Raw genomic sequence first — 72089 nt, 5'->3', positions numbered from 1 at the left:
GGGGAGTACTCGGGATTCTGTAACTCGCCTCGGTAAGGGGCCGAGTAGCGAGTACTCGGAGGAGTAATCGGCCAACTCGGCCAGTTTTACAACACTGCCTACAGATATTCATGGAAAATAGGAAGAAAAAAAATTATGAAAAAAAATGTATCAATTATGTTTTAAAATCATAATAGAAGATTATACATCACAACTATCTTCTCCGGTCCTCCCGAAGAATCTAACTTGTAAAGCCATCCAAAGACATTTATGGGGCCGTCAATAGATTTACTATTATTTTGGCTTTCTTCACATTTATGTCTCCTTCACATTATATTTATTATTTGTTTTGGCTTTCTTCACTCTTCTTAATGTATATCGTCATGTCACAACTATTCAATAGTTTTGGTTCCGATTAAAGTGACTAGTTAGGAAACAGGTGGGTCCGATCAAAGCCTAAATACCCATATGAGCTTAGGCGTCCCCTTTTCTATTGATATCAGACGATTATGTATATTTGTTAATGCATAAGGTACAAATGGCTTGATAAATTCTTGAAAAGTATCAAAATTTGATAAAGAGAAATTCTTTAAAAAAAAAAAGAACATAGGATCTAAAGTTGAATACAAAAAAACGGGGGACCATGACGGTACAAGTTGTATTTTAATCATTAAAAATGAACTTTATACACACATTACGTGTGTATATATATATATATATATATATATATATATATATATATATATATATATATATATATATATACTACGCACAAAAACAGGGACGGAGCTTCAACATTTGATTCGGGGGGCCAAATATATAATATGTATAAAAATTGGTAAGCATGGGGTCCAATGTCAAAATTTTATATTTTTTGGTATAAAATGAAACTATAAGGGCTATTTAGAACCAAAAAATTCAGGGGGGGGGGGGGGGGGGGGGCAGCCCCCTGGCTCTAATAATGCTCCGCCAATGCACAAAAATACTTATATATATATATATATATATATATATATATATATATATATATATATATATATATATATATATATATATATATATATAGTATGTGTGAAACTCGTATATTACACGGGTTTATTATAAATAAAAAGTTTAATATCAATATGTAAACATTAAACATTTTATAAAGTAGTTGAAAAAAGAAAGTAAATCAATCAGTTTGTGACATTTATGTGAATTTATTCTCAAATTAATAAAATGATAACCTTACATGAATAGAATGAGAACCTTCAATATATAACCGTAAATTATGGAAATTTAATGTACGAATTTATTCGTACACACATTCTCTCACACACACACTTTTTCTCTCTCTTCTTGTCTCTCTCATCTTAAGTTACATCTGGACCATGATGATGACCAACGGACCTTCGTTGAAACCACTGTAATACCGTCGGAACCACCAGACCTCAGTCGGAACCACCGGACCTCCGCCTCCCACCATTGAAAACCACCTCCTCCACCTCTGCACTTATCGCAATCTCCTTCCGCCTCCTTCTGTCTGAGATAAGAGTATAAAAAAGGGGGAGCGAACCAGTAAAGGCTAAGTGAAGATCACATTCTCACGCAATTGAGAAAAAATGCAAGATGCATCGAATGCTAACATTTTCTCTCAGGCCGTCTCACCACCGTCGTGCACTCTCTGAGGTCAACTTGCGGTTACCTTAAGACCTAGATCTGTATCAGACTCATTCGATGCACCGTCTCGAAGCTTCGAAGAGATTGGATCTGAGTTGTTTTTATACTTAAATGGACATGGAGAAGCTTAGATCTAGCTTTAAAGATGTTGGTGGTGTTCTGCGAAAAGCAAAAGTTTCACAGAGCTACTAAGCCTCCTAAATACAAACTCAAGTTAGGATTAGGAAAGATTTATTCTCTTGTTCTACCTGCAGCTAGTTTAAGGGGTTGTTTGATAGTTACTAACAGTGTTAGACCTGACTGGGTTAGAAGCTGATTGTATTAGAAGTTTTGACTCAGTCCACATCTGATTGAGTTTATGTTGTTTGATTATTTTTGTGACTGACTATGTTGAATGACAAAAAACGACCATATTACCCTTATGGTGTCTCTTGTGTTGGTTAAAATAATTATAAAAATATGAAATCTTACATAAAATATAAATTAAACATACATCATTTAAAATTAAACATCTAAAACGTCATTTGATAAAAAGAGAACACAATGAACTGATGGATCAAAGCAAAGTTATAGACATAAAAAATATATTTGTCAATGAACAAATTAATTGAGATTGAAATTTTATCCAACAAGAAACGAATGTATAAACTATAAAATTGTAATCAAATTTCAAGATTTATAAAAAAGGATTTTCTAAATACACTGCGAATTATAATGAAAATCTCAAATCATAAGATCCTTGAAGTACTTTGTTCCCTAATAACCTGCCTTCACAAAACTGTTGTCATCACCATTTTTATCATTCATTCCGAGATCAAAATCTTTGTAGTTGACATAAGTTTGTCTTGAAAACATCACTTCTTTTTAATGGTTCATATAGGTGCTCAAATACTGAATCTTGAAAATAACATATCTAATGAGAAAATAGGATTGATGATTTTGAAATCATGCCCATCATTAAGCAACAATTCAAAGAGCACAACAACAGCAACCAAAAAATCAGAAGAAAAATTCAAATGGAAATCACAGCAACAAATTGCAATATCACAGCAAAAATTCGAAGTTAATCAATTCAAAGAGCACAGCAACAGCAACCAAAGAAATCAGAGGAAAATTTTAAATGGAAATCACAACAACAAATTGCAATATCACAGCAAAAATTTGAAGTTAATCAATTCAAAGAGCACAGCAGCAACAACCAAAGAAAGCAGAGGAAAAATTCAAATGGAAATCACAGCAAGAAATTTCAATATCACAGCAAAAACTCGAAGTTAATCGATAATTTGTAAAAATCGAGAGCATAAAAGTCTGAAACGCACCTAGTCGGAAGAAGGTGGTCTCCGGTTCCAAGGTCGGAGGAAAACGACGGATTCCAAGCATAGGGTGGTCACCGGTAGCAGGGGAGCAGGGGTCACTTTTTTTCTTTCTGTAAGGCGTCTTTACGATCAGTATGGCAAAAGTGGAACTAAAGGCATTTTGTCCCAGTCCTTCTCATTTGAAGCTTGGACCGAATCACTCAATTTTGATGGACCGAGTACACATCTTGGACCGAGTCCTTGACTCTAAAATTCAAATCAAACATGCTAAATTATGTTTTTTGGACCCAATTAGAAGCTAAATCAAACGACCCCTAAGTACACAGTCAGGGTGAATCAACAATCGTGACAGTGGACAACAAAGACCAAGCTCCAGCAACAACTGGAAAGCAACAACTGGAACAAAGAGGATTAAGATGGTGAATGTCACAACTAGCACTTTTGGCTAGGAAATTCCGTCCTCAGGTAAGTAAAGACTATTGTGAGATTTGTGCTAACACTCCTAAGTGTTCAATATGAGTTCCTAAGGAGCCATAAAGTGTTAGAATGCAAATCTCTCCAAGTATGGTGAATCTCTCCCAAATCTCTCCAAGTATGGTGAATCTCTCCCAAATCTCTCTAAGTATGGTGAATCTCTCCTAAATCTCTCCAAGTATGGTGAATCTCTCCCAAATCTCTCCAACTATGTGAAATCTCTCCCAAATCTCCCTAAGTATGCGAAATCTCTCCAAGAATAGTGAATCTCTCCCAAATCTCCCTAAGTATGCGAAATCTCTCCAAGAATAGTGAATCTCTCCCAAATCTCTCCAAGTATGTGAAATCTCTCCCAAATCTCTCCACGGATCTCAAATCTCTCTCAAATCTCCCTAAATACCTTTCTTAGTCGAAAACAGCTCAAAACCGGAAGACGAAACCCCAAAATGACCCTTTTTGGTCATGAACCTCTTGGTCCGGAACCCTCTTGGCCGGAACCCTCTTGGTTCGGAACCCTCCTGGTCTGGAACCTCTTAGTCCGGAATGCCTTCTAAGGGCCAAGAGGAAGCATCTTCGGAACCTCTGAAGTGACTCCGGAAGACTAAGGCTTGTTCCGGAAGGGCCTTGCACCGGACAACTTCGCTTCGCATCCTCGGTCCGGACTCACCTGATCTCGCACTCGACTCCGGAAGTGGGCATCGACTTCGGAACTCCGCCTGATGACTCCGGAAAATACTGTTTACTTCGGAACTTGTCCAGCACCTTCGGAACCTACCCAGCAGCTTCGGAATTGACCCAATTGACTCCGGATTTTCCTAAGAGGCTCCGGAACTTTGAGAAATGCTCCGGAAATTTCAGAAGGACTTCGGAAATTGCCCTAGAGCTCCAGAATTCACTATTTAGCCCCGGATTTTGGACTATTCCGGACATTTTCTTCATTTTGGGGTATTTTGAGGTCGGGAATCCCACCAAACTCGTGTTTCTCTTAACTAAGACCCCTAAAACCTTTATTTTATGCCGATTTAATTATTTAAATTATATTTACATAAAATAAAAGTTTAGGATTTAGGAAAACCTTATCCTAAATCAAGAAAAGGACAAAGGGATTGACTTTGTGATGCGATGAAATTCCTCATTCCCCATACAAATCTCAGTTAAACACAAAATATCCATGGATAACCAAGCATTGTACACCGGTCCACCAAGCAAGTGTCATATCACTCTTATCCCTCCACTTAGAATACGTGAACTCCTCTTCTTCCTTTTCCCCACTTCTCATTTTTCACCTCCAGCAAACTTCTAAGAGTGCTCTCAACTCCTTCAAGCCTCAAGTTTATCTCTTCAAAAGAAATTCCCAGATTTCTTTGGTGAGTATTCTTATCCTCTTTAAACAATTATTCTTCACATTATTCTAAGATTTCATCATATTTACACATGAAAATTATTCTTAGAATACTCTAGAGATTTAAGAACCATTCAAGTTTGGAGCTTGGAAACTTCCTCATCACTCTTCGAATCACCCAACAAACAAACCAACGTGAGCTTCATACCCCACCTTTTCAATATTTTAATGTTTTTGGGGGAGAGTACAAGTCAAATCTTGCCTAAATACTTGAATAATTGCACATATACGTATGTCTGTATGTGTGTGTGAAATATTATTAAATTAATATTTTAGTAATATACTCATGAACGTAAGAATTCTCAATTTCATAAAGAACAGAGGATACTTTGTACAAAAGAGCCTCCCAACTATTGGATGTGTCTCCCAACTATTGGATGTGTCCAACAATTGGATGTGTCCAACTATTGGATGTGTCCAACTTAACCCCTTTATCTAGTAAATTTTTGAAAATGGAAACTTTGTGACTATTTTGCAAACTGTGAGGGGGTATTTTATAAATATTCAATATAAAAGTTTGCGTCAAGAAGTACACAAATAGAGCCTTTATGACATAAATATTCGCATGTCATGAACTGCTGTCATAAAACCTCCAAGAACATAAGTAATGTTCTATATGCCATAAAACAGAAAATGCTTGTCATAACTGGCAGTTATAAATTTATACAAATTATAACTTGACACTTTTTCCTCGCTTGACTAAAATGACTTATTTTTCAATAAACGAAAAGGAACAAACACGAGCACCTAGTTAACGAGCACAATCAACGATATGGAACGATACTTCTATTCAATGAGTACGAGTTTCATTATTTATCTAACAAATAATGGATCTCTAACGATTGCTCAAAAGGTTGTTAATATTCTAGTCAGACAAATCTCAAAAGTACCTAAATATAAAAATATTAGTGTACGTCTAAGTCCTGTAAGGAGTTATAGCCAGAGTCTCCTGGAGGGAGAGCGGGAATTTGTGTGTAGATCTATACGGGGTTGACACCCCGCACCTTCGTTGTTCGCTACAGCTAGACAGGCCAGTCTAGGGTGACAAATGTCTTTTTCCAAACCGAGGGCGCCTGAGAAATTCCAAAACAGACACTTCGTCAGATTAGTATGGTTATAACGACTCACTAGAATATGTTATATTAACTAGAAATTTATGTAAGGAAAACCTCATAAATAAACTTTGGCACATTGTGTTGACTGTCCTACACGTGATAGGTGATGGTCCGCATTTGTTGTGTTGACTGTCCTTCTTCATCCCGTAGAATGTCCACAATAGCCATGTTGATTCTTTCTCCTACAAGTATAGAGTCGTAATACTGCTATTTTTACAAATTAAAAAGCGTAGGACTCTATGGAAAACGTTTGTAAACGATTTTGATAACGATAAACTAACCCACACATATACATAGTTGCAACTAGAACTTACGATTATTTTATAGCAGAAAATATAGGATTTTCTGGGGAAAACGATTTTTCTACGATTTCGATAACGATAAACTAGAACTTACGATTATTTTATAGCAGAAAATATGGGATTTTCTGGGGAAAACGATTTTCTAAGATTTCGATGACGATAAACTAGAAATTACGAATATTTTATAGCAGAAAATATAGGATTTTCTGGAGAGAACGATATTTCTACGATTTCGATAACGATAAACTAGAACGCACATTCAATTTTACTCGATAAGAGGAACAAGATTTTCAACCATATTTCCCTTTTGAAAATAAGAGATTTTTCTGGAAACGGTTGATTTTTACTATTCAAAAGAACTATTCTCGGACACAACTCGCTTTCACAAATTACAATACTTTTCAAAGATCACTCCTTATAAGGATGAACAAAAGTAATGACATGCACACATATATCCATGATTTTCAAGGCAAGACTTCAAACGATTTCATAGAAAATATCGGATTTTCTGAAAGAACAATACGAACGACTCTAAACAAGTGTAAACGATTTTATACAAAAATGCTTATGAACTCACCAACTTTTTGGTTGACGCTTTTCAAAACGACTTGTATTCTCAGGGATCTAATAAGCAGGTAACAAGGGGCGCGGATGCAAGACTTTTAGCTGTAGCTTGGATTTTTTTTTCTGCTTATGTCTCTTTTGTGTAATTTGAAGAACAAATACAATATGTAAACAATGTAAGTTTGTTATCTCAATGTATGATGTTTGGATTGCTCTGTTTCATTTATATTCAATTGTTATGATACTGCACAATGAAGTCACCCGCCTCCGGACGTTTCCGTCGTCTGGTCCGGGGGTGGGACAGATTGGTATTAGAGCATTGTTTATAGTGAACTGGTATATCTAGCCATACAAGATATACAACTATAAATACAATGGGACTAAAACACACTCTGCCTGAAAGTATACTTCAAAAAGATAAGTATTTTATAAAAGTATACATATCTACTAACACAGTATCATAACGAGAAGAAACCGAAAGTAACTAAAGGTTGAACACTACAGTCAAACCTGGGCAGTTATGTAATCATATATGGGATCAATATAGCCTGATCAACTATATTTATTTGAGATATGACCAACATGTGCTTGGGAGTGATGGTGGTGTTTCAACAAACCTAAAACCTACCAACTATGAGTACAAGAGAATACTAGAATCGAACATCAAGTTTAAAATACTATAGGAGTATTTTAGGACACTATAAACCCCTCCCACACCTAAACTTTCCCCGTATATCTCGTACCTCGATTCTCGCACAAACAAGTAGTTGAAATTCCTCGCCAAGACTTCTACTACCCTGTCCCGGTAAATTACAGATGGGGCAAGGAGAGACCAGAAGAAGTCCATGAGGAAAAATCCATAAATGGATCCTAAGGGATACCCAGAGATGAATTGTGAAAGGGAGAATTCCGACTAAGAAACCAGCAAGGATGAAAGCCCCTAGGAAACCCTTGACGAGCTTTACCCGATTGGGAGCAGACCAGAGACCCTTTCACCTTTCTCTTCCCAGATACGTAACCACCCAATATAAGTGCCCCTGGGATGAACATACCTAGAAACAAAACGATATCCACGCTACAACAAGTTAAGCAATTGACTCCTATCCGGTTTAGGGCGCGTCTCCACAAAAGAAAATCCATAATCGACGTGCATCAAACTTCGATAGCCAACACCCTCACGAATCAGGCATCACCTCTGTCTAGACCACAAGTAACCCGAATTGACTCCCGGTTTCCAACTCTCCATCATGAAGTAATGGAGACCATAAGCAAAGGCCAGTGTGCAACGGTGTAAATCTGATCCCCCACAAATAACAAGAACACCATTCCAAATGCCTTACGAAACCCACAAGTAGGACCAGAAAACTATACAGACCATGTGCACTCCTTAAAAGGGGAAATGGTCATTTGGAGACCACAACTCATAGCAATCAAGGCTAGGACAGCCTTAGCAACGTAAGGAACACAAAAAGGGCACCCTTAATATAAGTGAAATGGTCAAGCACCTTGTGCGCCAAAAGAGGATCACCACACTACTCACCTTAGGTCCTTAATGCCCTTAATCGCAACCAGTAGTAGTAAACCAAGAGGAGTACATCCTCTAAGAATCCATACAACCGAATCTGTTAACTATAGTGCTAGCTATGTGCTATTTTGACGGACTTTACGTTAGACAATACATGTTCCCACTCAATACCATAACTGCATCATGGGGATGTAGGTTGACACAATTAGCACCAGTACGTTAAGATTATAGGAGTAAACCCACTTCAAACTAGCTACAAGTGCATACGATCTCACCTTTCGTGTGCAACAGGGTCATGTCTTCCAATGGAGACAACCAGTACCCTGGCGATGCACCGGTCTTGCGAATAGACTCCGCCACTTTCCAAGCCACTGTAACAGCGGCTATGGCATCCGTCATGGCATACTTCAATGCCAACGACACAAGCGAAGCTGGAAGTAGTGTTGGTAACTCCAACCGTAACAACAACCAAGGAAACGAACGAAGAACAACTCACCCATGCACTCAAGGACCTAAACCTAAGAACAAGAAACGAAAGTTCGGAAACGAAAAAGGAGGTAGTTCGACTCAGAGGCTTACTAAAAGGCAACAAGCGGGACCAGTCTCTACCCCTGTTAACCCTACTCCTCCCACACCAAGACAATCATACCTTGGGAACAATCCACCCTGCAACAAGTGCAAATACCATCAATGGAGAGTCTGCCAGACATTTCATTGCAAAAGGTGCAACAAGATGGGGCGCACCTCCCGCTACTGTAGGGCCCCGGCCCCATGCGTCACTCCGACCCTCAACCCAGAAGTAAGTCCAGTTTGTCACCGGTGCGGTGCAACAGGACATTTCAAGAGAAATTGTCCAACAGAGATGACTGACGAGGGAATTGACAACTAGACATGAATAGACGACAAGAAACCCTACCGAGATTTTTGGTACGTTTCGAACGATAAACTTCATGTAACGGTTTTTCACAAAAAGGTCTTGCAAATGGAAGACGTAATCAAAAACTATTTCCCCATTCGACCGAATCCGTGAATCACGGAGAAGCTAGAGAATCCTTACTAATGGACCATGAATGGTCCCATATGAACGTTGGTATCGTATATAGTTAGGATTCCATAAACTAAGAGCGTGTGATTCCGCATCATTTTCCTGTCCCTGGTCTGAATAGCGATTAGGACAGAACCCCAGTCAACCATCTCTAAAGATCCTAAGATCTTAAGTATGTGCAGTTAGGTCACATCCATCTATAGTGGAAAAACCTGGCAGAAGTCAGATTACGAATTCCCTTGACTTATAACAGCGCCTTTGTGTCACTAAAACACCTAACAAGCAGAAACGAGATAGACCCAATGGTAACAACGAAAACGAAACTAGCAACGATAAGAACACGAACACTAGAACACCTAACAAGCAGAAACGAGATAGACCCAATGGTAACAACGAAAATGAAACTAGCAACGATAAGAACACGAACACTAGAACACCTAACAAGCAGAAACGAGATAGATCCAATGGTAACAACGAAAACGAAACCAGCAACGATAAGAACACGAACACTAGAACACTTAACAAGCAGAAACGAGATAGATCCAATGGTAACAACGCAAACGAAACCAGCAACGACAAGAACACGAACATTGGAACACCTAATAAACAGAAATAAGATAGACCCAAATGGTAACAACGGAAACAAAACTAGCAACGATAAGAGCATGAACATAGAACACCCTGTCATTCCTAGCAACCAATACTCCTCAATCGACGTAACAACAAGAAGTCCAATGACACCAATTGGCATGGACAGGCTTGATCCTCACCTTACAAACCCCGAGCACTACAAATAGACTTTCATCCTACTCCAATGGGTAACGAAACTCTTTCAGCCAATAACGGCAAATCCCTAGCAACCCGACACCTAAGTCTTGGTGCAAGAATTGCCACACGCTTTCCCTAGCCCCGATAAAGATTTAAAAATCAAGAAGCAAAGGGCATAAAATGGGATCCGAAAGGCTTCCAACCTTCCTCCAAAGGTTCCCAAAACCTCTTGGACACCTCAACCCAGTGCTAAGCGGAAATAGAATCACCCCGACTCCTAGAACCACCTCAATAACCGAACACCCGATACCACTTAGCATAGTCACAAGAACGAATAATGTATGATCATAATATCGGCATTTTATGTGAAGGAAACATCAGACCCAATCCCTAAACACAGGAAGCACCTGTCTAACTCATAAGGGGGAAATACGAAAGTATCATAAGCACCACTGACTACGAGTAAGCCAAACAAACCCATCATCAAGGATCGATACTCCCTACCCCGAATCGGAGGTTCGCTCAACCACCAGCAAAGAACTGGCAGAGACCGACCTACCATTAGGTTGGAAAAACCCTAGGGAGAAAACTCCCAAGATAATCTAAGGCTCATGAGGTCAACTATATCACGCAAACGCAACCTTGGTGACCATAGTACCAACTCCTAACGCCCAGAAAACTCTACTTTTAGGACACCAGGACCCCGATCCCTAGAAGACCATTCAAAAGGTCTCGCCAAGAAAGGGCCCGATAACTCATAGTCTCCGATTAACCAAAGGAACCAAGTTAGGACATTTCTCCCTTCATGGGCTCAGCACTTATAAGTGTAAGACCACCGAAACTCTAGAAATTCCACCTGTCGAGGTCAAGGTAAACACGAACCCACATCCCGAAGAGAAGCATGTGTAGTGGACATTGACAAAGTTGGATGCCCACTTGCTTCTAATCAAGTATTCATATGACAACAACTACCACTCGAGCATATGAGTTGCACCCCTCGAGGCCCTGTGTGGCTAGAGGTGCAGATCATCCTCTGTTAGGCTGAGATGGAAGATACCCAGCCGGCAAGATGACAAACGCCCAATAGCACACCCACTAGACCCGAGATTACTCGATAAACCACAAGAAGGATAGTCAAAACCCAAACACGACCTCAAACATCGTAACACCGACAAAGGAACTATGTAGATAACATCCTAAAACCTTGAAATCCCAAGTAGGGATCAGGGTATTATTTAAGAACTCCCCTCGAGGAAGAGTAACTCGAATCAAAAGTGAACTAAACTCCCGATGCACCAGACCCTTCGAGATCCTCGCACGGATCGGCCCGGTAGCCTACAAACTCCAATTACCCTCCGAGTTTAGTAACACACACCCTGTATTCCATGTATCGAACCTAGAAAGTGTCTATCGGACAACCCTCCCAGTCCCACTAGACAAGACTAAGGTGAACTAAAACCTCCTAATCATTGATCAGCCTATCAAGACAACGAACAGGAAAGTTAAGAACACAAAACAAGGTCGCATCCCTCTTGTGAAGGTTCGAGAGAACGCTAGGCGTGAACCGGTATTCACTTGGGAATGTAAGGACCAAATGAATCGAAAGTAACTTCATCTATTCCCATATTCATGACTCTACCTTTCGAAAGAATTTCGGGACGAAATTCCCTCTAACGGGGGATGATGTCACAACTAGCACTTTTAGCTAGGAAATTCCGTCCTCATGTAAGTAAAGACTATTGTGAGATTTGTGCTAACACTCCTAAGTGTTCAATATGAGTTCCTAAGGAGCCATAAAGTGTTAGAATGCAAATCTCTCCAAGTATGATGAATCTCTCCCAAATCTCTCCAAGTATGGTGAATCTCTCCCAAATCTCTCCAAGTATGGTGAATCTCTCCCAAATCTCTCCAAGTATGTGAAATCTCTCCCAAATCTCCCTAAGTATGTGAAATCTCTCCAAGAATAGTGAATCTCTCCCAAATCTCCCTAAGTATGCGAAATCTCTCCAAGAATAGTGAATCTCTCCCAAATCTCTCCAAGTATGTGAAATCTCTCCCAAATCTCTCCACGGATCTCAAATCTCTCTCAAATCTCCCTAAATACCTTCCTTAGTCGAAAACAGCTCAAAACCGGAAGAGGAAACCCCAAAATGACCCTTTTTGGTCCTGAACCTCTTGGTCCGGAACCCTCTTGGTCGGAACCCTCTTGGTCCGGAACCCTCCTGGTCCGGAACCTCTTAGTCTGGAATGCCTTCTAAGGGCCAAGAGGAAGCATCTTCGGAACCTCTGAAGTGACTCCGGAAGACTAAGGCTTGTTCCGGAAGGGCCTTGCACCGGACAACTTCGCTTCGCATCCTCAGCCCGGACTCACCTAATCTCGCACCCGACTCCGGAAGTGGGCATCGACTTCGGAACTCCGCCTGATGACTCCGGAAAATACTGTTTACTTCGGAACTTGTCCAGCACCTTCGGAACCTACCCAGCAGCTTCGGAATTGACCCAATTGACTTCGGATTTTCCTAAGAGGCTCCGGAACTTTGAGAAATGCTCCGGAAATTTCAGAAGGACTTCGGAAATTGCCCTAGAGCTCCAGAATTCACTATTTAGCCCCGGATTTTGGACTATTCCGGACATTTTCTTCATTTTGGGGTATTTTGAGGTCGGGAATCCCACCAAACTCGTGTTTCTCTTAACTAAGACCCCTAAAACCTTTATTTTATGCCGATTTAATTATTTAAATTATATTTACATAAAATAAAAGTTTAGGATTTAGGAAAACCTTATCCTAAATCAAGAAAAGGACAAAGGGATTGACTTTGTGATGCGATGAAATTCCTCATTCCCCATACAAATCTCAGTTAAACACAAAATATCCATGGATAACCAAGCATTGTACACCGGTCCACCAAGCAAGTGTCATATCACTCTTATCCCTCCACTTAGAATACGTGAACTCCTCTTCTTCCTTTTCCCCACTTCTCATTTTTCACCTCCAGCAAACTTCTAAGAGTGCTCTCAACTCCTTCAAGCCTCAAGTTCATCTCTTCAAAAGAAATTCCCAGATTTCTTTGGTGAGTATTCTTATCCTCTTTAAACAATTATTCTTCACATTATTCTAAGATTTCATCATATTTACACATGAAAATTATTCTTAGAATACTCTAGAGATTTAAGAACCATTCAAGTTTGGAGCTTGGAAACTTCCTCATCACTCTTCGAATCACCCAACAAACAAACCAACGTGAGCTTCATACCCCACCTTTTCAATATTTTAATGTTTTTGGGGGAGAGTACAAGTCAAATCTTGCCTAAATACTTGAATAATTGCATATATACGTATGTTTGTATGTGTGTGTGTGAAATATTGTTAAATTAATATTTTAGTAATATACTCATGAACGTAAGAATTCTCAATTTCATACAGAACAGAGGATACTTTGTACAAAAGAGCCTCCCAACTTTGTGACTATTTTGCAAACTGTCAGGGGGTATTTTATAAATATTCAATATAAAAGTTTGCGTCAAGAAGATACACAAATAGAGACTTTATGACAGAAATATTCGCATGTCATGAACTGCTGTCATAAAACCTCCAAGAACATAAGTAATATTTTATATGTCATAAAACAGAAAATGCGTGTCATAACCGGCAGTTATAAATTTATACAAATTATAACTTGACACTTTTTCCTCTCTTGACTAAAATGACTTATTTTTCAATAAACGAAAAGGAACAAACACGAGCACCTAGTTAACGAGCACAATCAACGATATGGAACGATACTTCTATTCAATGAGTACGAGTTTCATTATTTATCTAACAAATAATGGATCTCTAACGATTGCTCAAAAGGTTGTTAATATTCTAGTCAGACAAATCTCAAAAGTACCTAAATATAAAAATATTAGTGTACGTCTAAGTCCTGTAAGGAGTTATAGCCAGAGTCTCCTGGAGGGAGAGCGGGAATTTGTGTGTAGATCTATACGGGGTTGACACCCCGCACCTTTGTTGTTCGCTACAGCTAGACAGGCCAGTCTAGGGTGACAAATGTCTTTTTCCAAACCGAGGGCGCCTGAGAAATTCCAAAACAGGCACTTCGTCAGATTAGTATGGTTATAACGACTCACTAGAATATGTTATATTAACTAGAAATTTATGTAAGGAAAACCTCATAAATAAACTTTGGCACATTGTGTTGACTGTCCTACACGTGATATGTGATGGTCCGCATTTGTTGTGTTGACTGTCCTTCTTCATCCCGTAGAATGTCCACAATAGCCATGTTGATTCTTTCTCCTACAAGTATAGAGTCGTAATACTGCTATTTTTACAAATTAAAAAGCGTAGGACTCTATGGAAAACGTTTGTAAACGATTTTGATAACGATAAACTAACCCACACATATACATAGTTGCAACTAGAACTTACGATTATTTTATAGCAGAAAATATAGGATTTTCTGGGGAAAACGATTTTTCTACGATTTCGATAACGATAAACTAGAACTTACGATTATTTTATAGCAGAAAATATGGGATTTTCTGGGGAAAACGATTTTCTAAGATTTCGATGACGATAAACTAGAAGTTACGAATATTTTATAGCAGAAAATATAGGATTTTCTGGAGAGAACGATATTTCTACGATTTCGATAACGATAAACTAGAACGCACATTCAATTTTACTCGATAAGAGGAACAAGATTTTCAACCATATTTCCCTTTTGAAAATAAGAGATTTTTCTGGAAACGGTTGATTTTTACTATTCAAAAGAACTATTCTCGGACACAACTCGTTTTCACAAATTACAATACTTTTCAAAGATCACTCCTTATAAGGATGAACAAAAGTAATGACATGCACACATATATCCATGATTTTCAAGGCAAGACTTCAAACGATTTCATAGAAAATATCGGATTTTCTGAAAGAACAATACGAACGACTCTAAACAAGTGTAAACGATTTTATACAAAAATGTTTATGAACTCACTAACTTTTTAGTTGACGCTTTTCAAAACGACTAGTATTCTCAGGGATCTAATAAGCAGGTAACAAGGGGCACGGATGCAAGACTTTTAGCTGTAGCTTGGATTTTTTTTTTCTGCTTATGTCTCTTTTGTGTAATTTGAAGAACAAATACAATATGTAAACAATGTAAGTTTGTTATCTCAATGTATGATGTTTGGATTGCTCTGTTTTATTTATATTCAATTGTTATGATACTGCACAATGAAGTCACCCGCCTCCGGACGTTTCCGCCGTCTGGTCCGGGGGTGTGACAGTGAACGTGTATCATCGCTTTTTCTTTTCGGACATAGTGAGAGTAATATGAAATCGAGGTCAGAGCTTCAATCCATCGCTTCTTCATTGACTTTTTTCATATATATATATATATATATATATATATATATATATATATATATATATATATATATATATATATGGAAAAGTTCAATAGAGAACCATTATTAATCAAGGAACCAATCTAAATCTCGAAATTTAAAGCGATCAACGGCAAAAGGAAGGGTTGTAGACTTTTACAATGGACCGGATTATAACAAAACTCCTTTCCTTTTTTTCGTTTAAATTTTTTTTTAGACCATGTTTTTTATCGAAAAAAAAACCCGAATATACCGTTGTTCACGATTTTTCGTGCTCTTTCCATAGAGATTCATGATGATAGATAAAAAACGAACTTTTTTTTCGAAAAAAACTCACTTCATTTTTTTTGTTGAAAAGTTAAGGTCTATTTTTTTATAGAAAAAAATTAATAAATATATCAAAATTCATACTTTTTAAACATAGATTCATATTCATGTTAAACAAAAAAAAAAAAAAAAAAAAAACATATTTTAGTTCAGATTCACATTGTGAACCTGTTCAGATTCATATTGTAAACCTGTTTAGATTCACATTGTGAACCTTCTCAGATTTATAGTGTGCATAATAGTAAGTCAGATTCACAATGTGAATCTGAACTGATCGAGCTTTTTCACATTGTGAATGTTAAAAATTGAAATATTACAATTTAGATTCACAGTGTGAATCTACACCGATCGATTTTTTTTTTTTTTTTTGTGAACATTCTCAGATTCATAGTGTGCATAATAGCAAGTCAAATTCACAATGTGAATCTGAACTGATCGAGCTTTTTCACATTGTGAATGTTAAAAATTGTAATATTTACAGTTTAGATTCACAGTGTGAATCGACACTGATCGAGGTTTTTTTTTTAGTCGGTGTTGATGTTTATTAATAGAGAACAAAAAATTAATATTTTTGGTATAATTAGTTTTTTTTATAAAAATAAACGTAAATATTGAAAAAACTAACAAAATGAAGTGAGTTTTTTTCGAAAAAAAAAAGTTCGTTTTTTATATATCAACATTGATCTCTATGGAAAGAGGACGAAACATCGAGAACAACGGTATATTCGGGTTTTTTTTGATAAAAAATGTGGCCTAAAAAAATTTTAAACGAAAAAAAAGAGGTGAGTTTTTTGGTAAAGAGGTGGATTTTTTGGTATAATTTGGTGTGTGTGCGTCCAATGTAAAAGTGTATATCTATTTCCTTGGCCATTGATCATTATGATTTTCGGCGCTTATGATTGGTTCATTGGTTCCTTGTTAATTATGGTTTTCTATTGAACCTCACCCAATATATATATATATATATATATATATATATATATATATATATATATATATATATATATATATATATATATATATATATATATATATATATATATATATATAGGGACACTTATATTTTATAATCTTATAAATCCAACATGAGTGGGGCATTGTCATACTGGTAGACAAACTGTTTCGTATGGTCATGTTTTTGTATTAAATTTATATATAAACCACACCATACCAACTTAAACGAAACTCGACATATTAGTATAATTTCTAATTTGATTTTCAAATTATTTTAGTGAAAGTGATAGTACATCATTTATAATAATATCAATTCTGAATAGTGTTTTATTAATATTTGAATGATTTCGTTGGTTCTTTTCTTTCCATGAAAGAGATGAATACTTCCAACCAAAAGTACATTTCAAACCTTCCAACAAGTCTTTTTAAGACAATGATATGATAACCCAAATTATGATAAGTTGTTTTATCAGTCTTAAACACCCTTGACGCCAACATAAGTCTATCATCTCATCACAACGATATCTAAGATTAACATGATAATAGGTTGTTTGGTAAATAATAATGAACTCTTAATGGTTAATATAAGATTGTTTAACCGTTCAAAGACAGTTCTAAGTCTTTTGATTCATTTAAAATATATATATATCGTTTGAGCTCTAAATGGCTCTATTTAGAAGTTACCAAAGAGTCCCTAACCAAATCCATCAATGCACTCTTGCTTTAACTCCGTGGTCAAACCTCACCAAAGAGCCCCTAACTAAATCCATCTAGTACAAAACGTTCGTCTTTTTATCCAAAGGACACAAAAGCTGTGAATAAATTTTGTTGAGAGACCTCAATCCGTACCTTCTAGTATACTAAGTTTCTCACTTAATTTTACACGAGTAAATGATCCTTTTAAAACACAATTTATTTATTTTTTGTACAATTTGTTTGCCAAAGACTTCTACTCATGATTATTTACTTTCTTTTAGTCATTGTAGTTTACATTATCATATCAAAGTGTCCATCAACTTCATCTGCTCATTGTGATTCGTCTTCTCATCCTCTCTTGTTTTGCGGCTATAAATGAGTGTTATGATTTTTGGTATCAATGACTTTATGATGCTTAAGCTTAACCTCATCATCCTACTCTTGATGATATGCATTTTGGTGCCTTTTGTAATCCTTTTTATACACAGTGATATTGTAGTACAATAAATAAACAAAACAAATTTCAAAATCAAACTTTAAACGTCAAACAATCAATACACCTGTGTCTCCAACTAAAATCGGGTTCATCAACCCTATATAAATAATGATAATAATAATAATACACATATTTTAAATAAACATGAGATTATTGGTTTCCAATCAAGAAAAAAAAAAACAAGAATCAACACCACCTCTCTCTTTGTGTCTCTCTCTCACCTCAACACGAGTTTCATATGAGATTAATAGTGAAGGAGACATAAGGATGAGTGTCAGCTTCACCGCCCAACCCACCCATGCTTCCTTCTTCATCGGTTTTCCAAAACGTGCTGTAATTCACATATGTCACCATAAATTAAAAAATATTTTTTTTAAAAAAAAAAAAAAATTTAATCACATGGTTCTGAATCACGTTTATCACGACAGTTTCAGAGATAATTAAATGGTGGAATGGACCACTAGTAGAATCTAGTATCTGTTCTTTCCTATGTTATTGAGTAGGAGATCCAGGTTTTCTCAGACTAACTATTAATATTGCAACAGTTTTTATTAGTCAGAATGATTGTGTGAAATTAACCACTCATTTTTTTTTAGTTGTTTAGTGGAAAGATGTCAGGGTTACCTGTTGGAACTGTCGCATAGGGTTTCAAGGAGTGTACGTACTTTCTTCTCGTTTTTCACAGATGGTGACAATACAACAGACTGAAATTTATTAAAAAAAAAAAAAGAGTAAATGTTTAAGCAGATTTTTGAATCATTGTTTTATATAAGAAAAGAAAAGGAAATTGGAAGTTGGGATGTTTGGTTGAAATACCAAAAAGGAAGGGGGCAAGCCGTATCTCAAAATGGTCTCGGAAAATAAGCGGACAGCACAGAAGTGCATCCAGGAAGTGAAAACCTGCAGGATATAAAATTGATGAATTATTAATAAGTGGGTAAAATATAAAATTGGTATAATTGTTAGAGAAAATGTAACGTGGGAGTATAAAAGATTCATTATTACCACTACATGATGAAACTGGTAAAGAAGACGCAACAGAAACCAATCACTATTTGAAATTTGTTAGAGATGATTTTTTTCACTATTTGAAATTTGCATGTTTACAAAAATATTAGAAGTTTTATAGGCTTTTGCATAGGTAGTGAGTGTTGGTTACTTGTTATGGGTTTTACTAAATTTACTTTAGTGAGTAGACTTAATGTGATAGGCCTTGTTGAGTTGTGGAGGAAAACCCAGTTTAGGGCTTGGCCCATATGTGGATATTTTCAGCTCATTATCAACTTATAAATGTACTGTGTAATGTGAAACTATACCCCTATCCTAATTTTGAGATTAATAAGGGAGAGTTGCTAATTGCAAATGGTGTATCTCGGTGTTATTATATCACTTATTTCTATTATTTTATGTTTAGCGAAACTAGTATTTTTAAATGTGTTTGTGAGTTAATTGATGTAGAAAAACAAGCAAGCAGATCATGCCCCATTTTTTAGAACCAAGCAAGGAAAATTTTATACTAGAATGAAATAATCAAAAAGGTTATTTCCAGCCTAAGCAGGATGCTAAGAGAGTTGAGCATCTCACATTCACCAGGTCTTGTCCCTGCATCTTGCCTTGCGTCTCTTGCAGAGCAATTTTCAGGTTAACTTTGTCTGGCAGCCAAGTCATGTAATGTGCAGGCGCATTTTTATAGGATTTCACAACTGAAAATGTGATAGATTGTCACATTCTGTAGATATAAATATCGTCAAAAATAGAGTTCGTATGAAGAAGTTACGACCGCCTGAAGTTGGGATAAAAGTACGTTGCTATTCTTAGAAAGTCGACGAAAGTCGAAGTTAAACGGTCGGATTCGGTTTGTCGCAGCGCGACTTAGTTCTCACCGCGGCGCGGAGGTGAAGAGGTCACCGTGACATGTGGCAACATCTAAGACATGTAATAAATTTTCGGAGAAAAGCATGGCCGCAACACGGCAGCTAGAGCATAGAAATAGTTGTTGTTTGTGTGTGGTTCAATTTTTTTTGGGCACACGCAGTCGGGGGAAAGGCTCGAGAGGTGTTTCCGGAGACTTATCACCGCAGAGTTGTACTAGTGTACGGGGGTATGAAGGTTGAGTTACGAGATAAGTCGAGGTACTTTTATCTCTTTATTAATTACGTCGTATTTTGTAGTGGGTTGTTAGACCCCAAGTGTATTACGGGATTTCATAATACGAGACTATTACGAACCAGGTGATTAGTTAAATGTTAATCTCATAGGTAAGGGTTATACACCCTAGTTTACCGAGATTTATTTGATTGGGTTAGCAGCTTACAGGGTTAAGTCGTTAGGTGATTATATATGGAAATTTGACTAGTTTGGTGACATTTGGTGACATAGTTACCGAGTCTAGTTAGTGATCAGGTAATTGATCACTATGGTTGATATATGGTGAGACTAGACAAGTTCTAATGAACTTGATATATTGTCCAAATAGGTCTGGACAAGTGATGAATTGGAAAGCAGCACAGAGTTGGATACTAGAATGATAGTTAGTCTTCACTAACTAACCTGGCGGGTAACCACGCTTCTTTCTAGATATATGTTTATTATTTAATTGCGTTAATTTCGTGATAAATACAGTATTATGTCTATTGTATAGTAGGATGTTGGTGTACCATAAGTGTAGAAATATGTGCTAGACTTATGGTTTTAAAAATTAAAAAAAAAACAAAAACGTACGCCATAAGGCGATTTGGACACAACGTACATGAAGCGTCGCTTCATGGGGTACAAATGATACGTACGCTTCTTACCGGTGAATCGTATAGTTTAAGGTAAAAGTGGTATGTTTGGTGTTGTAATTACCACTATGTTGGAATTGGTTATTAGTGGTACGCTTAGTGTTATAAATAACTTACACCATTGTATTATCTTCAATGCAAATATTGATTGTAGTGTGCTTAGTGCTAGAAATACCACTGTAATAGATTATTGTTAGTTATGATAGTCTTGGTGACTGTAACATCATGGACTAATATAGTAGTGGCTTTGGCGATTGTAACACCACGATATTGAGAATCAGTTATTAGTAGTCGTCTTGGTGACTATAATATCACTCTATTATAATCAGTAATTAGTGGTGGTCTAACATCACTATCTTAGAATCAGTTATTAGTGGTTGTCTTGGTGACTATAACATCACTATATTATAATCAGTTATTAGTGGTGGTCTTGGTGACTGTAACATCATTATATTAGAATCAGTTACTAATGGCGGTCTTGGTGACTGTAACATCATTATATTAGAATCAGTTATTAATGATGGTTTTGGTGATTGTAACATCGTTGTATTTGGATTAGTTATTCGTGGTGGTCTTGGTGACTGTAACACCACGGTTTTATGAGAGTGTATAAATGTTTGTATCTTAGCATTGCAATTTAATAGTAACCTTGGTGGCTGGAATACTATACTCATGAAAGAATATACTGTAGTGAAAGTTTGAATGGCTATAATGTCAACGAGTAAAATATTGAATCGGATAAAATTGGTACATCGTGTAGTATGGATACTACTAAGATGAGGTGATGTGTAGCTTCTGTGGCTTTAAGTCTACTATGGAAAGTTAATGGTTAGAACAGCAGCTTTGGAAGCTGTAAACTTGATTATTGGAGAATTATACACTAGTCAATTTGAGTGTATGTTGGTCGATTGAAAGACATTGATGATATATATCTAGTTGTGCAACTATTTTATATCTTATTATACAAGTTGTGTATGTCTTTCAGGTTCAAGTAGACTTGTAGAAAGAAATGGAGTTAGTAGCACTCGACTTGGATACTTATACGAGGTTATTGTAAGATTCTTTTGATAACTACTTTGTACTAATTTGTCATACGAATGTACAGCAAATTTGTTATGATTCATGTTTATAAATGAAAATTTTTAGGTGTAATTCGTATTAAAAGTCGGGTGTTACAATAAGGGAGTATTTATTCACATTTTTTATTGACAAACATGTGTAAACTTGCCGTCCTCCAAAACATGATTTATTCCTTTGATTCTAGCATAGGCTAAACATTCTTTGTTAGGAGAACGGTGGAATTTAGCATAAGGTAATTGAGTATCAATTACATACCTCTTTTGTTGGTAACATTTGTTCGTTGAGTTGAAAATCTTGTACTTAAAGCTTTGATCGGTCATCTTGCAATGATTTATTGGTTATGGTTTGCTTGAAAGAGTGATTATAATTTGACGTGAGATATTTAACCTAGGGTGAATGGGTGATACATCAAGATAAATAGAGATAGAGGAAGTCCTAACACCATGTGTAACATTCCTATGTTTAATGAGTACGAGTTGTCTGTGGTAATCGAGAGACATAACACATCTTCTAGTAAGCATTCTTGTTACACCTCGACAAAGGGTAGTGAGGAAATTAGGGTTTGTTGCTAGTATGAAATAGAAATAAGATATTCGTGATGGATGCTAAATGAAATTAGATGTCTAACTATCCTCCCTTTGATAGTCCTCAATATGTGCTTCCTTTAGTTCATTACTTGTCTTCTAGCTTATTTCATGTTGGTGCTTTTATAAACCATCCAAATTAATCATCATTCGGTTGGAGGTTGCTATTTTTCTTTGTGGTAGTTGACAACCTAAGTTCCTTGGTTTTAGAAAGCATGATGCGCTCCAATGCGCTTACAGTCTTGGAGGCCAATGCACGGGCATCATGAATACGAGGCGCACAAGTAGTCACTAGTGAAGTAGAATGCATAATGCATGATTACCAACTAAAATAATACTTAATAAAACACTATATAAATAGAAAATGCTCAATGCCACAATGGTTAGGGCATTGGATAGAAAATGCTCAATGCCACAGCATTGGATAGAAAATGCTCAATGCCACAATGGTTGCAGCATCTGAAGACTATGTTTTGATTCAATCCCCAGTTAAATTAACGCTTATCACCATGACCACGGTTGTTGCTACGGGAGTTCCCTCGACATCCACAATTACCACGGTTAATAATGGATTGTCGAGATTCGTAGAAGACTTGAGAGTCGGAGGGTGCGAGGCCAGTACGTGTTATGGGTACTAGTTAGAAGTCGAGAGTGAATGCAATAGGACCAAGTTGAGCAACTAAGGATGATAAAGAGCCATAAGATTTGTTAGCATCGATGTTGGTGGCTTGGAAGGCCTGAATGGTGGGCGAGTTGGGGTTACGAGTCTTCCCACGCATGAAATTGTGATCATTGAGTAGGAAATGAAGTTCACTAAAGACGGTGGGTTATAAGGTTTTTATTTTTTACTAGGTTGCCTATAATAGCAAGAGCATTGCTATATTCTTGTGCACGATTTTTCATCTCCATATTCAGAAGTTAGGTCGTAAGTGGGTTTTCTATAGAAGATAAGTGGTGTATGTAGGCTTGTTTTAGAGCAAGCTATAGATTACAAGAAGCGATACCTTGACATGACAAAAGGATGCTTTAGATATGGTTAAGATAATCAACATACATAAATGCGCATCATTGGAGATCCATATTAGGTAATTAGGATTGTCCCTTGTCTGATTTTCGATCGACATTGGCAACATGTGCTAGGAGATGTTTGGGTGGCCAATGAATTATGTTGTCCACGTAGCCAAATACCATGTATGTAAAGAGGAAAGGATGGATCATGGCCTTCCAGTAACCATAGTTCATTCGAATGAGTATAAAGGCAAACTTCTGATGTCAACAACGGTAAAATTGGCAAGGAGAGTTATGGTTGTTCGTCGAACGAGATGAAGGGATAAAAATAACAATGAACAGCAGTGTAGATCAACTATAATGGTGAATAGTTCAAATGAATAATGATAACAATAATTATGAATAGTGTCGTTGAACAGTAACCCCTAAAATTTTCAAAGTAGGTCATCGGCCGATGTTGTAGTCAACGTTGGGGATTAGCCCTAGGTTTTTTTAAGTTAGTGCTAGAAGTAAAACCATAGGCTCTGATACCATTAAGGATCGTATAATTGTGTATTGTATATAATGAATATAATAAGTTACATGAGATCTTTGTATATAAAGATAAATATTAAACTTAAGTACCCTCTTATTGACATGCACAACATTGGAGATCCAAATCGAAAGTGGTGGGAGATGTTCGGCTAGATAAGGAATTGTCTTGTCCGTGTAGTCAAACAAGTTATGAGTGAGGAGGAAGGGATGAATCATGGCCTTCTAGTAAGCATAGTTGGTTGGAGTAAGAGTGAAGGTAAACTTGTGAGTGCATAGGTGAAGTTGGCGAGTAGAGCCATGGTTGGCAGCAAAAAAGGGGAGGAACTAGTACAAACGAACAATACACATGAACATTACACGATGTCTGTTGTCAGCAGCGGTGGTGACGGTAAACCCTAATTTTTTTAGGGTTGGTGGCATCGGAAACCCTAGGCTCTACTACGATAAAGGGTCATGTAATTGTGTGTTGTACTGAAATGAATATAATAGGTTACAAGAGCTATGTATATATAGATATTAATATTACACTTGAGCATCCTTTAGTCTAAGGTAATTACAAGAATGTCTAAAAATAGCCAGGGGAGGCCCCACTTGCTTTTTTAGGTTGTTACTTACTCTATAGTTAATTGAAGAGAAAAGTTAATAGCTTTTTAACTATATTTTATTTAAAGTTGCAACTAGCAGCACATTTTTATTTTTATAGGGCTTCATTCAAATATTACTTCCTTTACAGTTTGTGATATATTTTTGGCATAAAAATGTTCTTATTTCTTAAAGTCAACTACATTTTATATGATGAATCTACACATACTTCATGCTTATTAATAACTATTATTATTTCCATCGAGGCTTCACCCAAATATAAACACAAACAAATAATCTAATCATAAATAAACCTAATTAAGAACCAAAATTTTATTTCCTTATAACTTACCAAAATCTCATAACTTATAAACAAATTTTGTTTGTCGCTCTATCTATGCATGAATGGAAAAACTTAACTACTAAAAGTTTTATTAAAATATATTTAATTAATAAAAGTGATTTTTCAAATAGTTATTGTATTAGTAAAGTTTATATTTTTATTTACATTTATAGATTGGAAAACATATTAGGTTTCGAACTTGCAAGACGTGGTTAGCACTCAAAGTCCGAGAACATTAGAAATTTGCAAAAAAAGAAAAAATAAAAAGTAAGAAATGATGATAACTATTGTTAATATAATGATTCATTGGTTTTAAACATCACCAGAAAACTTGCCAAAAAATAGTTTAGAGACAATTGTGCAAAACTTCAAATACGCAAAAGATCGACGAGTTTCTTTTTTATGAACGATGTAAGAATGTTTATATTAATTGTCAACTTTAGATTTTTTATGTCATAATCTTCAACCAAATAAACCTTGTGTATATGTTTTTTTTTTTGAAAATTTTGTTTCGGCCCCCTAGTCCTGGTGCTCATGTTCCATTTCCATCCCTGGTTATAGCCATCAAGAGGTGGCACAATATTTGAGAATAATTTTTTCGTACTCACATATAGTATATTAAAGATAGAAACTTTTGGTATAATACATAGGTACTATATAGATTTGATTTGTTAGATGTGAAGATTATATATTGGTTGTTGAGACATCTCTCCATTGTTAACTATTATTACACTTGGGATTTTTTGGATTGTATATCACTATATTGTAATCATCACAATTGTCAACCATTTAGGACATGGCAAGATTTTTCTCGAACAATTTTAAGGTTCACAAGGAGGCTAGCTAATGGATCAATTCTTCACCCTTGTCACTAAAGCACAGCGAAGAGACAAGGGAAGATGGGATAAAAGGCCCAAAGGTTTGGGGATAAGCAATAACCTTTTCTTAGAAATAAGGATTAGTTAATCAACTAGGAAGATTAGAACCACACATAAGGATTGATATTAGTAGATTACTATGCATAATTTGAAGGGATCAAGGGAAATGGAAGTACCTCTCCATAACTGGTATAACACCATTGCAAAAGAGAGCTTCTCAGGGATTCTTGATCTTGCACCAGTTTTTCAAGCTCCTGTTTCCGACCCTCTTGAGTTTCCGAATTATATTCAAAATCACGAATCTGAATCACAATGTGAATCATAAAGAAAAACATTACTCAAACTTATCAAATATTATGCAGGAATATCTTATTCAAGAACTCCACAGTGCATATGAGATCCTTGAATCAGAGTCAATATAATGCAAAACAAACAAACTAATTTACAAACTCACTTGAAATCCTCTTTCGCGTGCCTTAATTTTGAAATTGTCAGCATCACGATTGAATAATGTCACAGTATAGAGAGCATACTCATTATCCTCATGTAGATTTTTGGAGGATCTAGGGACCTAGAACATTTAATTCAATCAAAATGACAAAATCAAGAAACTTATAAAGCAGTATTAAGATCAGAGTGACACTACATTAAAGACTGATGATGATGATCTTACCACATAAGTTGTTAATGTTTCATAGCATGACAACCAATCCTTCTGGGAAAACTTGGAGACAACAGCAATGAGAGTAACCAAATGTTCTGAAGTGACTATGTCCTCTGGTTTTACCAAATTGGACAGATCACGAACAGCTAAGCTGGAAAATGAAATCAGTCATGATAGTGAAGTAGAACAATAAACATTTTTATACTCAACTGTTATTGACCACTTATGAGTCATTGGTGTCAAAAGGCATTAATTTTACCTTCCAGTCTGCTTTCTGTTGATTGCATTGAGTTGACTGCGAACATTGTTATACTCAGCAATACGAACCTGACAAAGTGCAAAACAGGAAGCAACAGTAAAGGCTTTACCTACAAAAATGAAAATTACAAGATACAGGGCAACCAATTACCTTAAGGTCATCGTCTATCTTGGCTACTTGAACATGTATACCATCCACAATCTCCTTAAGAGGAGACATTGTTGGATACTTAGCCTCATCCCACACAAATCTACAATCACAAATTCAAACAGATCAAGAACATTCTTTCATCAAATTCAAAAAACACGTACAAGAAATTACTTGGTGAGATATGAATCCACCGGAACCCCATCGACAGTCAAGGAGCTAGCGAGAATTCCCGAAGCCTTCTCCAAATCTTCGATCTGACGCCGTATCTTATGAGAACATCCTTCGATAAACGTATTCGACTGCAGAATCACATATACATCAAATCAAATCATATCAAATCAACCAATCCCCTGATAAATTTTAAATCAATAAATGACCTTGAGTAGATCATCGCTGAGGGCTAACAACGAATCGAGTGTACCAACGCGAAGATTTGGGATATTGAACTGCAAAATTATTCCGATTAGTTTCAGCTATGTAAGATAACAGAACAGAACAGATCTTTCCGTGCGATTATGAAGGTCGTTATACCCTGTAGAGAAGAGTGTCGAAGGAATTTTTGGAGATGGATTCTTGTAAGCGACTCCATAGAGAAGTGGCGGAGCTGTGAACGGGAAGAGAAACTATCCAGTACCTTGTCGCCATTGTTATTGAAGTTGTGAGATCACGAACGGAGCTTCTGATCTTCCAAGATTTAGAGGAAAGAGGGAAAGATATATCTTCCTCTTATGATTGCAGTTGGCTGTTGGTTCCTAAAACACTCGCCTCGTTGAATCCGGGTTCGGGTTTCTGCAACCCAATTTACGCTCCCAGGCGACCCGCTAACCGTCAATCTCAACGCCTGTGTTCGATAACCTCGACATTTTATATTTAGAAACCTCCAAATAAAGAGAAAATCATAAAATTGACCAAAATGGGAAAGATTTTAATAAAATGGTATTTTTTCACTTTTTATAAATGTCCATTGGAGGATGTTAATGTAAACTTATTTTTTATTAGTGATTTTTTTAGTAGTTCCACCAGAAAAAAAACTTTAAAATGAATCATAACAAATTTTAGAGCATTGTAAAATTGTTCACAATATTATGAAATCGATTAAAGTTTTTTTTTATTCCTTTTTGAAGTTTTTTAATGCAGTAAACGTCATCTGAAAATCAATTTTATTTAGTTGTGGTTTGGAATAGATTTTCACACAAAAATAAACGTGTTAGTGTTCCATTGGAGTAACCTCATAATAACAAATCGCAATAAGTTAATAAGTACCAAACATAGATATAAAAATTAACCCAAACTTAAGTTGTAAAGATTGTTGGGAATTCTTATTTATTTTATTAAGCAATTTGATTTTTAGGATATGATAAGTGACAAATATTTATCTTAATTAAACAAAAAATATGTGATAACCTAAATTATGTTGAGAACTTTAAAACTGTTATGGAGTGCAAGATAAAAATGATAGACCTAAAGTTATGATAGTTGATAATATCTTTATAATTCTTATAATTTGGATGACATGTCTCAAAGTAATAAGGAACTATAAATACAATCCTCACCTCTAAACATATATGATTATTTTTTCAATCAAAACTAAATTACCAAAATTATTTATTCACTATATTTAATTTTGATACATATCAAACAAATTATAAAGAAATAAGAACTCTAATTTCTTTGTATTTCATACCCATATTGTATAACAAAATACAGAGATTGTATAACAAAAACGATAACAATCTACAAATATTTACTTTTTGTCTAAAGAAAAAATAAACAACAAAATATCCAAAATCATATGAATACAAGTCAAGTCCGTATTCACATCACATAAATTGAGTTAGCCTTAAAGATCAATCCTCATTTTACAACATTATGTGACATTGCAGCCCGCATCTGTACAAAACTGTCTCTAAACACGTCGCCATGTCAGCAAAAACAATTAATTCTCTCGAGTGTTGAAAATTTAATGTTTTAATTAATCTATCTTTTTTGTTCCTTCCACCAGTTGTGTCTTCTTTGGTTCAGCTGGAAAATATTTTATTCCCACCATGTCCCCTACTCTGCTTATCACCTAAAAACAAGCTCAATTTTCTCAGTAAAAATAAAATTCCCTTAAACCATAATAACTAAAATTAAAATAATACTTAAATAAACATAAGTTTATTATTTATTACCTCTAATGCTTTGACCATATCTTCCCCTGTATGAGCAGCCGAAATACAAATACGCGCTCTTGCCAACAGATCGGTGCATAGCCCTGATAATATACGCAACATGAAGTTTACAGCATACTAAGTTATCAACAGAAAATTTCAATAACAAAAGTATACAGATTACAGACAGAGCCAACGAACCTGAAGATTGCTGGCTTTCCACCAATCAATGAATTTACGGAAGAAGTCGCGCAATTGACCAAAAGCGAAGAGCAAATCGTAACTGAAATAGGTGGTCAGCGCGGTCAAATATGGAATTGTAATCATGTTCAAGATTGGATCTCCGATCTCCTTCTTGTCAATCTAACGAAGAATGTAAAAATCCTGTCAGCACTATCAATAAACTGAGTCACTGCAAATCGGAGAAATGATCCGCCGGCGCCGGCAACGAGGCGGCTCTGGAACGGCTGAAAATCCAATTACCGGTAGCGATTGAATCCTCTGGTTTCGGTTGATTTTGTGCTATATTTTTCCGTTCTACTGGCGAGTTTCAATTTCAACTTGAATTTGATATTTTGATGCTTATATATTTTGGGCCATGTGCATCGGCCCGTTTCAGTTTTAATTATATATGGCCCATCAATGTATTATAATTAACATATAATATGTTGACTCAAATAGCATTTGATAAATTACAATTTGTGCAAATAATCATATGACAAGTATAAAAGTTAGATTCTAGATATAGAATATATCTTGGACTAGGAAAATGATAGGGAATATATTTATGAGTGCAATTTCTGATGTGTGAGAAGTTTCTGCTTTATAGAATCAAAAGAGATCTAAAACTTATGTGGTTGCAATATTATATATGGTGATTGAGATAGGTTTGTGTTTCGACATTGGAGCTAGGCTTTGACAAAGCGACTTCTTGTTTGTATGAATGAATGGTGATGAATAAAATGAAAATTATTATAATATCTTAAATTTCTACGAACAATACTAATTAAAACAAGCAAAGAAATATGAATAACATTGAAGAATTCTTATTCATCATATACATTAGGGTTTTGATAGTATGTTAAGTTGCATTATCTTGTAATGGCATATATCTACTTTAACATCATCGATCCCAAATTATCAATCGATTTACCTTTTAAAAATAGATATTGTAATCCATATTTTAAAATAAATGTAACAACTAATTCATTTGATATGCTTAGAATATAGTTAATTTGTATGTTGAATACTATTATAAGTTAGAGCATCGGCATCTTATGTCAACAACTTAAACTGTCTTCTTCACGAAAACCAAACATATTTTCACCTTTTTATGTTTATGATAACTCATTTATAAGAAATTATCATAGTTGGGGATCAAATGTGGATCTTGTTATGTTAGACTCAAGACTTGAAAACCATATAATCGTATTTTTAAGAATTAAATAAATATTTTATTGCTTGGAAAATATTGAAGCATGCATAAGAAAACAAGGTTACCGACATAAAAAAGAACATAAAGTCCACTTGTCACCTAAGCCCACGGAAATCAAATGGAATCTTGGTGATGGGGCATATCATTCATTTTCTTTTGATTGTGAGGATAATCACAAACCCTTTTGCAAAAGAAGAAATATCCTACAATTTTCTTCATGTTATCTTTGTTATATGGCTAATCAAACGATGCTATATGGTTATTCACACAGTAAGATTTTGACTTTTTTGTCTTATTGAATCTAATATGACATAACTTAAGTTGATAAACTAATGTTTCCTTTGAGAATGAGTAACTCGATAAAATATAAGTTAATAACTTTTTCTTAAGGAAAAATGCATGCAATTTCTTTTTGTTTCTATCAAAAGTGTTGTCGTTTTATCAAAAACAATTATTAAAAACATCATTTATTAAGACAACACTTATTAAAAGAAAGACATTGCCCTAAATGGGTTTTAGAGGACAGATCTTATAGAGTAACAAAAGACTTGAAAAATCAAAAGAACAAATGAACATACCTTTGACATTTGTGACATATAAGGTAGTTCAAGATGGAAAGGCAATAATGGAAGAAGATGTCTAGCATGAAAGATAAGAGTGTTTCAAATGAGCCAAAGACGACTTCCTAGAAAACTACTTAAAAGGTTGTTAACTGTATTAAGTACAATCGACAATCTTATATTTTCATGGATTTAGGCAAGTAATCCTTGGCTATCCAAATAACTCTTAAATCTTCATACAAGACCTCTCTTCCGTACTCTTTTCCATTCCTCTTTGCACTTCTTCAAAACAACTAAATTTATCAAAAAGATAACAAGAGGGATCATAATCCAAAATAGCTATTGAATGTAATAGAACTTAGTCGTTGCACTTTGAAGTTTGAACAACAAGACTAAAACCCTATGTCTTTTCTACAGTGCATCTTAATGTTGCACATTGCACACTCCATTGATATGCTTGTAGTTCTTCAATGACATCTATATATAAAGGAGTCAAGAATGAAAAGATGTGAAGTTGCAACAAGTATTGTTCCTACCCTTACGTTTACCATGGTCAAGATGTCCACTTGTAAAAAGTGTTTCGTCTTTTTTTCTTTTACGAACATTTTCCAAGTTAATCAACTTACTCATAAAAGAATATATTCTAGTTATCCATTTCATTGACATCCATCTAGATCCAACTATTCATCTTCGATGTTCATAAAGTTATCCAATAGACAGTATGTGATAGAACTTCACTTTTTTCTCGTTATATACCTAATAATTCTGACTTTTTGGTATTCAATTCCGAGTTGACAAATATTGACCTCCTACTCAAAGATATTCCATTATGCCTTTTTCTTTTTCTTATTCTACGTGCATGTTTTTAAATACAAATCACAAATAAGGTATTTTGAGGTGTTGATCTTGATTTTCTAAGGCTTACAAAGTGATTTTGACCCCCTTCCCCCACCAACATTAATGGTGATTGATATTAAAGACATGAAGTGTCCAAGTCAACCCTGTGTGAATTTGTTCCATTTTGACCTTCAGATTTAGACCCAACTTAATATTTTATTCGTTTATATTTATTTATTCGTTATTTCATATTCTATTTTACATATTATTATACTAAATCACAGTAACATACTTTTATAAAAACTCTTTTATATATATGATAACAAAGAGTTTGATGAAATAAGACAATTATTAATTGACACTTTTGACATTGTGACTATTTCTACAATAGCGTTTACATTTTACACCAATGACGTATAAGAAGCAGTAGAGATGTCAACGGAGGCAAACGGGACAAGGAGTGCATCCCCCGCCCCCGCCCCTAAAATTTTCCTGTTACCCCGTCCCCGCCCCCGCTCCCCGAAATGTCCAGCCTTCCTACCCTCGCCCTCGCCCCCGAATCCCCCTTATTACCCCCGCCCCCGCCCCCGATTGATTTTGGGATGCCTTTTTTGGGTTAAAAGAAGTTGTTATTTGGGCTAAAAGAAACTATTTTTTTACGTAACAAATAATTTTTTATAGCAGAATTTTATATGTTAAAAATAAAAAAAATTATGGCATCTTAAAAACATTATACTAACATGGGGATTTTGGGAACCGAAAACCGGATTTGGTAATAGTAGGAACCGAAAATCGGACCATTAAGAAGAAACCGGTTCCGATTATAGCCGATTAAATCGGTTATTGGGACTGGAAAACCGAATAAACTTGAAAAAATTCGGTGAGAACCAAGCTGTTTTTGGAATAAAAAAGTTGAGCAGAGGGACTCTTTTGTAATCGTAATTAAATTCAAGGGTTATCCAAGATTGTTATTGTAATTAGTCATGCACAATGTTTTAAAAACCGGTTTTTAGTTGAACAGGTATGGTGACCAGTTCCCGATTCAACTGGTTTAACCGGTTCAAGCACCGAGTCAATCGGTTTCTATAATTTTTATCTTTTTTCCTATTTTCCTACGCACACATACATACATACATATATACATTAATCAAGAATTTGACATCCACATATTCAAACAATAAAAATACATATAAAAACAAGTTGTAGATTAATCCAAATATATTAAAATAACGCATAACCATAAGTTTTACATCAATCCTTGTACATTTAAAAGAAATTAATGTATAATACCGAAACAAAATATAAGTTTAGATGAATACAAATGCATCAAAAAAAACTTCATAATATTTATCATGTGTTTTTATTCAGAGAAATCTAAATAGATATGAAAAAGACCATCAAAATTTATTATGCAAAAATATTAAATAGATGTGAAAAAGACCATCAAAATTTATTATGCAAAAATATTTCATTGCTATTACTGGATATGTATGTTTAGTCTAGCCCATATTGGTTTGCTTTGGCCCAAGGCCCTTTGTATATTTCCTTGTATTGTATTGTATATATATTTGGCGACCAATGAATGACGGATATGAGATTTACGTACACATTTAATTCACGTACACTTTTTAATTTCTATGTGTTTTTATTCAATTTAATTGGTTCAATCGGTTTATTTTAACCGGTTCAACCGAGTTTTTGTAAAAACGGACCAGTTCGTTCCACATTAGAAATAGATATAAAACCGATGATAGTTGAACCATTCCTTTTCCCGGTTCCTGGTCCAACCGGTCGGTTCAAAGTGGTTTTTAAAACAATGTTTTTTTTCTATTTTCCTGCGCACACATACATACATACATTAATCAATAATTTGACGTCCACATGTTCAAACATTAAAAATAAACATAAAAAAAAGTTGTAGATTAATCAAAATACATTAAAATAACACATAACCATAAGTTTTACATCAATTCACATACATCTAAAAGAAATCAAAGTATAATACCAAAACAAAATATAGTTTTAGATGAATACAAATGCATCAAAAAACTTCATAACATTTATCATGTGTTTTTATTCAGAGAAATTTAAATAGATGTGAAAAACACCACCAAAGTTTATTATGAAAAAATGCTTCATATATATATATGTCTCAATTATTTTATCATGTGTTTTTTTGGAACAATGTGTGTTTTAAATTTAACATGACTAAATATATATATATATATATATATATATATATATATATATATATATATATATATATGGCTCAGTTATTTTATTTAAATGTTTTGATTATTTACTTGATCGTTTTTCATAACGATAATATTAATATTCTGAAATGATTAACTTCTATTTATGAGACTTGATATACTAATAGAATTATAAAGTAAATATCAAAATTTTAATAAATAAAATTAAGTTCTATATGCAAGCAATTTTGACTTAAACTTGTTTTAAATAAAAATTATCTATGACATTGTCATCTTTATTATATAAATGAAGTACACATATTCTAACCTCAAGAAATGGATATTTGAAGGAAAATAATATAGTTTATTTGACATATGTAAATATTATTTATATACAAAGGATTCCTAATCATATTTTCGCTAATCTATAGAGGAAATAATTATTAAGGAACTATACATTGTGATGTATGACTTTCTTTCTAAAGAATGTCTAAGATTAAGCACAAGTTACCAAATCAACTTTATTAACAACTATAGTAGTCATAGTTATATTTTACATGGTAAAGCATAATTATGAAACCTTTGTTGAAGTTTTCAGATGTAAAGTTTTGATACAATACAATAAAGTTTACTTTCTAATCAATAGAAATTGTCTTACTCTATGCTCTTGGGATTATACCTTAATCACTATTAATTGTATCTTGAATACAAACACCAACAAAATACATGTATGTAGAACATTCTAAAAGGGCATTTAGATCATTATATACAAACCCACAAAGAATAAGTTCTCTTATTCTTCTGAATGTTGAGTCAACAGAAATCAAGCTTCTAGTGACAAAGCAAATGAGAGACACATGCAACTTGAAACATCTCAAGAACCATAGCCTGATGTAGCAATTATTGGCACTAGTTTCAACAAGGAATTATTGAACTTGAATAATAGCTATTCACAAACACAAACTGTTCACGTTAATGGTAGAAATCATCTTTTACTTGATAAATGTGGAATCTCTCATTGATGAGTTCTTCTTGATGGTTTCTGGTAAATCTATCAACTACCAAGATGTTATATCAACTCTTGAATTTGATAAATGACTTAGTCATGAACATTGAGATGTAATCCATGTGTAATAATAAAGTATGAGCTTTATTAATCTTCCTCCATATAGTAAGGCTAGAAGTAGTAAGAGATTCTTTTAGAAATAATACTTGCATGGATATATATATATATATATATATATACACACACACACACACATTATGCAAGACTTGTTATGAAAGAATTTTCTCATACTCATTTCATTGACTATGGTCCTTATCATACTCAAGACATTGACTATGATCAAACCTTTTCATAAGTACCTATGATTAGATCAACAAGGATATTAGTTACTATAACTTCATATTCTTAATATGAGATATAGAAAATAGATTTCAAGAAAGACCACTTTTCTTAATAGACGTTTACTAGAAGATATATATATATATATATATATATATATATATATATATATAGCTTAGCCTAGAGGTTTTCTTAATCCATGTTATCCTAAAAAATGTGTAATGCTTCAGATCCGCTTGTGGATATAAAGCAAACATCTCAAGGTTGGAATAGTCATTTCTAATATGAAGATACAAGATATGCTTTTATATTAAAATGAAAGGAACATGCGTGTTTACTAAGAACTAGTGGGAGGATAGTGATATTCCTAATCTTGTATGAGTGAGACATACTTAACCATTTGAAATCATATTCTGACTATGCAAGGTCGTTTCACCTTGACTCTGAAGGTATTTCAAAAATGAAAGATTTAGGAATGAAAAGATACATTCTTGGAATGTAAAATCCATAGAGATAGGTAAAGATGAATGTTAAAAGTTTTAAATTCTTTTGCATTAATTAACGATATCTTGAAAGAGGTAAAGATACAAGATTCCTTTGGAGAACTCTTAGCATTGTCACATGACACCCTTTTGAGTATGTCTCAAAAGGACCTAACACATAGGTTTGAGCTAGATAAAGTGGTTTATATTCTATTTTCTTGGAAAATGAATCCAACATTTATGTCATATTATGCATAGGACTAAGTATATAATTATGCTATGAACATATCATGAGATACAAATTGAATACATGTTTAAGTCACTAGATGACTATAAAAACATTCTAACAGTAGCTAAGAAGAACTAAGAGAATGTTCATGAGATAATCAGTTTGGAAGAAGATCTTTATGTAAAGAGCTACATAAGATTCTAACTTCAAAACGAATATATATAATTATGAATTATAATTAGATTATGACTTCATTATAGAATGAATAGTATGTTTTGTAGGAATGAGGTCCGAACAAAACGACATTGCACAATATACTAAATAAGAATACACTACTACTTTAGAAGTTGAAATCAAATATGATTAGATGAATGAGTTCATTGAAAAACTATGTTGATTTCTGCCATTCAAGGATCACATAGAAATCTTTGTGACTTCGATAGTATACTTAATCAAGCTAAGAGACTCTATTTCACGAAAGAACACCAATCATATTCTCCAAGATATTTAACTATACCTAGAGTAATGTCAAATATGGAGATGATAGTATTCGCAGAATTCATACAAATTATATTTACCCATTAATAAAGCCTTTTAATTCAAGCTAAGTATGAATGGTCACACTTTAGCTATAGGACTTCATTATTCTAGAAATGGGATTTTGATTTGGATATTGGAACATTGTAACAACAAGTAATACATAATGTTTTGATATACTGGGATATGATCATCACCTTAATACTTGTTGTGTTCTATATTAACATGTTTAATCCACGAATAATCTTATTATTCTAAAAGTTCATAGTCGGTTATAATTATGTGAGCAGTTATGAAGTAAGACTAATATGAATTGGATTGGTTGACTCTCACTAGATGAAAGTAGGCAAGTAGTTGTAACCAAGTTTCATAGGTACTTGTTAAAGAACTAGTATTAAACTGACCTGCATCAAGATCAAGTCATAGATTGCAGTTATGAGTGATACTTTATTAAAGGTACTATCTTTGTGTCCTTAACACCTGGGATACATAGTGGGACTTAAGTGTAGGGAGTGATGTGCTTTGATATGGTCAATTGTTGATCCTTAACGGGGCAGTTATAAAATCCATTTTCAAGTATGGTGTGAACTATACAAATGGCTTATGTAGTCAAGATGAGATTTGTTCCTCTTATGTGTTGAGAGTTAGACATCTAACACGAGTTACCCAAAGTTGAACTACAAATGAGATTGATTGCGATCCAGGTCTCATGTTCAATATGATGTCTGTAACAAAGGGATAACTGATAAACTTACCTTATACATCAATTAAAGATTTTAGCTTTTGGGAATTGGATGTTGAAAGAATATTTCATTTCTATTTGTTGCTTAAACTTCAATTCTTTGAGAATTCTAACAAAATATTATCTACTTTACTTCTAACAGAATATTTCAACACAAGTATAAACATGTTACCTTAACATATTCTGACAGAATCTTCCCAATAAGTCCAACATATCAAACTTGCCTCTTTTACACAAAAATTTCTCTTTTTGACATTATATCAAACACTTGGAAGGCATGTTTTATTATCAACATTCAAAAAACACAACAGTACAAGCAACATTCAAAAACATTAATAATCGAAAAAATTGATTCTTGATTCTGATTCACTTCCAAAATCACAACTAGAAGATAGAAAATTTGAGTGCAAAAAATGAATTGGTAGATATTTAGATTTTTTTAGTATCAGAAGAAAAAAATGAATTGGTAGATATTTAATAGTTTTTTTTAATCAATGAAATCTAATTAATTTCAAACAAAGACAAAAGAGAAATCAAACCAATGGAGAATCGTACCTGATAGCTTGAAGACGACTCTGAAAACTAAACCTGATTATCGTGGAAGAAAGTAGTAGTTGGCGGTGGTATTAGGTGGGAATGCTGGTCGGCGATTGGGAAGGAGGCGTTGAAGATGGAGATCGCAGCACGAGACGATGATGATGAGGGATGCAGAAGAGTTTGTCGATGATGAAGAACATGCTCTCTTACACACACAAACACAAGTGGGGTGAGGGAAAAAGAACGGCCGTAGATAAATATGGGAGAAATTAGGGTAAAAGTCAATGTAACTAGATTATAGGAAATATTTATGGACTTTATATATCAAATTACTAAACCACCATTATTATTTATTTATTTTATTTATTATTTTCTGAATTCTCATTGATGCATACATACCATATATATATATATATATATATAGGGGAGTAAACGAACCGAACGAACACGAACAAATGCTTGTTCATGTTCGTTCGTTTAAGTTAACCGAACAAATGAACGAACACGAACGGAGTTTTCTTGTTCATGTGCGTTCCTTTAACAAATTGTCTTGTTCATGTTCGTTCGTTTATGTTCGTGAACATGCTAAACGAACATAAACGAACGAGCATAAACCAACAAATATAAACAAACACAATTGAACATATATGAACATAAACGAACTATAATATAGTAATGTAATAAAAAAACAATTGAAAATATATGAACATAAAAAAACGTAAACGAACGAACATAAACGAACAACATAAATGAACGTTCACGAACGAAACCATTGTTCATTTTCGTTCGTTCAACTAAACGAACGAGAATTTGTGTTCATGTTCGTTTGTTTATTCAATAAACGGACTCCTCGCGAAACAGTTCACGAACGGTTCGCCGAACGTTCAGTTCGTTTACAGCCTATATATATATATATATATATATATATATATATATATATATATATATATATATATATATATATATATATATATATATATATATATATATATATTGTAGGGACACTTATATTTTATAATCTTATAAATCCAACATGAGTGGGGCATTGTCATACTGGTAGACAAACTGTTTCGTATGGTCATATTTTTGTATTATATATATATATATATATATATATATATATATATATATATATATATATATATATATATATATATATATGGGGAAAAGTTCAAATAGAGAATCATTATTAATCAAGCAACCAAGGAACCAATCCAAAGCGTCGAAATTTAAAGCGATCAACGGCAAAATGAAGGGTTGTAGACTTTTACAATGTACGCACATGCACCGGATTATAACAAAACTCACTTCTTTTTTTTCGTTTAAAATTTGTTTAGGCCATGTTTTTTATCGAAAAAAAAACCGAGTATACCGTTCATCACGATTTTTCGTCCTCTTTCCAAAGAGATTCATGATGATATATAAAAAACAATTTTTTTTTCCGAAAAAAACTCACTTAATTTTCTTTGTTCAAAAGTTAAGGTCTATTTTTTTATAAAAAAGAATTAATAAATATATCAAAATTCATGTTTTTTTGTACTTTTTAAACATAGATTCATATTCATGTAAAAAAAAGATATTTCAGTTCAGATTCATATTGTGAACCTGTTCAGATTCATATTCTGAACCTGTTCAGATTCACATTGTGAACCTTCTCAGATTCATAGCGTGCATAATAGTATGTCATATTCACAATGTGAATCTGAACTGATCGAGCTTTTTCACATTGTGAATGTTAAAAATTGAAATATTTACAGTTTAGATTCACAGTGTGAATCTACACTGATCGAGGTTTTTTTTTTTTGAACCTTTTCAGATTCATAGTGTGCATAATAACAAGTCAGATTCATAATGTGAATCTGATCTGATCGAGCTTTTTCACATTGCGAATGTTAAAATTTGAAATATTACAGTTTAGATTCACAGTGTGAATCTACACTGATCGAGTTTTTTTTTCTAGTCGGTGTTGATGTTTATTAATAGAGTACAAAAAATTAATATTTTTTGGTATAATTAATTTTTTTTTTCATAAAAATAAACTTAAATATTGAAAAAACTAACAAAATGAAGTGAGTTTTTTTCGAAAAAAAAAATTCGTTTTTTATATAATCATGGATCTCTATGGAAAGATGACGAAAAATCGAGAACAACGGTATATTCAGTTTTTTTTTTCGATAAAAAACGTGGCCTAAAAAAAAATTTAAACGAAAAAAAGAGATGGTTTTGGTAAGGAGGTGGATTTTTTGGTATAATCCGGTGTGTGTGCGTCCAATGTACAAATGTACATCTCTTTCCTTGGCCGTTGATCATTATGATTTTCGACGCTCACAATTGGTTCATTGTTTCTTTGTTAATTATGGTTTTTCTATTGAACCTCAATATATATATATATATATATATATATATATATATATATATATATATATATATATATATATATATATATATATAAACCAAACCATACCAACTTAAACGAAACCCGACATATTAGTATGATTTCTAATTTGATTTTCAAATTATTTTAGTGAAAGTGATAGTACATCATTTATAATAATATCATTTCTATAAATGAGTGTTATGATTTTTGGTATCAATGACTTTATGATGCTTAAGCTTAACCTCATCATCCTACTCTTGATGATATGCATTTTGGTGCCTTTTGTAATCCTTTTTATACACAGTGATATTGTAGTACAATAAATAAACAAAACAAATTTCAAAATCAAACTTTAAACGTCAAACAATCAATACACCTGTGTCTCCAACTAAAATCGGGTTCATCAACCCTATATAAATAATGATAATAATAATAATACACATATTTTAAATAAACATGAGATTATTGGTTTCCAATCAAGAAAAAAAAAAACAAGAATCAACACCACCTCTCTCTTTGTGTCTCTCTCTCACCTCAACACGAGTTTCATATGAGATTAATAGTGAAGGAGACATAAGGATGAGTGTCAGCTTCACCGCCCAACCCACCCATGCTTCCTTCTTCATCGGTTTTCCAAAACGTGCTGTAATTCACATATGTCACCATAAATTAAAAAATATTTTTTTTAAAAAAAAAAAAAAATTTAATCACATGGTTCTGAATCACGTTTATCACGACAGTTTCAGAGATAATTAAATGGTGGAATGGACCACTAGTAGAATCTAGTATCTGTTCTTTCCTATGTTATTGAGTAGGAGATCCAGGTTTTCTCAGACTAACTATTAATATTGCAACAGTTTTTATTAGTCAGAATGATTGTGTGAAATTAACCACTCATTTTTTTTTAGTTGTTTAGTGGAAAGATGTCAGGGTTACCTGTTGGAACTGTCGCATAGGGTTTCAAGGAGTGTACGTACTTTCTTCTCGTTTTTCACAGATGGTGACAATACAACAGACTGAAATTTATTAAAAAAAAAAAAAGAGTAAATGTTTAAGCAGATTTTTGAATCATTGTTTTATATAAGAAAAGAAAAGGAAATTGGAAGTTGGGATGTTTGGTTGAAATACCAAAAAGGAAGGGGGCAAGCCGTATCTCAAAATGGTCTCGGAAAATAAGCGGACAGCACAGAAGTGCATCCAGGAAGTGAAAACCTGCAGGATATAAAATTGATGAATTATTAATAAGTGGGTAAAATATAAAATTGGTATAATTGTTAGAGAAAATGTAACGTGGGAGTATAAAAGATTCATTATTACCACTACATGATGAAACTGGTAAAGAAGACGCAACAGAAACCAATCACTATTTGAAATTTGTTAGAGATGATTTTTTTCACTATTTGAAATTTGCATGTTTACAAAAATATTAGAAGTTTTATAGGCTTTTGCATAGGTAGTGAGTGTTGGTTACTTGTTATGGGTTTTACTAAATTTACTTTAGTGAGTAGACTTAATGTGATAGGCCTTGTTGAGTTGTGGAGGAAAACCCAGTTTAGGGCTTGGCCCATATGTGGATATTTTCAGCTCATTATCAACTTATAAATGTACTGTGTAATGTGAAACTATACCCCTATCCTAATTTTGAGATTAATAAGGGAGAGTTGCTAATTGCAAATGGTGTATCTCGGTGTTATTATATCACTTATTTCTATTATTTTATGTTTAGCGAAACTAGTATTTTTAAATGTGTTTGTGAGTTAATTGATGTAGAAAAACAAGCAAGCAGATCATGCCCCATTTTTTAGAACCAAGCAAGGAAAATTTTATACTAGAATGAAATAATCAAAAAGGTTATTTCCAGCCTAAGCAGGATGCTAAGAGAGTTGAGCATCTCACATTCACCAGGTCTTGTCCCTGCATCTTGCCTTGCGTCTCTTGCAGAGCAATTTTCAGGTTAACTTTGTCTGGCAGCCAAGTCATGTAATGTGCAGGCGCATTTTTATAGGATTTCACAACTGAAAATGTGATAGATTGTCACATTCTGTAGATATAAATATCGTCAAAAATAGAGTTCGTATGAAGAAGTTACGACCGCCTGAAGTTGGGATAAAAGTACGTTGCTATTCTTAGAAAGTCGACGAAAGTCGAAGTTAAACGGTCGGATTCGGTTTGTCGCAGCGCGACTTAGTTCTCACCGCGGCGCGGAGGTGAAGAGGTCACCGTGACATGTGGCAACATCTAAGACATGTAATAAATTTTCGGAGAAAAGCATGGCCGCAACACGGCAGCTAGAGCATAGAAATAGTTGTTGTTTGTGTGTGGTTCAATTTTTTTTGGGCACACGCAGTCGGGGGAAAGGCTCGAGAGGTGTTTCCGGAGACTTATCACCGCAGAGTTGTACTAGTGTACGGGGGTATGAAGGTTGAGTTACGAGATAAGTCGAGGTACTTTTATCTCTTTATTAATTACGTCGTATTTTGTAGTGGGTTGTTAGACCCCAAGTGTATTACGGGATTTCATAATACGAGACTATTACGAACCAGGTGATTAGTTAAATGTTAATCTCATAGGTAAGGGTTATACACCCTAGTTTACCGAGATTTATTTGATTGGGTTAGCAGCTTACAGGGTTAAGTCGTTAGGTGATTATATATGGAAATTTGACTAGTTTGGTGACATTTGGTGACATAGTTACCGAGTCTAGTTAGTGATCAGGTAATTGATCACTATGGTTGATATATGGTGAGACTAGACAAGTTCTAATGAACTTGATATATTGTCCAAATAGGTCTGGACAAGTGATGAATTGGAAAGCAGCACAGAGTTGGATACTAGAATGATAGTTAGTCTTCACTAACTAACCTGGCGGGTAACCACGCTTCTTTCTAGATATATGTTTATTATTTAATTGCGTTAATTTCGTGATAAATACAGTATTATGTCTATTGTATAGTAGGATGTTGGTGTACCATAAGTGTAGAAATATGTGCTAGACTTATGGTTTTAAAAATTAAAAAAAAAACAAAAACGTACGCCATAAGGCGATTTGGACACAACGTACATGAAGCGTCGCTTCATGGGGTACAAATGATACGTACGCTTCTTACCGGTGAATCGTATAGTTTAAGGTAAAAGTGGTATGTTTGGTGTTGTAATTACCACTATGTTGGAATTGGTTATTAGTGGTACGCTTAGTGTTATAAATAACTTACATCATTGTATTATCTTCAATGCAAATATTGATTGTAGTGTGCTTAGTGCTAGAAATACCACTGTAATAGATTATTGTTAGTTATGATAGTCTTGGTGACTGTAACATCATGGACTAATATAGTAGTGGCTTTGGCGATTGTAACACCACGATATTGAGAATCAGTTATTAGTAGTCGTCTTGGTGACTATAATATCACTCTATTATAATCAGTAATTAGTGGTGGTCTAACATCACTATCTTAGAATCAGTTATTAGTGGTTGTCTTGGTGACTATAACATCACTATATTATAATCAGTTATTAGTGGTGGTCTTGGTGACTGTAACATCATTATATTAGAATCAGTTACTAATGGCGGTCTTGGTGACTGTAACATCATTATATTAGAATCAGTTATTAATGATGGTTTTGGTGATTGTAACATCGTTGTATTTGGATTAGTTATTCGTGGTGGTCTTGGTGACTGTAACACCACGGTTTTATGAGAGTGTATAAATGTTTGTATCTTAGCATTGCAATTTAATAGTAACCTTGGTGGCTGGAATACTATACTCATGAAAGAATATACTGTAGTGAAAGTTTGAATGGCTATAATGTCAACGAGTAAAATATTGAATCGGATAAAATTGGTACATCGTGTAGTATGGATACTACTAAGATGAGGTGATGTGTAGCTTCTGTGGCTTTAAGTCTACTATGGAAAGTTAATGGTTAGAACAGCAGCTTTGGAAGCTGTAAACTTGATTATTGGAGAATTATACACTAGTCAATTTGAGTGTATGTTGGTCGATTGAAAGACATTGATGATATATATCTAGTTGTGCAACTATTTTATATCTTATTATACAAGTTGTGTATGTCTTTCAGGTTCAAGTAGACTTGTAGAAAGAAATGGAGTTAGTAGCACTCGACTTGGATACTTATACGAGGTTATTGTAAGATTCTTTTGATAACTACTTTGTACTAATTTGTCATACGAATGTACAGCAAATTTGTTATGATTCATGTTTATAAATGAAAATTTTTAGGTGTAATTCGTATTAAAAGTCGGGTGTTACAATAAGGGAGTATTTATTCACATTTTTTATTGACAAACATGTGTAAACTTGCCGTCCTCCAAAACATGATTTATTCCTTTGATTCTAGCATAGGCTAAACATTCTTTGTTAGGAGAACGGTGGAATTTAGCATAAGGTAATTGAGTATCAATTACATACCTCTTTTGTTGGTAACATTTGTTCGTTGAGTTGAAAATCTTGTACTTAAAGCTTTGATCGGTCATCTTGCAATGATTTATTGGTTATGGTTTGCTTGAAAGAGTGATTATAATTTGACGTGAGATATTTAACCTAGGGTGAATGGGTGATACATCAAGATAAATAGAGATAGAGGAAGTCCTAACACCATGTGTAACATTCCTATGTTTAATGAGTACGAGTTGTCTGTGGTAATCGAGAGACATAACACATCTTCTAGTAAGCATTCTTGTTACACCTCGACAAAGGGTAGTGAGGAAATTAGGGTTTGTTGCTAGTATGAAATAGAAATAAGATATTCGTGATGGATGCTAAATGAAATTAGATGTCTAACTATCCTCCCTTTGATAGTCCTCAATATGTGCTTCCTTTAGTTCATTACTTGTCTTCTAGCTTATTTCATGTTGGTGCTTTTATAAACCATCCAAATTAATCATCATTCGGTTGGAGGTTGCTATTTTTCTTTGTGGTAGTTGACAACCTAAGTTCCTTGGTTTTAGAAAGCATGATGCGCTCCAATGCGCTTACAGTCTTGGAGGCCAATGCACGGGCATCATGAATACGAGGCGCACAAGTAGTCACTAGTGAAGTAGAATGCATAATGCATGATTACCAACTAAAATAATACTTAATAAAACACTATATAAATAGAAAATGCTCAATGCCACAATGGTTAGGGCATTGGATAGAAAATGCTCAATGCCACAGCATTGGATAGAAAATGCTCAATGCCACAATGGTTGCAGCATCTGAAGACTATGTTTTGATTCAATCCCCAGTTAAATTAACGCTTATCACCATGACCACGGTTGTTGCTACGGGAGTTCCCTCGACATCCACAATTACCACGGTTAATAATGGATTGTCGAGATTCGTAGAAGACTTGAGAGTCGGAGGGTGCGAGGCCAGTACGTGTTATGGGTACTAGTTAGAAGTCGAGAGTGAATGCAATAGGACCAAGTTGAGCAACTAAGGATGATAAAGAGCCATAAGATTTGTTAGCATCGATGTTGGTGGCTTGGAAGGCCTGAATGGTGGGCGAGTTGGGGTTACGAGTCTTCCCACGCATGAAATTGTGATCATTGAGTAGGAAATGAAGTTCACTAAAGACGGTGGGTTATAAGGTTTTTATTTTTTACTAGGTTGCCTATAATAGCAAGAGCATTGCTATATTCTTGTGCACGATTTTTCATCTCCATATTCAGAAGTTAGGTCGTAAGTGGGTTTTCTATAGAAGATAAGTGGTGTATGTAGGCTTGTTTTAGAGCAAGCTATAGATTACAAGAAGCGATACCTTGACATGACAAAAGGATGCTTTAGATATGGTTAAGATAATCAACATACATAAATGCGCATCATTGGAGATCCATATTAGGTAATTAGGATTGTCCCTTGTCTGATTTTCGATCGACATTGGCAACATGTGCTAGGAGATGTTTGGGTGGCCAATGAATTATGTTGTCCACGTAGCCAAATACCATGTATGTAAAGAGGAAAGGATGGATCATGGCCTTCCAGTAACCATAGTTCATTCGAATGAGTATAAAGGCAAACTTCTGATGTCAACAACGGTAAAATTGGCAAGGAGAGTTATGGTTGTTCGTCGAACGAGATGAAGGGATAAAAATAACAATGAACAGCAGTGTAGATCAACTATAATGGTGAATAGTTCAAATGAATAATGATAACAATAATTATGAATAGTGTCGTTGAACAGTAACCCCTAAAATTTTCAAAGTAGGTCATCGGCCGATGTTGTAGTCAACGTTGGGGATTAGCCCTAGGTTTTTTTAAGTTAGTGCTAGAAGTAAAACCATAGGCTCTGATACCATTAAGGATCGTATAATTGTGTATTGTATATAATGAATATAATAAGTTACATGAGATCTTTGTATATAAAGATAAATATTAAACTTAAGTACCCTCTTATTGACATGCACAACATTGGAGATCCAAATCGAAAGTGGTGGGAGATGTTCGGCTAGATAAGGAATTGTCTTGTCCGTGTAGTCAAACAAGTTATGAGTGAGGAGGAAGGGATGAATCATGGCCTTCTAGTAAGCATAGTTGGTTGGAGTAAGAGTGAAGGTAAACTTGTGAGTGCATAGGTGAAGTTGGCGAGTAGAGCCATGGTTGGCAGCAAAAAAGGGGAGGAACTAGTACAAACGAACAATACACATGAACATTACACGATGTCTGTTGTCAGCAGCGGTGGTGACGGTAAACCCTAATTTTTTTAGGGTTGGTGGCATCGGAAACCCTAGGCTCTACTACGATAAAGGGTCATGTAATTGTGTGTTGTACTGAAATGAATATAATAGGTTACAAGAGCTATGTATATATAGATATTAATATTACACTTGAGCATCCTTTAGTCTAAGGTAATTACAAGAATGTCTAAAAATAGCCAGGGGAGGCCCCACTTGCTTTTTTAGGTTGTTACTTACTCTATAGTTAATTGAAGAGAAAAGTTAATAGCTTTTTAACTATATTTTATTTAAAGTTGCAACTAGCAGCACATTTTTATTTTTATAGGGCTTCATTCAAATATTACTTCCTTTACAGTTTGTGATATATTTTTGGCATAAAAATGTTCTTATTTCTTAAAGTCAACTACATTTTATATGATGAATCTACACATACTTCATGCTTATTAATAACTATTATTATTTCCATCGAGGCTTCACCCAAATATAAACACAAACAAATAATCTAATCATAAATAAACCTAATTAAGAACCAAAATTTTATTTCCTTATAACTTACCAAAATCTCATAACTTATAAACAAATTTTGTTTGTCGCTCTATCTATGCATGAATGGAAAAACTTAACTACTAAAAGTTTTATTAAAATATATTTAATTAATAAAAGTGATTTTTCAAATAGTTATTGTATTAGTAAAGTTTATATTTTTATTTACATTTATAGATTGGAAAACATATTAGGTTTCGAACTTGCAAGACGTGGTTAGCACTCAAAGTCCGAGAACATTAGAAATTTGCAAAAAAAGAAAAAATAAAAAGTAAGAAATGATGATAACTATTGTTAATATAATGATTCATTGGTTTTAAACATCACCAGAAAACTTGCCAAAAAATAGTTTAGAGACAATTGTGCAAAACTTCAAATACGCAAAAGATCGACGAGTTTCTTTTTTATGAACGATGTAAGAATGTTTATATTAATTGTCAACTTTAGATTTTTTATGTCATAATCTTCAACCAAATAAACCTTGTGTATATGTTTTTTTTTTTGAAAATTTTGTTTCGGCCCCCTAGTCCTGGTGCTCATGTTCCATTTCCATCCCTGGTTATAGCCATCAAGAGGTGGCACAATATTTGAGAATAATTTTTTCGTACTCACATATAGTATATTAAAGATAGAAACTTTTGGTATAATACATAGGTACTATATAGATTTGATTTGTTAGATGTGAAGATTATATATTGGTTGTTGAGACATCTCTCCATTGTTAACTATTATTACACTTGGGATTTTTTGGATTGTATATCACTATATTGTAATCATCACAATTGTCAACCATTTAGGACATGGCAAGATTTTTCTCGAACAATTTTAAGGTTCACAAGGAGGCTAGCTAATGGATCAATTCTTCACCCTTGTCACTAAAGCACAGCGAAGAGACAAGGGAAGATGGGATAAAAGGCCCAAAGGTTTGGGGATAAGCAATAACCTTTTCTTAGAAATAAGGATTAGTTAATCAACTAGGAAGATTAGAACCACACATAAGGATTGATATTAGTAGATTACTATGCATAATTTGAAGGGATCAAGGGAAATGGAAGTACCTCTCCATAACTGGTATAACACCATTGCAAAAGAGAGCTTCTCAGGGATTCTTGATCTTGCACCAGTTTTTCAAGCTCCTGTTTCCGACCCTCTTGAGTTTCCGAATTATATTCAAAATCACGAATCTGAATCACAATGTGAATCATAAAGAAAAACATTACTCAAACTTATCAAATATTATGCAGGAATATCTTATTCAAGAACTCCACAGTGCATATGAGATCCTTGAATCAGAGTCAATATAATGCAAAACAAACAAACTAATTTACAAACTCACTTGAAATCCTCTTTCGCGTGCCTTAATTTTGAAATTGTCAGCATCACGATTGAATAATGTCACAGTATAGAGAGCATACTCATTATCCTCATGTAGATTTTTGGAGGATCTAGGGACCTAGAACATTTAATTCAATCAAAATGACAAAATCAAGAAACTTATAAAGCAGTATTAAGATCAGAGTGACACTACATTAAAGACTGATGATGATGATCTTACCACATAAGTTGTTAATGTTTCATAGCATGACAACCAATCCTTCTGGGAAAACTTGGAGACAACAGCAATGAGAGTAACCAAATGTTCTGAAGTGACTATGTCCTCTGGTTTTACCAAATTGGACAGATCACGAACAGCTAAGCTGGAAAATGAAATCAGTCATGATAGTGAAGTAGAACAATAAACATTTTTATACTCAACTGTTATTGACCACTTATGAGTCATTGGTGTCAAAAGGCATTAATTTTACCTTCCAGTCTGCTTTCTGTTGATTGCATTGAGTTGACTGCGAACATTGTTATACTCAGCAATACGAACCTGACAAAGTGCAAAACAGGAAGCAACAGTAAAGGCTTTACCTACAAAAATGAAAATTACAAGATACAGGGCAACCAATTACCTTAAGGTCATCGTCTATCTTGGCTACTTGAACATGTATACCATCCACAATCTCCTTAAGAGGAGACATTGTTGGATACTTAGCCTCATCCCACACAAATCTACAATCACAAATTCAAACAGATCAAGAACATTCTTTCATCAAATTCAAAAAACACGTACAAGAAATTACTTGGTGAGATATGAATCCACCGGAACCCCATCGACAGTCAAGGAGCTAGCGAGAATTCCCGAAGCCTTCTCCAAATCTTCGATCTGACGCCGTATCTTATGAGAACATCCTTCGATAAACGTATTCGACTGCAGAATCACATATACATCAAATCAAATCATATCAAATCAACCAATCCCCTGATAAATTTTAAATCAATAAATGACCTTGAGTAGATCATCGCTGAGGGCTAACAACGAATCGAGTGTACCAACGCGAAGATTTGGGATATTGAACTGCAAAATTATTCCGATTAGTTTCAGCTATGTAAGATAACAGAACAGAACAGATCTTTCCGTGCGATTATGAAGGTCGTTATACCCTGTAGAGAAGAGTGTCGAAGGAATTTTTGGAGATGGATTCTTGTAAGCGACTCCATAGAGAAGTGGCGGAGCTGTGAACGGGAAGAGAAACTATCCAGTACCTTGTCGCCATTGTTATTGAAGTTGTGAGATCACGAACGGAGCTTCTGATCTTCCAAGATTTAGAGGAAAGAGGGAAAGATATATCTTCCTCTTATGATTGCAGTTGGCTGTTGGTTCCTAAAACACTCGCCTCGTTGAATCCGGGTTCGGGTTTCTGCAACCCAATTTACGCTCCCAGGCGACCCGCTAACCGTCAATCTCAACGCCTGTGTTCGATAACCTCGACATTTTATATTTAGAAACCTCCAAATAAAGAGAAAATCATAAAATTGACCAAAATGGGAAAGATTTTAATAAAATGGTATTTTTTCACTTTTTATAAATGTCCATTGGAGGATGTTAATGTAAACTTATTTTTTATTAGTGATTTTTTTAGTAGTTCCACCAGAAAAAAAACTTTAAAATGAATCATAACAAATTTTAGAGCATTGTAAAATTGTTCACAATATTATGAAATCGATTAAAGTTTTTTTTTATTCCTTTTTGAAGTTTTTTAATGCAGTAAACGTCATCTGAAAATCAATTTTATTTAGTTGTGGTTTGGAATAGATTTTCACACAAAAATAAACGTGTTAGTGTTCCATTGGAGTAACCTCATAATAACAAATCGCAATAAGTTAATAAGTATCCAAACATAGATATAAAAATTAACCCAAACTTAAGTTGTAAAGATTGTTGGGAATTCTTATTTATTTTATTAAGCAATTTAATATTTAGGATATGATACGTGACATATTTTTATTTTAATTAAACAAAAAACATGTCATATATATTTAGACTATGTAATGATAACCTAAATTATGTTGAGAACTTTTTAAAACTGGTATGGAGTGCAAGATAAAAATGATAGACCTAAAGTTATGATAGTTGATAATATCTTTATAACTCTTATAAATTTGGATGACATGTTTCAAAGTAATAAGGAACTATAAATACAATCATCACCTCTAAAAACATATATCATTAATTTTTCAATCAAAATTAAATTACATAAACTATTTACTCACTAAATTTAAATTTGATATACATATCAAACAACTAAACAAGTTATAAAGAAATAAGAATTCTAATTTCTTTGTAATTTCATACCCATATTGCTAAAGTCGTTTTAATTCGGACAACAGTAACCAAATACAAAGATTGTATAACAAAAACGATAACAATCTACAAATATTTGCGTTTTGTCTAAAGAAAAAATAAGCAACAAAATATCCAAAATCATATGAATACAAGTCAAGGAGTAAATTACATGAATGGTCCCTATGGTTTAGGGTAATTTGCGCGGTTGGTCCCTAACTTATTTTTTTAACTCGAAAGGTCCCTACTGTTTGTTTTTGTTACGCGATTGGTCCCTGTCTTACTTAAAAAACTATTTTTCCCTTGATTTTTTAATTTATTTAAATAAACACACCCCCAACCCCACTCCCATCACCTTACCTTACCTACCCCGCCATTTTTCCCTATTTAAGTAATAGTCTTTTTAGGTAATATAGGGACCAAGCGCGTAACAAAAACAAACAGTAGGGACAAAACGCGTAACAAAAACAAACATTAGGGACTTTCCAAGTTAAAAAAACAAGTTAGGGACCAAACGCGCAAATTATCCCAAACCATAGGGACCATTTGTGTAATTTACTCCAAGTCAAGTCCGTATTCACATCACATAAATTGAGTTAACCTTAAAGATCGATCCTGATTTTACAACATTAGGTGACATTGCAGCCTGCATCTGTACAAAACTGTCTCTAAACACAACATCGCCACATCAGCACAAACAATTAATTCTCTCAAGTGTTGTAAAATTAATGTTTTAATTAATCTATCTTTTTTGTTCCTTCCTCCAGTTGTGTCTTCTTTGGTTCCGCTGGAAAATATTTTATTCCCACCATGTCCCCTACTCTGCTTATCACCTAAATAACAAGCTCAATTTTCTCAGTAAAAATAAATTCCCTTAACCAGTAACCAAAATAAAAAATAATAATAAATAAACATAAGTTTATTATTAGTTTATTACCTCTAATGCTTTGACCATATCTTCTCTTGTATGAGCAGCCGAAATACAAATACGCGCTCTTGCCAACAGTAGAGGTGTAGCTGGAAACGCAACTGTCACAACCGCAACCTTCACATCATAAAGTCAACCACACATCATTGACTTCACAAACTAAAATTCATAATCAAGAAATAATAATAAACAATAATAATGATAATGATATAAAGTTTAAGATATACATTCCGCTTGAGACACTCTCTTGAAAAAGCAGGAATTTTTGCAGGATTATAAAGCATGATAGGCATGACAGGAGAATCATTATCCCCTAAAACCTCAAACCCCATTTTCTGTAGCTCAGACCAAAAATAATTACTGTTTTCACGTATTTGTGCTAGCTTTTTCGCCCCTAAATTAAACAAAAACAAAAAAAAAAAAAAAATCATTATGATGAAAAAAAAAAGATAATATAAAGTTCCTGACCTCGACTAGAGCCATCCTCCCCAAGAATAACTTTGATGGCGGATATAATCTGTTGAGCAGCAGGAGGTGATATTGACGTGGCATATAAATGAGCAGGACATGTGTACTTCAAATATTTAATAAGTTCTTTTGATCCAGCTATATAACCACCACATGATCCAAATGATTTTGTGAAAGTTCCCATCATGATGTCCACGTCAGCAGTGTCTACACCTAAAAGCTCACACACACCTTTTCCTGTTTTGCCTACTGCTCCTATACTGTGTGCCTCGTCTAAATAAACATATGCCTGTATCAAATAACATCATTAAATGAATAATAGTAGATAATAATAATAATAATTAAATGAATGAATGACCTTGTATTTTTTGCATATAGAGACTATTTCAGGGAGTTTGCAAAGTTCTCCTTCCATGCTGTAAATTCCCTCCACTACAACGATGATTTTCTTCCATGGCCTATGTGTTCTTGGTTGCCCATCAGCAATGTGCTCCCTCAGGACTTTCTCCAAATGAGAAGGGGCTGCAAAGAAAATAACATATATGAGTGAATGACCATTTTACCCTTCGGTTTAGAAAATCATGATGAATAAGAAATGACACTTTATTTAATAACTGTTCAAAAATTGAGAGTCAGGATGTGATTAAATGACCATTATGCCCTTCTGTTTAGATGTAATTATGGATAACATATGACTGTTTATTTGACTGAATGTGAGTAAATGACTATTTTACCCATCCGTTTAGAAGTAATGATGCATAACAAACGACAGTTGATTTCAATATCCGATAGCTGTTATAAATTAAATGAGGGTCTGAATGTGAGTAAAGGGCCATTTTACCCTTCATTTAGAATTAGAAGTGATGAATTACAAATGATTGTCTATTTGATGATTGTTATAAATTAAATGAGGTCTGAATATGAGTACATGACCATTTTTACCCTTTGTTTAAAAGTAATGATGAATCACAAATGTCCTTCTGTTTAGAGCTAATGGTGAAAAACAATCGATTGTTCATTTAATCAATGTTACAAATTAAGTGAGGGTCTGAGTGTGAGTGAATGACCATTTTACCCTTTTGTTTAGAAGTGACAATGAACAACAAATTACTGTTTATCTGATATTGTTATAAAATTAAAATCAAATGAGGGTCTGAATACACAAAGGGTCATCCATCCACTCACTTAAGTACTTAACCCATTAAGAGTTAAGACATGTTTTATAGATTAAGTCAAAAAGAAACACCCGGATATATTTTCCCCATTAAATCCTATCCCATTGTTAAATCAAAAATAAACAGGCACTTACTGTTATGTTGAAAGACTCGAATGGTGGCACCAGACCCGCGAGCTCCATTGACAATGGAATTGTGGTTGAGTGAATCACTGATTATCAAACCTCCCTGCATAAGTTCCCATCAAGAATGAGAAATTTTTGCACAAATAAGCTAAGAACAAGAACACATACATGTAACTCATATTACAGAAATATATAAGAACAAGAACACATACATGTCTAACCAATACAGGAAGGATAGCAGAGTTAGTGACATATCCCATGCCAGTAACCATAGCAGCTGGTTTTCCAACAAAGTCAGCCACAACATCCTCCACTTCAATATGCAATGCTGTAGTTCCTGAAAGACACCAATCAAAATTAGAAGTAGATACCCATCATCATTGATCAGAATCTCTTACAAAGGAGCTAGAAATGATAAAAAAGAAAAACAAAATTACCTCCTTCCACACGCGTACTACATGTGCTTGCAGAGTACCTCTTCAAAGTCACAGTTACACGAGGTGTGCAGTATTCATCTGCTGCAGCAAATCCAAGGTAGTTGTATGATCCCAAGTTAAGACACCTACTTACTTTTGTAGTTCGCCTACATAATGTGCACAATTTGACAATTTATGGCTAACAGTTATACAAGCCATACGTTTTGAAAATTAGAAGAGACAGAGAAAACTTAAACCAAATCTAGAATCCCAACTGGAAACTGAGAATGTGAATCCAGTCGCTCACTTGAGTGTCTTGTTATTATCATTAGAAACACGCTCCACCACATCAAACCAAGCATCAGGAGGACTTGATATTGGTCGTCCAAAGCAATCCTACATATATACATAAAGGTATCATGTTTTTTAACTCATAAATATGTCCAATCATGTTTTTGTATATGAACTTTTTGTATCAACTTGAAGAGTAAAATCTATGGTGCATACTAATATACCTGTATACGGAGATAGAGGCGGCGGATATAGAAATCTTCAAGCCCTAAACAAATCGGTGCATAGCCCTGATAATATACGCAACATGAAGTTTACAGCATACTACGTTATCAACAGAAAATTTCAATAACAAAAGTATACAGATTACAGACAGAGCCAAAAAACCTGAAGATTGCTGGCTTTCCACCAATCAATGAATTTACGGAAGAAGTCGCGCAATTGACCAAAAGCGAAGAGCAAACCGTAACTGAAATAGGTGGTCAGCGCGGTCAAATATGGAATTGTAATCATGTTCAAGATTGGATCTCCGATCTCCTTCTTGTCAATCTAACGAAGAATGTAAAAATCCTGTCAGCACTATCAATAAACTGAGTCACTGCAAATCGGAGAAATGGACCGCCGGCGCCGGCAACGAGGCGGCTCTGGAACGGCTGAAAATCCAATTACCGGTAGTGATTGAATCCTCTGGCTTCGGTTGATTTTGTGCTATATTTTTCCGTTCTATTGGCGAATTTCAATTTCAACTTGAATTTGATATTTTGATGCTTATATAGTTTGGGCCATTTGCTTATATAGTTTGATGTTTTGATGCTTATATAGTTTGGGCCATGTGCAGTGGCCCGTTTCAGTTTTAATTATATATGGCCCATCACTGTGTTATAATTATAATTAACATATAATATGTTGACTCAAATAACTAAATTCAGTCTCTTGATGCTTCTCCTTCCATGGTGTGCAAGTAAGTTCGCCAAATAAATTAATAAAAGGTTGACTGATGATTATAAAGATCACAGAACAAACATAGTGTAACACTCCTAGGGGGTGTTTTAAATAAAAGGAAACATAAAAGGTCGTTTTATAAATCACAATGAAAGAACAAAACTATTTGATAAATTACAGTTTCTGCAAACAAACATATGACAAGTATAAAAGTTAGATTCTAAATATACTGGGAAAATGATAGGGAATATATTTATGGGCGCAATTTCGACTATGATCGTTAGAAGTTTCTACTTTCTAGCATCAAAAGTGATCTAAAACTTACCTAGTTTCGATATTGTATATATTGATTGTGATATGTATGTGTTTCACATTGGAGCTAGGCTTTGACAAAGCAACTTCTTGTTTGGTGATGAATAAAATGAAAATTATTATAATATCTTCAATTTCTATGAACAATTAATACTAATTAAAAAAAAGCAAAAAAATATGAATAATATTAAAGCATTCTTATTCATCAAATGATTCATCATATACATTAGGGTTTTGGTAGTATGTTAAGTTGCATTATCTTCTGATGACATATATCTACTTTAACATCATCAATCTCAAATTCCCAATCGATTTACCTTTTAAAAATAAATATTGCAATCCATATTTAAAATAAATGTGACAATTAATTCATTTAATATGCTTAGGATATAGTTAATTTATATGTTGAATATTATTTTAAGTAGAGCATTGGCATCTTATGTCAACAAATTAAACTGTCTTCTTCAAGAAAACCAAACATATTTTCACCTTTCTATGTTTAGGATAACTCATTTATAAGAAATTATCATATGTGGGGATCAAATGTGGATCTTGTTATGTTAGACTCGAGACTTGAAAACCATATAATCGTATTTTTAAGAATTATATAAATATTTTATTGCTTGGAAAATATTGAAGCATGCATAAGAAAACAATGTTACCGACATAAAAAAAACATAAAGTCCACTTGTCACCTAAGCCCAAGGAAATCAAATGGAATCTTGGTGATGGGGCATATCATTCATTTTCTTTTGATTGTGAGGATAATCACAGACCCTTTTGCAAAAGAAGAAATATCTTACAATGTTCTTCATGTTATCTTTGTTATATGGCTAATCAAACCATGCTATATGGTTATTCACATAGTAAGATTTTGACTTTTTTGTCTTTTTGAATCTAATATGACATAACTTAAGTTGATAAACTAATGTTTCCTTTGAGAATGACTTACTCGATAAAATATAAGTTAATAACTTTTTCTTAAGGAAAAATGCATGCATTTTCTTTTTGTTTCTATCAAAAGTGTTGTCGTTTTATCAAAAAAAAAATTATTAAAAACATCATTTATTAAGACAACATTTATTGAAAGAAAGACAGTGCCCTAAATGGGTTTCAGGGAAGAAGATCTAACAGAATAACAAAAGACTAGAAAAATCAAAAGAACAAATGAACATACCTTTGACATTTGTGATATATAAGGTAGTTCAAGATGGGAAGACAATAACGGAAGAAGATGTCTAGCATGAAAGATAAGAGTGTTTCAAATGAGCCAAAGACGACTTCCTAGAAAAAACCACTTAAAAGGTTGTTAATTGTATTAAGTACAATCGACAACCTTATATTTTCATGGATTTAGGCAAGTCATCCTTGGCTATCCAAATAACTCTTAAGTCTTCATACAAGACCTCTCTTCCGTACTCTTTTCCATCCCTCTTTGCACTTCTTCAAAACAACTAAATTTATCAAAAAGATAACAAAAGGGATCATAATCCAAAATAGCTATTGAATGCAATAGAACTTAGTCGTTGCACTTTGAAGTTTGAACAACAAGACTAAAGCCCTATGTCTTTTCTACGGTGCATCTTAATGTTGCACATTGCACACTCTATTGATATGTTTGTAGTTCTTCAATGACATATATATATATATATATATATATATATATATATATAAAGGAGTCAAGAATGAAAAGATGTGAAGTTGCAACAAGTATTGTTCCTACCCCTACGTTTACCATGGTCAAGATGTCCACTTGTAAAAAGTGTTTCGTCTTTTTTCTTTTACGTACATTTTCCAAGTTAATCAACTTACTCATAAAAGAATATATTCTAGTTATCCATTTCATTGACATCTATCTAGATCCAACTATTCATCTTCGATGTTCACAAAGTTATCCAATAGACAGTAGGTGATAGAACTTCACTTTTTTCTCGTTATATACCTAATAATTCTGACTTTTTGGTATTCAATTCCGAGTTGACAAATATTGACCTCCTACTCAAAGATATTCCATTATGCCTTTTTCTTTTCCTTATTCTCCATGCATGTGTTTAAATACAAATCACAAATAAGGTATTTTGAGATGTTGATCTTGATTTTCTAAGGCTCATAAAGTGATTTTGACCCCCTTCCCGCACCAACATTAATGGTGATTGATATTAAAGACATGAAGTGTCCACCCCTAATTTGAAGTCAACCCTGTGTGAATTTGTTCCATTTTGACTTTCAGATTTAGACCCAACTTAATATTTTATTCATTTATATTTATTTACTCGTTATTTCATATTCTATTTTACATATTATTATACTAAATCACAGTAACATACTTTTATAAAAACTCTTATATATATATATATATATATATATATATATATATATATATATATATATATGATAACAAAGATTTTGATGAAACAAGACATTTACTAATTGACACTTTTGACATTGTGACTATTTCTACAATAGTGTTTACATTTTACACCAATAACGTATAAGAAGAGTAGGGATGTAAATGGAGGCACACGGGACGGGGAGTGCATCTCCCACCCCCGCCACCGAAATTTTCACGTTCCCCCGTCCCCGCCCCCGCCCCCAAAATGTTGTAACAACCCGTTACTTTCTGAGTCAACAAAAGTCGAATCCGATAAATAAAATTCGAGTCTTTATTTATTTCGTTAAGTTCTTAAAGATTAGAAAATAATTTAAATTATATAAATAAAGTTTATATAAGTTTTCGGAATCAAAAACACTCGAAAAACCAAGATTTTTCTCTTGAAACCGCAAACCTCGTGGCAGCAAACTGTTTTCGGCCGAAAACCTTCGGACCGAAAACAGATTTCGGCCGAAAACCCTCTTTCCGGCCGAAAACTCAACCGGATATATTTGTTTCGTCCGAAAACTTAGTCATTTTCTCACTTTTTCACTCGAAAACACTCCCAATTATCTCTCAAGTATCATCTAAGAACATTCATATCTTCAAGAACAATCCTTTGAATCTTCATATTTTTCACCAAGAACAGCCTTCAAATCTTCAAGTGACCGAAAATAGCTCAGGACCGCAAACTGTTTTCGGCCGAAAACCGTTTTCGGCCGAGAACCCCTTGAACTGAAAACTCATCAGACCGAGAACCTGATTTTCGGTTGAGCCTTGACCGAAAATCCTTCCGTTTACTTCAAACAATTCTCGGTAACATTTCCTAACACAAAAACAAGTGTTTTCTAACACTTTAATTAATGGTTTCGCTAATTTAAATATAATTATGTGTTTAACTATTATTAGGATACCGTTAATTCTGTGTACGTCAACTCGAGGGTAATCTTTCCAGTCTCGCTGTCCAGCACGTTCACATAAACAACTGTGAGTTCATACTGTAGTTAAGATCTAGTGAATCATCATGTAAACTCAAGAACACAAGGAGTAAATAAATCTGTGTAAGCTCATATTAGATCTAGAAAGGATATACAAATGGGTTTGTACAAATTTCTCTCTCTCGTCTAACACTCCAAAATGATCATCATAAATATGAGTGTCGCTCACTTCCTATTTATAGGAAAGACAACTCATTTACACATCAATAAGGGTAAAGCACAAATACATCCAAGTGTGACTTTGCACCCTAACATTCTCCCCCTCAAAGTTAGGATTGGATGTCCCGGCTTCAGTCTCCAACGAGCTAGCGCGATCAAGACCAAACTCCCCCTCGAAGTAACACCAGTCTTCAAATCCGCAAATGAATATCCGACAAACCCGCTTCGAATACCCATCATTCTCCCCCTTTTTATAATCAAAAAATGATTATAAAACCCATTAAGGGTGAGAAGCGCCCGAGGAATAAACTTCACAATACTCCCCCTTGATGTGTACCAAAAATGAATCACCAAAAATCTTGCACGGAAAAACAATCACGAAAAAGCCTCAAAAAATTTCCAATTTGTGAAAATTTTTGACTTTTTGGGTGAAAGTTGCAAGATTTTCTAAAATCCGGGTAAAAACTGTCAATAACAGATTTCTGCAGGGGCCCGTTGCGCCAAAAACAGCCAAATATGCGAAACACTCCCCCATTTGCGAAACTGGGTAGAAAATGTTAATTCGCACAAACTGTAAGGACTAGAAATGAACATTCTTCAATTTCTCAGAAAATTAGCCCAATTTCGAAGTTGGGTATTTGTTGCCAACATTTCAAAACTGCAGGGGCTAAATGAGAAATTCTGCCATTCTTCACAAATTTTTACTCCAATGTCGAAGTTGGACCTATTCTGCCACTTCGTTAAAGTTGAGGGACCAATTTCGAAAATTTGTGTTTTATTCTTCTTCACTTCGTTAATCAGGTAACGAAGTCTCCTTTTACATCTTCACACTTTGCTTTTTAGAGAGGGCTTTGTTAACAAATCGTGTATGATCCATGATAACGAAGCGTGAATCCATAGCCTTCGTTAATCTATTTATCGACCTTTAGGCCAAAATCAAACTTTCGTTATTCAACAATCAAATCTTCGTTATGTTTATCAACAGCAAAACAAATACCCTTCGCTTTTTCATAACATCGACATCAAGCTCAAGTATTCGTTACTCATCAATCCAACATTGACAATACCAGTTAACGAATTGAACATGACCATCACTTCGTTTTTCATTATCACTTTCCAAACTCATGGATTCGCTTTTTCATTGAAACCAAAACACCAAAACATAAATCGACAACAACAACTACACTTCGACATTCGACTCACCAAAATCAACAACCAACATCAGTCTTTGCTAGTCATCAAACAAAATCGATATCAAAAACTCCAAATCGAAAATCAACATCACACTTCGTATCCTCAAAATCAATCCATCGATTAGTGAATAATCAACTCCAACTATTCGAAATCAATCAATCCATTAACAGACCTTGCTTCCCAATCGATCCAAATCAACAAACCAACATCAACCCTTCGCCATTGATTTCCAAAATTATCGTTCTCGACTCCAATTTAACCAATCGAAATCAGAATCAACTTATACCTCCAAGCTATCGACAATCAATCCAAGTCTTCGCATACAGAAACCATCGAACTATCGACCTCCAAGTGTTCAATTATTCAAGAACATTGATTTTTACTTCAAAAAGTCAACCAAATCAACAAAATCAATCTTGTTAACGAACACTTTATCAAAATCGAATCCAAATTTTAGTACTATCAAATCTAATCAAATCCAATCTTGATTCGACCTGATGTCAAGAGAAGTCGACACCAAGAACATGTAACCTAATCAACCATCGATGTCTAGAAAATACTAAAATCAAAATCAGTCAAAGACTGAAATCGAAGAGTGAAATCACCAATCGATTTCAAACAATATTCAATAATCGATCTGTTGAACAAGATATGTTCAACTCACAGTAAAAGAAAACGAAAGTTGAAGAACTCCAATTTCAAAGAAAGTCACGAATGTACAACATGTTTATGCGTATGGTGCTGAACAAACAACTAAGAGTGATTCAATCGATTTACGGACTCAAATAAAACCAATGAGTTTATCATATCAAGGTAACAAAATGTGCTCAATTAAAGAATGAATAGTAAGATCGGAATTTGGGCTCATGAAAGGATGAACAGTATTCAAAAATTTGGGCTTCAAATAATGGATGATGAACATTCAAGGATTCAAAGTGAATTAATGATGAACAGTAACATTTCCGAACAAAAAAAAATTGATTTCAAATTTAAAAAGAAATTGTAAGAGTATGATTTTGATTTTGTGTTTGATCTAAACAAAAATAATTGGATCAGTCAATGGGGTTTGAAACGATTTTGATCCAATGAGGCAAATCGATCAAAAATGAAAAACGCAACTCTCGAATCGAAATCATGGATGTTTTGGAATCCATTTGAGAATTTAAGATACCTTTTTGACGAATCGAGTTCCATTTTCAACAAACGAATCAAATTTAGAAGATCTTGGTTCTTTTGTTGGAACGAGAAAATCTCCAATTTGAACATTATACCACCCATTATGCGAGATGTACAACTCGTTCTTCGTGTTCTTCGTGTTCTTCAACGATCCAAGAACATCTTCAAAAGAACCAACACTTTTGGGTTTTGACTTCAAATTCATTGCAACCTTTGGAGATTGTTGCTTTGGAACCCAAATTTGCTTCACGGATTTCGGATTCACAACAACATTCGACGAATTTTGTGAATAAACTCGTTTGTTCTTCCGTTTAATCTTCTTCTTCTTTTTCTTTCTCATCTTTTTGCATCTTGAAGACTTGATTTCATGAACAAACCCACTTTCCACAACTTCAACATTGTGAATTTGAATCAAATCTTTTGGAGTTTGATACTTGTGAATTTCTTGGATCACCGGCTTTCGATAAGGAATCATTCCTTTAAACGAATCACAAGAACACAAAATATCATCGGTTTGAACTCCAATCGAGCAAAAAACTTTTTCATCTTGAGAATCAACTTAAACTCCTTTTTCTTGAACATCAAGAACATCAAGAACATGATGATCATCATTAAGAACATCTTCAACAAACTTAAGAGCATGAAGATCACTTGGGTTTTCAACAAGAGAAATGTATCTTTTATTAAACAAATCTCTTTCTTCTCCTTCTTTTCGGTTATCACTACAAACTAACATGATAATGAAAAGATCATACAAGCATTCAATCTTTGAAAGTGGTTGAAATACCAATCTTCCATGAACATCCTTCAAACCTCCATAAGAAACCATAGAATCCAATGAAATCAACCCACTTAACAATAACCCATAAAATTCAAATTCGTTGACCTTGTACTTCACACCTTCAACGATTACAACCCAAGAGTTATACTCCAAACGCACCATGATCACAAAAACTTGAAGATTTCTAGAGAGAGAAAGTGATTTTGAATGGGTTTTCTAGAGAGAGAAAGTAAAAATCACTTGAATTCTAGTGAAGAAAATCGAATTTTGAATAGAATCAAAGATGAATTCGATTTCTAGAATCCAAAAACTCTCTAAAACACAAAGATCAAAGATAAAAAACGAAGAATCACCAAATCTAGAAAGCCACCATGGATAAATTCTTGATCAAATCAAGAACACCCGCTATGATACCAATTGTAGTGGTGTTAATTATGACGGCATGTGCGGAATTTGTAAAGATCTAGTGAATCATCATGTAAACTCAAGAACACAAGGAGTAAATAAATCCATGTAAGCTCATATTAGATCTAGAAAGGATATACAAATGGGTTTGTACAAATTTCTCTCTCTCGTCTAACACTCCAAAATGATCATCATAAATATGAGTGTCACTCACTTCCTATTTATAGGAAAGAGAACTCATTTACACATCAGTAAGGGTAAAGCACAAATACATCCAAGCATGACTTTACACCCTAACACATACCCCTAAATTTTCACTGTTTTTAATGTTTTCACGGGGGAATACAAGTAAAACACAAGGATTTTTGTGTTTTTATACAAACGATTTCAAACAGATTAAAACTTTTGCAATTGATACAAACCGAGAAATCACTACATTTTATAAAAATATTCACTTATTTGTATCCCTTTTGTAACATGCTGAGCATAAGGGTAGTTTTCAACATACAACCATAATTGCAAAGTTTTCAGTACACTACATAACATACAATCAGACTATGGTCGATATAGTTTGGGAACATTACAAAACTTTTACAGAATTCAATACTTGAAACGAGAACATACATACAAACTATAATAGGTATAGTTTGGGATACATTACATGGTTTTACTAATTCAAGAGCTTTATACAGAAACAAACATATAAACTATGGTAGATATAGTTTATGGCATACAATACTATTTTCCGAATACAAGAGTACAATACTAAATAATTATTTAAGTATAACTATTTTACTTTACAAAGTACATTACTACAAGGTTATACATACATTTTCAAGTACAAGAGAACACTACAACACTACACGTAAACTAGTTAATACAGGGTTGTGAGGCACTACTTCAATTATACCCATCAGGGTACGGAACTAAATCCTATATAATATAACCAGAGTCTCCTGGAGGGAGAGCGTGAGATTTGTGTATAGATCTATACGGGACTGACAATCCCACACCTAAACTGCTAGCTACAGTTAGGCCGACAGGCCTGGGGTGACAAATGTCATAACATTTCCGACGCCTGAAGAACGTCGTAGAGGTCACTAGGTCATATCAAGCATGGTTATACGAAACTCACAATAGTATAAACTAACCATAGGTTTACGGGATTTCAACTCTTCAATTAGTTTTATTTTAATTAATAGAACTACTATACACTATAGTTGGAGGATTCCAGGGAATACAAATACATGGTTTTATTTTAAGTAAAAAAACTACTATACATTACTGGTGGTATCCAGGGTTTTCATACATAAAAATACTATACATTATTGGTGGTATCCAGGGATTTCATACAAAGGTTTTCATACAGTACATTACTATACATAACTACTGGTGGTATCCAGGGATTTCATACAAGAGTTTTCATATAAAACAATGCAATACAAAACAGCTGGTGGTACCCAGGCATACATACAAAGATATACATATACAATTACAGAATACAGTAACAAACATACATTTTGGTCTTAAGGTCTAAGACTTCTTTTCACTACTAAAGAAAATATTGGATTTTATTGAGAAACATACAAACATTTTCATAGATTCAAAGACAAGATTTCATTACAAAAACATTCTTATGAACTCACCAACTTAAATGTTGATACACTTTCAAAACCACTTGTATTCTTAGGGAACCGGTAGACAGGTACACCCGCAGGTTTTGAGAAGACGGAGCTTTTAGAGTCACGTCTTTTATACTTTTGTTATACATTTTTGATGTCATACAAACTATGTATTGAACAGATGTAAATAATATATTCAATCAATGTAATGGTTGTGTTTACTCTGGTTACTATTATGCAATTATTGTAATACTGTACATGACGTCCTCCGCCCCCGAACGTTTCCGCCGTTCCGGTTTGGGGATGTGACAGATTTGTATCAGAGCATTGTTTATAGTGAACTAAGTATATCAAACCTTACATGATATACAACTATAAACACTATGGGTCGAAGCGCTCTGAACTAAAAGTATACTTTTAATATCGAAGTATTTTATAAGAAGTATACAAGTATACATACATACCAGAACCAATATCACAAGAAGAACAAAACAAAAGTATTTAGATGTTGAACATTACGGTTAAACCTGGATAGTTATGTAATCATATCTGGGATAAATATAGTCTGATCAACTATATTTATTTGAGATACAACCAACATGTGTTTGGGAGTGATAGTGGTGTTGCAACAAGTCTAAAACTTACCAAACTCTATATAAAGGAAACACTAGAACCTAACATACAGTTAAAATACTATAGGAGTATTTTATACCACTACAATACTAGAGCCAAACACGTGAAAACAAAGAACTCCTATTGATAGATCTATAATTGCTAAGTGTATACATCTAAGTTATATATAAGTAAGATTTCATAGACTCAGAATAGGTGGTTTAACTTTACTTCCTGTTCCTTGTTTGGTTGTGGACTTAGAGTAGGATCACTTAGTCAAAGGTTTATTTGATTTTAGTTATATATAAATGGTGTACACTATGTGGTTATAGGAGGATTCAAGCACAAATCACATTATACAAATTCATTCCAAGTGTTGCTATTAAATTCATGGTGATTGTTTACTTGTATTAGTAGACCTCCACTGTAAATCGCTTAATAGAACACTATACATGTCAGGATAAGATATATCCCGTTCATTATCACCTGACTCTGGACCACTATAGAGGACTTATTGTTACTTTCTCTTTAATCATTATAGAGGAAGATGCCTCCAAAGAAGTCCAACAGAAAGAAAAGCAGCACTTCGACAAATCCACCACCACCACCACCACCACCACCCCAATTTGACCCTGTTTTCTTCCAAGCAGCAGTAACCGTCATTGTGGCTACCGCCATTTCGCAGATCAATAACAGCGGAACTAGCGGATCGGGTAGTGGTACCAATCCTCTTAACCTCGGGGGTAGCCAAGGACACCCAAAAGAGTGTTCCTACAAGGATTTCACAACCGCTAAACCCAAATCCTTCGATGGCACTGGAGGTGTCATTGCCTTAACTCGTTGGTTCGAAAAGACCAAATCAATATTCGAGATCTGTGCGTGTCCCGAGTCAAGCAAAGTAAAATTTGCAGCATGCACCTTCACCGATAGAGCTCTAACTTGGTGGAACAGCCAAGTCAAATCCCTGACCCTACCGATAGCCAACGCTATGAGTTGGGACGATTTAAAAGAACTGATGCTCACTGAATACTGCCCGAGGGGCGAGATGCAGAAACTGGAGCAGGAGCTCTGGAACCTGAAGATAAAGGGTTCCGACATCGCTGCTTACAATGGAAGGTTCAGTGACCTGGATCTACTTTGTCCCGGGATGGTCACCATGGAGAGCAAGAAAGTGGAGAGGTAAATTTGGGGACTAACTCCCCCAACTCAAGGGAATGTTCTGGCCGCTAAACCACTTACCTTCGACAGTGCCAAGCGTCTGGCACAAAAACTGATAGATCATGGAGATAGCCAAGACTCCGTGACAGTCATCCCTGAAAAGCCCACAGAGGGTGGCAGTAAGAAGAAATTGTGGAACAAGTGGAAGGGCCAATCTCCGCAGGAACCCTCCAAGAAACAGCAAATAGTGGCAGTCCACGCTGCTACCATTCCTGCTGCCGTTCCTACTACTCAAACACCTCCCAGTTGATACGCTGGGAATCTGCCGAGGTGTGACAAACGCAATTTCCATCATCACGAGCCTTGCCGTGAGATGCAGTGCAGTAATTGCAACACAAGGGGCACACAACCCGTTTCTGCAAGACACCAACTAACCAAACCCCCGGAGTTGGAGTAGGCCAAGCCTGCTATGGATGTGGTGAAACCGGGCACTACAAGAGGGATTGCCCAAAGGCAAGTGTAACATCCCAATTTTCAAGGCCAAAAATTTCATTTTTAAATTAAGTACCTCATGAAATAGTGTACCAAAACATTGTCAAGGTTACATAAACTTATAAAAACCATAACATCATGTTTCAAAATCACAATATCAAGAGTTATGAAAATCAGAGTACAATCCCAGAAACTCCATGCGGAAATCATGTGTGTGTGTGTGATGCGCTGCTACACTGCCGGCTCCATCCCCTTGGACGAAGAGGTACCTAAAACCAAAACTGAAACTGTAAGCACAAAGCTTAGTGAGTTCCCCCATCATACCACATACCAAACCCACATAAATATTGTCGAACAATTCTGGGGTGCCCGACCTACCCATGTCAAGCCATTCTGGGGTGCTGACCTACCCATGTCAGGCTATTCTGGGGTGCCGACCTACCCTCCGGTCTATCTCAACCGAATACGGGGACTATTTCACCCCCTACCGCTAGCATATAATATCATATCATAATCATGTTGTCAGACATATCTGGGGTGTCCGACCTACCCATTGGTCCTAGCGACCAAATCGAGGACTGGTCCCCTCCTACTGATACTATCTCACATAACATAGCATACTAGCATACACATATATCAAGCACAAGCAACCCAGATGATTATCACAAAGACAATCATCACAACTAAACAATTACCAGTGGGTCGGCCTTGGTGCCTTAGACCCACTTCTACTGGAAGGTAACTCACCTCGATGTCGTGTAGTGTCTAAAATGTACTCGGCGTGAAAGTCGACTCCTCTCAACTCCTCAATCCCTACACGACAATCCTTCTAAGTTATCAATTCGAACATGCAACCCAAACCAGGGTCAACTCAATTCAGTCAAAGTCAACATTGGTCAAAGTCAACATCCAGTTGACCTGACTCGCCGATTTGGTCTACCAACTCGTCGAGTCCATACTCCTCTAACTCGAACCAACCCCCGACTCTACTCGTCGAGTCTAGCAACAACTCGACGGGTTCTCCTTCAATCATACCATCGGGACCATCTTCATCCGACTCGCCGAGTTCATCCTTGAACTCGTCGAGTTCATCTCCCTCATAAGAATGTGTCCATTCTATGACTCGCCGAGTTGTATGAACTCGTCGAGTCCATCTTCAAAGATTGGGAGATTGCCTTGGACTCGCCGAGTTTGCTCAACCACTCGTCGAGTCCCATGATTCCCAGGTCCTTTATGAGCCTAAACAACTAAGGGACTTTCCACCCTATCATCTGATCCCTCTACAGAAAGGATTTGGTGGTCATTACACCTTGACTCGACGAGTCCCAAGAACGACTCGCCGAGTCCATCCTTGACCATTACTATACAATCGATTTAAATGGGTCTTAACACATCAAAACCATAGATCTGGCCTCCTAATGTCCATTTTACACGTAAAGTTCCAAACTTGATGCACATTCATGGGGTCCTTGGCTCAAAAATCCATAAAAGGTGGTCTACAAGGTGCATGGGGTGTTTATGGCAACAAGGTGGGCACCTTTATGCCATAAAAACCCTCAATAGCCCTAGATCTGGAGCACAAACTCATTCCTTACACTAAATCCCGAATACAACCTCACTAGGGATTAGAAAATGGGGGGAAATGGACCAAAATCAAGATATACACAAAGAATAGATAAGGTTCAGCTTTATACCTCCAATAAGCTGGAAATGTGTCCAAAGCTCTGGATCTTCCTGATTCCTCCTTGATCTCACAAGCCTCCTCCTTCTTTTCAAGCTTCAAACACCCAAAGTAACACCTCAAGGAACCAGTTGAAATCATGGACAGGGAAGTGAAGCGTACTAAGCAGAGTCGCATCCCGATTGTGAAGGTTCGATGGAACGCAAAGCGTGGACCGGAACTCACATGGGAACGCGAAGACCAGATGAAGCAAAAGTACCCTCACTTATTCTCGCATTCTCAAATCTAGCTTCAAAAAGAATTTCGGGACGAAATTCCCTCTAACGGGGGGATGATGTCACAACCAGGAAATTCTAATGCTTTTGTAAACATTAACAAAGATAACGTTTGTAACTAAAACTTGAAAGCATGCATGATTTTTATTCAATGACAACAAAATTCCATCAAACACTCAATACAAACACTTCAAATAGTCAACAAAGGATTGGAAACCCTAAAAATCCCGGTTTAAGTCCAATATGGACTAGGATTTTCTTATTGGGCCCAATGGACCAATAAGTCTCCAATTTGACTAGTTTGGGCTTAGTTACCTTAAATGGGCCCTAATTGGACCCACTTTCATGAAACTTAACATTTTAGGCCATAATGGGCCTAAAATGGATTAGTTTACCTTTAATGGGCCTTGTTAGGCCATAACAAATCTAATTAGCCCTAATGGCTCATAAATCCATTCTTTTATACAAAAAGTGGGCTGTGAACTACCCTAAAGGCCCAATGGGCCGAAAACTTCTCTATGGATTTCATAATTTCAAAACAAGGAAAGAATTGTGCCAAACTAGTTCATCCTCTTTCCTCCTAGCCCAAATATCGGCCCAAGTATAAAACAAAAAAAGAAAAAGAAAAAAAAAGAAGTATTATGTGGAGGGTTAACTTTGGGAGGTGCCACATCCATATTACACACCATATATCCATGCATGGACCAACATGCATCCATAATAGTCACTTCACTTCTCTCTCTCCCCTCTCTTTTTCTTCTCGGCCGAGGCTACCCACACACACACACACCACCATTTCAATTTACTTCAAACTCTCTCAAGAACATCTTCATCCTTCCTCCAAATTTTCGAGAATCATAAGGGCTTCAAGAAGAACTTTATCCAAAAATCACTTCAAGTTATATACTAGTGGTAAGATCTTGCAAACATGTTTTCCTTCTACACTTAATCACTCTTCTTACAACCTTAAATTCTTGATCATACTCCATAGAACTCTTCAAATTCGAGGTCTCTTCAAGAAGCTTGTTAGGGCCAAAAACAACACCATCTTCTTCCATTTCTACTTCAAAACCGAAGACAACTAAGCAAGGTGAGTTCATACCCCCTTGTTTTCGGTTTGTACTTGTTTTTGGGGGAGAATACAAGTACTATGTGTTGATCTATGTGTGTGTATGCTTGTTATATGTGATTTCTTTGGTTTATGTTGTGAAAATATGATATTATTTGCTAAATCACGAAATCTATGGCTAAAGTGTGAAGGTTACATAAACAAATAACATAATAAACCACACACTTCAAAGATCTAAGAGTCTTTAGGTTCAAGAAGTGAAAACAAAGTCAAAATCCTTATAAGTGTCATTTTTGCAAAAATAATAAGAGTTTGGGTAAAATATGATATTTTCGGTTTTATAAGGACAAAATGGTATTATTTACATAGAAATCTGACTTTTATGAAAATAACACTTGTCTAGGGGTCAAAAACATAAATTTTAGCTTAATGGGCTTTAAACTTAGGCCTCACGAGTTTTGGGCCCAAAGTTGCGAAAAATGAAGTATTTGAGGGGCTGAAATGGAAAAGTTAACAAACTATGAGTTTAAAACATGAATAAAACTATTTTAAGGGCTGAAAATGACTTTGATGCAAAAATTGGACTAAAAATGCAAAGTTTTTTACTTTGGGGTCAAAATTGTAAAACTTACGGAAATTGAGCCAAAAGTGTAAACTTTTTTTCAACTAAGGGCTGGAAATGGCAAATACAATAGTTTTGGGCTGAAATTATTATTTAAATAAAGTTTGGGTCTAAAATGTCAAGAAAAACGGTTTAAGGACCAAAAATGTCAATTTTTATAAAAGGGGACTAAAAGTGCCATTTTTATAGATAAAGGGGCTGCAATGGTCAAACTAAATGTTTTTGGACCGAATAGACAAATATAAATTTTTGGGTTAAAATATCAAGTTTATAACGCATGGTTTTTATATATATATATATATATATATATATATATATATATATATATGTATAACCAAAGCTTCGTTATAAATCAAACGTCAAAGTATTTTAACACTTCGAATAAACATTTAGCTCACAACAAATACCTACATTACGAACTTAAGATCAATAAATTATAAATGATTCAATGGTTGGGCTCAAATATCTTCTATTCGTGCTATTGGGCCTTTGTGGCCCAATATCATGATTATTGGGCCCAATATATTCAAACATGTTTATTGGGCTTCCGGTGACCCAAATACATAACCAATGGGCCTTTATCAGCTTTAACATGCTATTGGGCCTTAATGGTCCATTTGCATTGCTAATAAGACCCTAAACATTCATAATATGCTTAATGGGCTATAACGTGTCCGTAGCATACTCGACAACCTATAATAACATACATAATTAGTGGACCACCGTTGTCTTCTTTCGTGTCTGTTAGGCTTACTTCATATTCACGTAAACATCATTCGGGTTGTAAAACAATGTTATTCAATTTCATTTGGATTTAGTGAGAAATAACGGGTGACACCAATAAGTGTCGGTCGTAGTTTGTAATTATAATCAGAGTCTCTTGGAGGGAGAGCGAGAGTTTGTGTATAGATCTATACGGGGGTGACTCCCCCACACCTAAGCTGTTCGCTACAGTTAGACTCGGCCAGTCTAGGGTGACAAAATCTTAATTCAAGACCGGCATTCGATAAAATGCCAAGACAGGCGAATTAGTCATTATTATGCATGGTTATAACGGCTCACATAGAGATCCATTATCATCTAAGTAATCATGGGAAATCATATTCATACGTTGTGACGATGCAAAGAGATTATACAATAATACAAAACTATAATACTATTTATGTTGGAAAACCCGATGTTTTCCGGGGAAACAACATTATCCACTTTTACTTACAACATCTATAATACAAGAAACTGTTATGAAAGGCATTTCACTTTTACATGTTTGAAATCATATACACGTATACTTATGGATCATCACACCTTTTTCGCAAACACTTTTTGTTACAGAAAATATCGGATTTTATGGGTTCCACAAACATTACAAAACATTTTCACATCAAACCTGCTTATGAACTCACCAACATTATATATGTTGACCATTTTCAAAATAACTTGTGTTCTCAGGTAACCGTTAGAATGAAGAATTATCAAGCGTGTGTCTGAATGTCTTTTGTGTGATGTCATTCGATAAACAATTTATGTTTGGGATTATGTAATGTAAACAATGTACTTGATGTGAACAATGACGGTTGTAATGTATTAATGCATGGTGATGTTTATGTTATGTTTCATGTATATTCATTGTGAT

At 34.7% G+C, this 72089-nt stretch overlaps 3 protein-coding genes and 1 long non-coding RNA gene across 4 annotated transcripts; all 4 read right to left on the bottom strand.

Annotated features, from left to right (window-relative positions):
- Window positions 1-18032: 18032 nt before the first annotated feature.
- LOC145107757 (V-type proton ATPase subunit C-like) lies at window positions 18033-27617 on the bottom strand. The gene is made up of 11 exons (XM_079044710.1): window positions 27404-27617; window positions 27250-27318; window positions 27044-27171; window positions 26873-26972; window positions 26723-26790; window positions 26473-26614; window positions 26254-26370; window positions 25976-26101; window positions 18824-18907; window positions 18632-18711; window positions 18033-18338 (listed from the first exon to the last, which is right to left on the bottom strand). Exons 1-11 carry the CDS (start codon window positions 27515-27517, stop codon window positions 18242-18244), a joined length of 1125 nt encoding a protein of 374 aa, XP_078900836.1. The 5' UTR covers window positions 27518-27617; the 3' UTR covers window positions 18033-18241.
- Window positions 27618-28649: 1032 nt separating this feature from the next.
- Window positions 28650-29624, bottom strand: LOC145168628 (uncharacterized). Its single transcript, XR_013741969.1, has 3 exons — window positions 29224-29624; window positions 29044-29126; window positions 28650-28940 (listed from the first exon to the last, which is right to left on the bottom strand). It is a non-coding gene; the product is annotated as an uncharacterized LOC145168628 (long non-coding RNA).
- An 11008-nt stretch (window positions 29625-40632) lies between these two features.
- LOC145107756 (V-type proton ATPase subunit C-like) lies at window positions 40633-50217 on the bottom strand. Its single transcript, XM_079044709.1, has 11 exons — window positions 50004-50217; window positions 49850-49918; window positions 49644-49771; window positions 49473-49572; window positions 49323-49390; window positions 49073-49214; window positions 48854-48970; window positions 48576-48701; window positions 41424-41507; window positions 41232-41311; window positions 40633-40938 (listed from the first exon to the last, which is right to left on the bottom strand). Exons 1-11 carry the CDS (start codon window positions 50115-50117, stop codon window positions 40842-40844), a joined length of 1125 nt encoding a protein of 374 aa, XP_078900835.1. The 5' UTR covers window positions 50118-50217; the 3' UTR covers window positions 40633-40841.
- A 1099-nt stretch (window positions 50218-51316) lies between these two features.
- On the bottom strand, window positions 51317-55282 carry LOC145107755 (long chain base biosynthesis protein 2a-like). Its single transcript, XM_079044708.1, has 12 exons — window positions 55257-55282; window positions 54975-55136; window positions 54812-54877; window positions 54604-54692; window positions 54318-54463; window positions 54093-54217; window positions 53890-53983; window positions 52939-53102; window positions 52581-52869; window positions 52340-52506; window positions 52122-52229; window positions 51317-52017 (listed from the first exon to the last, which is right to left on the bottom strand). The coding sequence occupies exons 2-12, from the start codon at window positions 55098-55100 to the stop codon at window positions 51922-51924; spliced, it is 1470 nt and encodes a 489-aa protein (XP_078900834.1). The 5' UTR covers window positions 55101-55136; window positions 55257-55282; the 3' UTR covers window positions 51317-51921.
- Between the last annotated feature and the right edge of the window lie 16807 nt (window positions 55283-72089).

Source organism: Lactuca virosa, chromosome 4 (genome assembly GCF_052849685.1).
Source record: "Lactuca virosa cultivar CGN04683 chromosome 4, Lactuca_virosa_CGN04683_v6, whole genome shotgun sequence".
Lineage (NCBI taxonomy): Eukaryota > Viridiplantae > Streptophyta > Magnoliopsida > Asterales > Asteraceae > Lactuca > Lactuca virosa.
This window is presented reverse-complemented; position numbering and strand designations above follow the sequence as displayed.

Coding starts and splice junctions, on each gene's coding strand:
- LOC145107757 (XM_079044710.1), bottom strand. CDS start 27,517: ATGGCGACAAGGTACTGGATAGTTTCTCTTCCCGTTCACAGCTCCGCC. Junction 27,319..27,403: donor TCGACACTCTTCTCTACAGG/GTATAACGACCT, acceptor ATAATTTTGCAG/TTCAATATCCCAAATCTTCG. Junction 26,371..26,472: donor AAACATTAACAACTTATGTG/GTAAGATCATCA, acceptor TAAATGTTCTAG/GTCCCTAGATCCTCCAAAAA.
- LOC145107756 (XM_079044709.1), bottom strand. CDS start 50,117: ATGGCGACAAGGTACTGGATAGTTTCTCTTCCCGTTCACAGCTCCGCC. Junction 49,573..49,643: donor GTGGATTCATATCTCACCAA/GTAATTTCTTGT, acceptor TTGTGATTGTAG/ATTTGTGTGGGATGAGGCTA. Junction 40,939..41,231: donor CTATGCGACAGTTCCAACAG/GTAACCCTGACA, acceptor TGTGAATTACAG/CACGTTTTGGAAAACCGATG.
- LOC145107755 (XM_079044708.1), bottom strand. CDS start 55,100: ATGATTACAATTCCATATTTGACCGCGCTGACCACCTATTTCAGTTAC. Junction 54,693..54,811: donor GCCTCTATCTCCGTATACAG/GTATATTAGTAT, acceptor GTATATATGTAG/GATTGCTTTGGACGACCAAT. Junction 52,230..52,339: donor GAGAGTGTCTCAAGCGGAAT/GTATATCTTAAA, acceptor TATGATGTGAAG/GTTGCGGTTGTGACAGTTGC.